A 71,619-nucleotide genomic window follows, 5' to 3' on the forward strand; every position below is an offset into this window, starting at 1 on the left:
GCCAGGCGTGCAAGGAGCGTCCCTGCAGGAGCCAGGAGCGGCGTGGGGACAGGATCTCCCCACAGCTGCAGAAGGAGCCGCCCCACTGGCAGGCTGATTCTGGACTTCTGGCTTCCAGAACTGGAAGAGGACAAATACGGGTCACTAAAGCCACCACATCATGGTCATTTGTGAGAGCAGCCACAGGACACTCACACAGGCCCCGTCCCTGGGTCCAGGGGCAGAGCAGAGCCGTCCGTACTGAGCTGACTCTTGCTTGTGTCCCACAGTAGAGCGGCGTGACGCTGGCGCAGATGGCTTTGTGGGGGAGCAAAGGTCAAGCGTGTGCGGGGCTGCGGGTCACCTGAGGCTGAGGGGAGTCTGCACAGTGCTGGAAGGTCGCTCACCCTGAGCACACGAGCAGGGGGCCTGGGCTGGGACGGGAGCAGCCAGAGGCCAGAGGGGAGCAGCGGGCCCTGGGCAGGGAGAGGGAGGGCTCAGGGGCCACATGCGCCACGCCGGGGCTCACGCACTGACTGGGGGGCAGAAAGGCCTGGCTGTGCACGTGTGCATGCAGTATGTGTGCATGTGGTGTATGTGCATGTGGTGTGTGTGCATGTGATACGTGTGGACGTGCCCTGGCAGGCGAGTGTGAGTCACGCACACCTACATTCTTGCTGAAGTGTCTGTGCATTCATCCGTGAGTGTCTGTTTGGTCCAGGCCCTCGCCTGGTGCCGGGGCTCAGAGATGAGCCCCAAGGGCTCAGGGTGCCCAGGGTAAGGTGTGGGGAGACCCTTGGGAGCACGATCAGAGAATGAACAGGTGCTGTGGGCACTGGAGGAAGAGGGTGTCGGCATGTGTCTACACCTCCTGTGCTCATGCCTGTCCTTGTGTGAGCACGCGTGCATGCGTGAGCCCGGCCGCTGGCTTTGGCTGGATGTGTGCAGGTGCGGTGCGAGCTCCGTGGGGGGTCCGGGGGAGACTCATTCTCAAGCGGCCCTGGTTTGGGTGTGAAGTCCCCGCACCCCCGCCCCCGGCCAGTGCCCCTCCCTGTCGGTGAGGAGCCACTTTCGTCCATCTTGAGAACTGTGACCAGCTGGAGTTCCACTGCACAGATGGGGAAACTGAGGCTCAGAGGGGCGACATGGCTTTGGCTCGTCTCTCAGGGCCGAGTTGGAGGAGCTGGAGCAGGTCTGTCTGTGGCCCGCCCAGGCCCCAGGGTCATCCCACAGGGTTCCCCGGACCCGGAAACGTTCCCAGGAATCCTCGCAGAGGACGAGCCGCACAAATGAACGCTCCATTTTTTTCAGTCAGATTTTCCAATAACCAACCACGTAAACAGCCTGATGCATTAAACAAAAATCGATGTATTTCTGCCCCGCAAAGGATGTTTAATACCCTGCCATAACTCGTGCTATCTGTTTGGACCAGGAGAGAGATGGCTTTATTTCCCCCATAACTCTCAGTGGCACAATCCCATTGTTTACTTTGTGACAGGACGTGCTGTCGTTAATCACCTGGGGAGAGAGCTGGGAGTCGCTGGCTGGCTTGGAAACGGGCTGGGAGCTCACTCGGGGCCGGGCCAGGGCGACTGATGTTCCGGAAGCTGCGTCTGGCTTTGTAGAGAGTTCGAGGCCTTGGAGAACTTCCTGTGCCTGTTGGCTCTTTACCCGAGGCGTGGCCGTGTCCCAGGTCCCTCCAGCCCTGGGCAGTGTTCCGCAACGTTCCGACGCTCAGCTCCACGGTCCCCGTGGGCAACCCCAACCCCTCACCATGGTTGTCCCAGGAAAACAGGTACCGTTAGTTTGCAGTCGTCTCCAGTGTGGTGGAAACATTACTGCTAATTGGCAATAAGAAATGCTAAATGGAGCAAGGTTTCATATTAACGAGCTGTTTATCAATACCGAACGCACTGCCTGCCTCCGTCGATGGCTTGATTGGCGTCGGCTTGGTCATGTGGCGGAGGTTTCCCGGCATCGAGCTGGGCCTCCGCTCTCGGCCACCCTCCCCTCTCCCGGCTTGTCTGTCAAGTCTCGGGACAGCAGAAGTCACAAACCGAGCGTCCAGGCACCACGGGAGCCCTTGCAACTCCCAGCAGAGTTTAGGCCTCGCACAGCCCTGTGTTCCCGAGCAGAGAGGTCAAGAAGCTCCCCCAGCGCCCCTCAGCTGTGGCTGCGCCACCCGCGTCTCTGCCCCTGTCGTGCGTCACGGGGCTCCTGCTCTGAGTCTGCGCCGTCTCCTCTTCCGTCCCCTATGAGGACCCTTGCCCTGGGATGTGAGGCCACCGGATAACACAGGGTGACCCCGAGCTCCTTCGTGTCATTACGTCTGCAAAGACCCTTTTCCAAACAGTGTCACATCCACAGGTTCTGGGACGAGGACGTAGCCTCTGGGGACCCCGTCCAATCCACCGCAGGTGGGGAAGGCAGGAGAAGCCCCATGTCCTCGCCCGCTGGAGAACTGAGTCCAGGCCTCAAAGGCAGGGGTGGCCCGTGGGTGGGGCTTTCTGGGAGGCCCGGGAACCATTGAGTGTCCATTAAATTGCGGATCTATTCAAACAACAAGTATTTATGGCAAATGTCAAGGACGTGCATGGCCACAGCTGGCACGGTGACCGTTTCCGACGCCAGAGGGAGGGAGAGACAGTGAAGGAAGTAGTTCCAGTCATTGCAGACTGGTTAGCGGTTTGGCAACATGCTGGAGCCCGGAGAAGCAAGCGCAGGTCTTAGAGAAGCCACCAGTGGGGGTTTTAGGAGCGGACAAGTATGCACACCCTGCCAGGGCCCTCAGGACTGTGTCTTAAACTGTCACGACTTTGTGAGTCACGGTCCCCACTCCCTCCCACCAGGGTCAGGTTATGAGGCCTGAGTTAGAGACCAGAGCGGACGCGGGCCGTGTGCCCAGCTGGGAGCCTGGCGTGCACTCAGCAGGTCTCAGAAGCTGCTGTCCTCTCCCTGGATGGAGGAAGCGTGTGGGGCCATTTCCGTTGTCGCAGGGACGCTCTGACCGTGGCGGGGGGTAAGGGGGGAATTGGCAGCACAAAGTCCGGGTGGACGGGACGGCCATGTATTCCTGGGCTCATTTCCCGCCCGGGCATGGGGACTGCCGGCTGGTGGGGACCGCAGTGAGACACTGCGCCTGTCCCGGCCCCGTCTGTGATGGGGCTGCTGGTTTGGCCCTGGGCTGTGGAGCCCTGTGAGCTGGAGCCAGCCTGGGGCCGCCACGCTGTGAAGAAGGCCAGGCTGGCGCACGGAGGGGCGGGTGGGCAAGAACGGAGGCGCCGACTGATAGCTGTGCCCAGCCCAGACACGCAGCAACAGCCCTGCCCGGCCCCCCGGCACCAGCCGTGCCCGCCCTGATGCCCGACCGCGGTGGGGCGGAGATGCTCGGTGCTGCTGCCGCTGCTCCCGTCCCCAAGCCACAGAGTGACGAGCAAATACAACTGCTCTGCTTTGGCTGCTGGCTCGGGGCGGTCGGCACCCAGAGCCAAGAGGGACGGGGCCAGCGCCACGCGTCCCGCCTGCTTTCTGCCCGTCGCCGTGGGCCTGGCTCAGCGCCAGTCATTGGGGCTTGTGCTCGTGTGAGCTGCCACCTGGCTGACACGCAACAGCCACGGCTGTGACATCAGCAGCGACAGCGCCAAGTACCAGCCGATGTGCACTGAGGGTGTCCTGTTGGAGACACCAGACAACCAGGAGCCCCTGTCCCGACGGCCCAGGCACAGGGACACGCCGCCCCTCCCTCCTACAGAGAGCGACTGGGGGCTGGAGGGCCCGCCGAGGTCTCGGGCTCTGCACGCTCACCTGACACCCAGTGGGCACAGTTTCCCACCAAGGGTCTGCCCTGGAGGTCAGCGTCTTGCCCCTCCCTGAAGTCCTCTACCCTGAGCTCCTTCCTCTCTGGAGGTGCTGCCTTGGTGGGATCAGATACATGAATGGCTCGTGTGGTCTGTGTGGCGAGTGCAGTGTGCGTGTTTAGTGGCTGTGTGTGCATTATGTGCGCGGTGTGTTTGGGGAAGGCCTGTCTGTGCTTTGCGCAGGGAGGAGAGAGGAAGGGGGTTCTGGGGTATCGAAGGCAGGTGTCCTGATCAGCTGGGGATTAGGACAGGCCAGGCGGAGCGCCCCTCCCGGAGGAGGTGAGCCTCCCCAGGAGGAAGGGGGTTCTGGGGTATCGAAGGCAGGTGTCCTGATCAGCTGGGGATTAGGACAGGCCAGGCGGAGCGCCTCCCCAGGAGGAAGGAGGGCACCTGCCCTGTGGCCGCCGGAGGAGCCTGTGGCCGGGGAGTCTCCACCGGCCAAGCTGCCCATGGTTGCTGGGGGGCCCCCGCCCTGGCTGGGCAGAGCTCACATCTCCCCTGTCCCCTGACCCCGGCTGTCCACACAGTCAGCCCTGCGACCAGGCACCTTTGGCTTCGTGAGAAGGGGGGGCTGGAGAATGAAGCCTTCAGGGGTCTGGGTTGCTGGGGCACGGTCAGATGGGCACAGGGCTGCGGGGTCCTACAGCACAGCCCAAGGCTGCCACCCTGCGTCATGACACAGAAACCCGGTGTCCACAGCACCCCCGGCAGTGGCACCATTTCAGGGTGGGAGCACCTGGCGTTTCACGGATGGCCCGAGGCCGTGGCCAGAGCTGAGAGGCCAGCGAGAGGCCTAGGCCAGAAAGCCACTCGGCAGACCGAGGCCGGCGGCCGACCATGGAGCCCGGAGCCTCCAGGAAGCCAAGGTCTCACCTTGAGTCAGGAGCTGCCTTCTCCGATATTCTCAGAAGCCTTGTACTATTTGAATATTTTATGCAAACGCATGGAAATTTGACTCAGAGCCTCACAGATCTGACGCCCTGACTTGGTTCTGAGGTTTGCTCGTTTCTCCTTGAACAGTTGGAATTACTTTAAGTGGAGAGAGGGCAAGATCAAAGCTTCTTCATTCCCGGAGTGTGGCAGGGGTGCCGGGGAAGGGCACTCCTGGGCGCTTCGATGGGTGGTGCAACGATGCGTTTGAAAGCAGGGTCTGGTGGCTTCTGGCACCCACAGTGACACCTGTCACCACTATGGGCTGATGGCAAGTGGTCAGCGTGCTCAGGCCCGGTCATGACTGGGTGCGCAGATCACTGGCCCAGAACAAACTCTAATCCTGCTGTGAACAGAGCAGCCGCTGGGCAGAAGGACAGAGGAACACATAGTCGCTGCCTGCCCGGGGCTGTCCAGAGACCTTCCTGGAGGAGGCAGCTGCGGGGGCTGGATTGCAGAGGGAGACAAGAGGTGGCCTGAGGGGCATTCAGACAGAGGGGACAGGAAGGCAGAGGGAGGGTTGGGGCAAGGACGGGGCTTGGGGCGGCCGAACAGCAGGAGGCTGGCTGGGGCATCCTGGTGGTTGGTGGGCGCGTGGGTCCCCCAGGGGAAGGGGCTGCACTCTGCCAGTCTTGCCTGGACAGGGAGGTCAGCGGGAACCAGGCGTGTGTGATTGGCGGCCGCATGTGTCCGCAGTCTCTTCCGGATGTTTCCGTCTCCGGATGTTGTCTATTGTTTGGGATGCCTTATCTGGAGCTTCCAAATTCTCTGTCTTAATCGGGTGCATTTTATGTCTTCGAGCTGTAATTAACAGTGTTTCCCACCATCGCCAGGCACCTTAAAGAAATATTTCCCCCAGGCTGGCAAAGGCGGAGCTCGATTTGTGAAGCGTTGCTCTTAGGAAACACCTGGTGAGGTTTCTGTGTTGTTCAGCACAGATAGGATGAAGAGCGGAGCCACTGTATTTCCTTTTCTGATGCAAAAGGACAGTAATCGTAGCGTGTGTCCGTCACGCAGGGCTGTCGGGTGGGGACGCAGGAAGGGCAGCGCTGGCTGGAGAGGGCTAAGCAGCGGCAGGTGTCAGTAAGGAGGACGGGCTGAAAGCAGAGGGAGAAAGGATCCCGGGGCGGTGGCCCAGGAGGCTGGGGGAGAGGAGAGGCGTTCACCGAGGCTGCCTGGGGAGGGGACCTGCCTGGGGAGGGGACGGAGACCATGCAGGCCAGGCGCCTCCATCTCCCGCACCCTCCTCACACGCCGTCACGTAATCCCCGCAAGCGCGGAGGCCAGCCTGCCTATCTGCAGTTCGCAGCTGGCGCCGGTGCAGCCAGGAGCCCGGCCCAGGTGCCCGGACGCTGAGCTCTGCAGCGCTGCGATCAACGCCCACTGGTTCCCAACGGGCCCTCGTGCTGGGGTGGCCGCGTCAGCAGGCAGCACCCGGTGCCACCAACCTGGCTTCGGGCCTCCTGCCCCCGGCTCCCACGGCCCGGAGTCACCTCTCTGCCTTCTTCAGGGCCTCCCTCTCTCAGGGACCTGAGGCCACCCTGGGTGGTGGGGGAGCAGCTGGAAGTGGCGTTTGGTAGGTGACAACCCCGCCCTGTCTGGAAACCCCTGTCTGTCCTCGGCTGTCTCTCCTGGCGGGACCCCTGCACCCGCCCTGGGCCTGAAAGCCCCCGCTCTGCTCCCCAGTGGGAGATGGAGGAACGAGACCCTGGTGTCCACGGCCCTGTCCCCAGAGCCTGTGAAGATGGTGCCTCACTTGGCAAGAGGGACGTCCCAGACGTGACGTTAAAGACCCTGAGACGGGGGGATTGTGCTGGCTTATCCGGAAGGCCCCATGTCACCACAGGGTCCCCCCGTGAGCAGAGATGAGGGTGGAAGCCGACAACAGAGTGATGTGACTTGTGGCCTTGGAGGCGGAATGAGCTGAGAGCTCTGTCCCCTCCCAGGGAGGCCTCACACATCCCTGCCGAGTGCCTGACCGGCCCCATCAAGAATTCCTGGGCATGAAATCGGAGCCCTGCCCTGGGGACCCCAGATCCCACAGCAGGGGCAGTTTCCGCGCTCCAGATGGACTCCGCTCCGTCCTCACTTGTCAGGCTTCCCAGGACCTCGGTGGCTGGGCAGGAGGCCACGAGAATGGGGGAGGGCCAACTTGGAACCAGCATGGAACGGGGCACTCGAGGTTAAGGGAAGCCCCGTGGCCGATGGAGCTGTGGTCGCTGTGTCATCGGTCCACGCTGGGGGGGTCGGTACCAGTTCTCCAGTCTACGTGACTGAGGCCCGGAGAGAGGCGGCTTCCTGGATTCTCATCCCGACCTTGTCCTCTTCTGTTCCAGGCCACGTGGCTGGGTGGCTGCCCAGGCCACAGGAGGGTCTTAGGCACTGACATGAGAATCCCACGGGGCCACACCCAGGTTTCTAGCTCTGTGGTCCAGAGCGTGACCTGCCTCCTCCCGTGTCCTCCGGCTTCGTTCAGACTCAGCCGCCACCTGGTCGTGGCCAGCCACGCCCACCTGCCGGAACAGGTGGCGGGAGACGGGCCAGGGGGAGCCCTTGCGGGGGAAACCGGCACTGAGGAATCGGGGAGGAGGTGGGTTTAAGACGAGACAGATGCCCAGGAAATGATGCAAAACCAAAGCAGTCACGGCACGGCTCCTGGCATTTTTAATAAAAGCTGCTGCGAGAATGACGGAGAGACCATGTGCAGACCCACCCCCGCCGGCCGCGCGATCTGCGGCGTCCCCAGGGTGTCCGTCACGCCGTTTGGAGGCAGGAGAGCGCCGCTGCCGCCGTCCGAGTTATTTACGCCTTAGTTTTTGCTGGGCCTCAGATTCACGCCAGTGGTGGAGGCACAGCCCTGGGCCTCCTCCTGAGGGGCACAGCTCAGGTGACCCGGCTCAGTCGCCCTCCCAGGGGGTCCGGGGGCCTACCTGCCCCATTTCCCAAGGAATCTAGAACCGGGACTCCCGGCAGTCTCGCCATCCCCCTCTGCGCTGCTGTGCACCTCCTCCCCCCCACCCTGTGGCCTCCCGACGCAGGTCTGGCCCTGCCGCTGGGCAGGTGTGAACCTCGGAGAGCAAGGCCTGCCCCTGCGGAGCTGTGTGCGACCCCCTGGTCAGCCCCGCCCCCCGGCTCCCAGATTGCACCGGGACCTTCCCTTCACAGGGGGCAGCCCTGGGGCGCCCCTTCCACAGGCCTTGGCTCGGGGGTCTCAGGAAGGCAGAGAAGGAAGCACACGTGCCCCTGGTCCACCAAGCTCCAAGGGGTGGAGGCTGCTGGCATCTGCTCGGTGGCCCTGGCGGTTTGAGGTTTCTCTGGGTGAGCCAGTGACCAGGTGACTCTCCCTCTGACCCCCAGATCCATTCCTGCCTGCTCTGCACCCTAGAAGGCTGGGCACCGTGGGCAGCATCCCCCAGTCGATGCAGCCTGTGGAAAGTTCTGGCAGGAGGTGGGGCAGGAGCAGAACAAGGCCAGGCGTGGTCCTGCCACCCTGCCCCCCGGGTGCAGGTCCTGCGTGTCCTGTAGTGGCTCCTGGCCACAGCCACCGGCTCCCACTTGCCCGCCCCCACCCCGCCCCGGGCGGCTGCGGCTGCCTGTGGTTGCTGGGCTCGGTGGGCCTGTCTCCAGGGTCTTCTCCGTCCTGCCCTCCTTTCTGTAAATAGTCTTCATTAATTCTCCAGTTCAACCTCTGAGTGGAATTCTGGTTCCTTCTGGGAACCCGATTTTTCCAAAGTGGCATCATGATTAATTTGATGTGTTTAATTACTAAAAGGACATCATCTCTCTTCCACTTTGCTCACCAGCCCTTCCCTCCAGGCCTGGCTCCGGCTCTGTGGCTCAGAGTCGTCCCTCCCACGGCCACCCCCCCCATGCTCCTCTGGCCTGCCTGTCCCCAGCGTCACCCTGGGCACACTGCGTCTGCCCTAGATGGGTTTGTGGAGAGAGAATCATGTTCTAACTTGATGTTAGTCACTGTGTCCACCAGTGTTTTATCAGCTTAAAGCCACAGCGTCCCCATGGCCAATGACCCTCCCCGGGCACCTTCCGCACACCACAGCAGGTCTGGGTGGGCTTCGGAGGTGGGTTCACGGTGGGCTCTGTGGCTCAATGCCACACCGACGGCCTACTGGCTTCCGGAATGCCTCTCCACCTGGGTTTCCAAAACTGTTTCTCTTCCTCCCTAGAACAGCTGTCTTTAGGGTGGGTGAGCCCAGCCCGGCCCCGGGTGCCCGCCTGGTATCCACACGCAGCACTTCTGTGCACAGGGGCTTGTCCACGCTGACCAGCTGCCTAAGCAGTTCTTTGCATGGAGACAAATCAAACTCTCTGTCAGTGCCGTCAGGCCCCTTCCTGGGACCAGCCAGAGAGTGACACATCTGCCTGCCAAAGTCTAACAGACCTTTCGTTGTGGGTGGGCAGTGCCTGGGCCCTCGGTCCTGTGTTCCACCAACCACAGGCCATGGGGACACTCTGGCCGACGTGGAGCTATCGGTGGGGCTGGCTCTGTCCGTGGGGCCGACATGCCCACCTCCCCGGCTCTCTGCATTGCCGACACCCCCAGGCAGCCTGGGCTTGAGGGGTCAGTCATTCAACACTCATGACTGGACCCCTGGCCAGGCACGGTGCTGAGGACAGGGCGGTGGGGAATTGTCGCCTGCTTTTGGGGACAGCGGGAGAAGCTGAGGAGACACAGGAAGTCACCCTTGCAGTTTGGGGCCCACACCTGGGGCTGGCAGCGTGCTGGGCGCTTTGCTTCACCACCTGCTGCCCCAGCGTGGTGGCTGGAGCCCTCGCTGCTGCTTTGCAGATGAGCCGTGGGTGGGACTCTGAGGGTCTCCCTTCCGCCCTTCCTTTCCCTAACCGAGCCGTCGCCAAATGCACAGGCCACTATGCCCATCGTGGTTGAACAGGACGCCCAGAGCCCACCACGCCCTCCCTGTCCGTGGAGGGCGACGGGGCACCGACTCCTTCTGCCAACACGGGTCATTGTTCCCAGTGTGGTCCAGGCGCTCCAGGGCCCTCGGGGTCTGCCGTGAGTCTGCCCCAACCGTGCCCCCCACCCTCCCCGGCCCTTGGCTCAGTGTGAGAAGCGCACGTGAGTCAGCTGCCGAGGCCCCAGCTGGGCACAGCCCCCGCCTGGCGCTGTCCCCTTGGCGTCACTGGTCATGTGCCTTCCTCCTTCCGGGCAAGCCGAAGCACAGAGTCGTGCCGGATGGATAATCAATTTCAATAATAAGTTAAATGGGTTTGCTTTTGTTTCCAGAAAAACTCCCACGGAGAGAGGGATTTTTTAAAAGACTCCCGGGTTGCGTATTACTTCTGAACTTGGGCCTCCAGCTGCGGCTGAGCTAATTGAGTGCAGAGCATGAATAAACAGGGACAGGCCCACTTCTTCACCCGCCGGCGCGCAGGGCTGGTGCTCCGGATCCCGCCGGGGAGTCTCGGGACGGGCTCCAGCGCAGGCCTCGGGGGCCCGAGTCCTCAGGACACATCACGGCCTCAGTGTCTCTCTGCCTCACGTGTTTAAATGTCGTTTCAGAGCCAGGTCGCTTCTCCTAGAATAACTCACGGCTCCCAAGACACAGGGATGCTGTTGGCCAGACACACCGGACCATGGCACCAGAATGACGGCTGCAAAGCCACGCCAGGAGACGTGCGTGGTCGCGGAGCAAGGCCGGGGCTCTGCAGCCGTCCGTACGGTGCCATCTCTGCTGCCGTGAGCGCGCGTCTCGTTCGTCCCTGCATCTCTGAGACTCAGAACAGAGCACGGCGCGTGCTGTCCCGCAAGGCTTGCGGGACGGAGCAGGAGTGGCCCTGTCTCCAGACTGTCAGCTCTCCCGCGTGAGGGTGGATTTCTCTGGGAAACCGGCAAGATCACGCCGGACACCCATCTGCCACCACTCTGTCGGCACGCTCACTCCATGCCACGCACGCTCAATGGAGACCCATGGGCAGGACGTCCTTCGTGCGCCATCGCCAAGCTTCCTTGGTGGCTTTAGCCTCTCTGTGATGGCAGGAGTCTGGAATCAGCCGGTTTCCCTTTGATAAGTCCTCACAGCACCATAAGCATCTTTGCAGCGTGACGTCTCGGAGAGTTCAGAGCGTTGTGACTCGTGGCTATTTCTTTGAAAACCAGATAGAGGCCTTGTCTTGTGTTAGGGGCCGTGTGTACGAGGACCCCAGCCTCACACGCAGCTGCGCCTGCCGCGAGGGCGGCCGTGAGCGGGAAAAAGGCAGTTCTTGTCGGTGTGTCTTGCTCACTCGCTCAGCTACACTACTGACATTGTTTCATTTTCTTTCTTTTTGTGTTTTGTTTCTTTCTTTTTGAAAATAGAGTCGAAGTGATCTAAATGAAATTCACGTGTGACATGACTCTACCATGGCAGGGAGGCAGTTTCTTGTTGGCTTCAAGGAGCAACATTTTATCATTTAGGGAGAAAACCACCAAACCAACCCCCCCCTCACCAACCCCGTAACCCACCCACCAACTGACCCCCGACCAACGAGGCAGCCGCCCCCCTGGTCTGGAGGGACCCGCCACGCTCCTCCGTGTGGATATGGAGAAGGCGCAGGTGAACCTCGGCCTGTCGCGGGGTGCGAGGAGTGTGCGGTGGCCGCCGGCAGTCTCAAGCTCTGACACGGTGACACAGTTACCGGGAGAAATCCTCCTTTGGGGACCAAAATTCCAAAGTCAGAAGAGCTCAGAGCTGCACAGCCTGGAGACACGGTCTTTGCGACTGGACTGGAGGTGAGCGAGTGAGAAGTGCAGCTGCGTCCCCTCCGCGCGGGTCCCCGACAGGCACCTTCCCCCTGTGAGCAGCAGCCCCGCGCCAGGAGGGCTCGACAAATGGCCGGAACCTGGAGGCTTAAAGCAGCATGCATTTGTCACCGCAAGGCTGGCAGCAAGGCCAGCCCGCAGTCCTTCCCAGGCCTCGGGGTGCTCTTTCAAGCTCACGTGCTTGTTGGCGGAATTCAGTTCGTGTGCAGTGTTGGGACTGAAGTCTCTGTTTTCTTTTTTGCTGCTGGCCAGAGGCTGCTCTCAGCCCCTAGAGCCGGCCTCAGGCCCTGCCATGCCAGCTGCTCGCTCTGCGACTCTCCACAGGCCCCTCTTGCTTAGGAGCTGTCCCTGTAGGAAGGACCCAGTGTCCCTTAAAGGCTCACCTGATTGGGCCAGGCCCACCAAGGATAATCTTCCTTTTGTTTAATATAAAGTCTTCAGACGTGGTGGCTCATGCCTATAATCCTAGCATGCTGGGAGGCTGAGGTGAGAGGATTGCTTGAGGCCAGGAGTTTGGGACCAGCCTGAGCAAGGGTGAGACCCCATTTCCACAAAATATAGAGAAAGTAGCTGGGTCTGGTGGTGCATGTCTGTAGTCCCAGCTACTCGGGAGGCTGAGGCAGGAGGATCGCTTGAGCCCAGGAGTTTGAGGTTGCTCTGAGCTAGGCTGAAGCCACTGCACTCTAGCCCGGGCAAGAGAACGAGACCCTGTCTCAAAAACAAACAAACGACACATAAGTCAACTGATTAGGGACCTTAATACAACTGAAAAATCCTTTCTGCTAGCACATAACATAGTCACAGGAGTGACATACCAACACATGCACAAGTCCTGCCCGTGCTCAGGGGGCGGATGATGTGGGATGTGTACACCAGGGCACGGAGGCCTTGGGGGCCACCTTACAATTTGCTTATACGGGGCCGTATTGCAGCCTCTGGTTCAGAGCACACGTCTGCCACGGAGCAGCACATGGTCTCACAAAGTCCTGGGCAGACCATAGTGAGTCTGTACCAGGGCACTGCATGGTTGGTGGTGAGACCAGGGCCCCCCTCCTCTTCTGTCCCCCCAACCAGAACGGCTTCTTGGGCAGAAGCAACGTGGAAGGCGGCACTGTGGCAATGAATCCAGTGCTCGGAAAGCCCATGAGTGGGGCTGAACTGAGGCAGGAAGGCTCGGCCGGTTCCCACTCAGACTGAGCGCGTGCTCTGAGGGCAGACTCCTCCCGCACTGAGTTAGAGGGGTGCACCCTAATCAGCCTGCACCCGTGGGCCACGCCCCCACCTTGTGCCAGATGAAGGGTTTAGGGCTGGCTGTCAGCAGTGGTGGCCAGGCCAGCCCCTGAACAGTGCCATGCTGGCTTCCAAGGCCACTTTGTCCCCAAGCCCAGTGAGCACGCATGGGGTGGCTGGTGAGGGAGACTGGTGGAGTCTGCGGGCATGTGAGACCTCGCCCTCTGGGGACATGTGGAGGGCCCTGGGCACTTCTGCTTTCTGAGAGTTCTGGCTGCATCCTCCAGGACACTCTGTGCCCACCCTGCTCTTGTCCCTCGGTGTCCCTGAATGTCTAGTCAAACCATCCGCCAATCAGGAACGGTTGTGGACCTGCCCTCTGGCCGTCAACCCCTTGCAAGTGGCCCACGAGCTGTGCTGTGCGGAGCTCTGCCCACTGGGCTTTCCGCTTCCTCCGATGCCCGCCAGGAGGGCTGGCCGTGCCCCAGGGCCTCCCCTGGGCCGTGGGGTGTGTGGCGCGGAGCAGACTCGCACTTTCCCTCGGCTGGTTGCAAGCCGCTCCCCATGAGGCTGCACACGGCAGACCCACAGCGTGCTCGGCATCCTTCTTAACACATTCGCTTCCCGTGCGTGCACTCAGCAGACGTGTATTAGACACCTGCTGTGTATCCTCCTGGCTGCCGAGCACAGAGAGGGGGTGTCACGCCTGTGGTTCTAGCCCTGGGGGAGTCAGGGAAAGAGACAGTAACACACACAAAAATGAAGTCCAGCTTCTCATGTAGTCACGGTGTGGCAGCTAAGGAACTGGAGCGTGCCGTGTGCCTGCTGGCCGCGAGTGGCCCTGCATGCAGCCCAGGCACCAGGACGGGCTTCCTGCGCCTGCCCCGACCTTCCCTCCCTCTCCGACCACACCCGGGGGCCCAGCCTGCCGCCCGGGACCATCAGAGCTGCTGACGCGTTTCTCTGCTTCCAGCCTTGCCCTTTCAATAATTTCCCTCACCAGACAGCCTCAAACATTTTTGAAAGATGCAAATCTGGTCATCCTGCTGCTCCGAGAAGCACACTGTGCGTCCACGTGCCTCCGCGAGGCCCGGGCGCTCCCTGCCCTCCTCTCTGGCTGCTCACACGTCCTGTTCCAGAAATACCAGCCGCCTCCGGCCCCCACGCGGCTTCCTGTTTGTGCCTCACAGCGCTGTCCCCGGCCGGAACGCTCGCTCCTCCGCCGCACTGCCCAAAAAGCTCCTTTGCAGTTTTCAAACCCTGTTGAGTCCTCGTCCTCTGTCTGAATTCTCTCTTGAAACCCCTAACAGAGATAATCACCCCTCTTCATGCTTCTTCTATGCCTCGAACATCCTGATGTCACCAGACATATCACTTTGGACGGTAATTACCTGTTTACAGTGCAGTTGTATCTTGGATAGTGTTTGGTTCGAGAGTCACCTAAGAGGTGAAAATTGCTTGTAATCAAAATCACCCCTGAAATCCCCTTGGATTGCCCGTGCGGAGCAGGGCACAGGTCTGAGGACGGTTCGCCAGTTGCTCTGGGCTGGGCTGGTCGCTGGCTCGCTAAGACCCTCGAAAGGCTTGGTTTCCTCGTGGGGGCGGAGCAAGCCCTTGCCTGTCTCCGCCGTGGGGAGGCCTGTCTTCCTGCTTGCTCAGCAGTCAGGGAAACTGGGGCACCCGTGTCCCCTGCAGGGGCCTTGCAGGCTGGCCTGGGCCCCTGCCCCTGGGGGCCGTGGGTCCTCATGTGCTGGGTGGATGGAGCCTCCGTCCCCTGGCCCCGCGCCCTCTCCGCAGCGGGAGGAGCTGGGTTCACTGCGCCGTCCAGGGAGCCTGTGCTCTCTCCCCGTTAGACTGCAAGTTCCCCCGGAGTAGAAACGACAGCTACTCATCTCCAGCGACCCTCGCCGCTGGGAAAGCACTCTCTAGGGTCAAGGGTGGCTTCCACTGACGCCTGCCTCCGGGGCCCTGTGTGCCCCTCGGCCACGGAGCTGTGCAGAGCTGTCAGCGACGGTGGCCCGGACGGGGACTTGCTTCCCGCCCTTCCTGTCCGTCTGTCCTGCAGATGTGCTCTCTGCTCTGTGCGGTTGGTACCGGGATGACTTTGTCACGCCAGAGTCTAACTTTTAGAAGTCTGTGTGACGCTCAGGGATCAAACGAGAAATTTCACTGTAACACCCTCATTTAATTCCTTATAAACTAGCATTTCCTGATACAGGTTTATAAACATATGCTGTAAATATTCTTTTTCTACGTTTTCGATCCAGTTCCTTATGCCTCTGAGAGAAAGACCCTGAAACCCTGGGGAAAGCGACCTTGAAGCCCGGGGACGGCAGGAGGGAGAGGGGTCAGCTGAGTCATCAGGAACTGGGGTCTCTGCTCCAAAGGTGGAAGCCGAGACCCCCTTTCTACCGCCTGTGCCCAGCACCTGATCTCCACACAGAAATACGTGGTTTCCCGAATGGGCAGTAGTTTTCATTAAGTACTTTGAGATTGAAGAAAAACATGTTGCAAGTAGTCTGGGCACTAAGAATCTTGATCTGTACTCAACATAAAGGTTTATTGATGAGCATTTTCAATCTGAAGGTACAGCTGATGAGACAAGTTACTACATTAGGACAGGCGGTCCCAGCCCAGTCTGGTGGGCTCTGTGATGGAGGGAAGACAGGGAAGTTAGAGGACATGAGGGAGGTGGGTCCAGGAAGGCTTCCTGGAAGAGATGATGCTTTGGCCTGAGTTGTGACCTGAGTGGTAGACTCTGGGAGTTCCTCAGGTGGACGGGGCCTGGGGGAAGAGGGCAGCCCTGACCAGAAGCAGCCTGTGCCGAGGCCGGGCTGAGAGCGTGTGGGCTGGGATCCGGGGACGCCAGCCTGGGGTGTCTTCGTATTTTCAGGTGTCCATGTCTCCCGTTCTGTGTGTAGACACCACTTTTCTCGGATTCCTCTCACCCGACCTCCTTCAAAATGCAGATTCTCTTTTCAGAAGCAGGATGTTCACCAGGCACTAAACGTGTAGGAAAAGGGAATGACTTATCAGCCTGGGGCTGGGGACAGCCCAGGACCTCCTGTCTCGGGAGATGGGTGGGCTCCGGGTGCCCCTAGAATTTCCTGGGCTGGCTCTGACACAGGGGCGTCGGCAGCGGAGCCTCCCGGGATGGTGGTCTTTGGTCCTGGGGATGGAGGCTGGGGAGGCCTCACGTCAGGCGCCAGCTGCAAGAGGGGCTGGATGTGTTGGGGAGCGTGTACACCGACAGGTGACAATCGCCTCTTGTCCCCACTGAGAGCTCTCTGCAGCCGGGTCTCCTGGCCTCTCTGGGGACAGATGTGGGGCGTGTGCCAGTGACTGAGGTGTGAGGGATGACGTCTGTGAGTGCAAAGCCCGGCGTACGGCGCACGCAGGGCTCGGTGGGCGATGGCTGCCCCTGCGGGATGGGGTCTGTGCGGAGCGGGGCCGACCCACGCTGCCACGTGCAAGCTCCGGCTCCCCAGTCTAGTCTGTTCCCACGTTTGCTCTTGCTCGGACCCTCCTTCATTTCTTCGCCAGACCGGCTCCTCGTCCGCCTGGAAATGCCCTTCCTCTCTGCCCTGCGCACCTGCCCCGGCACCGTCAGCGCCCTGAGCCCTCAGAGCAGCCGCGCCCAACACTGCACGCGGGCGCGCCTGACCGCGGCACAGGCACCTGCTCACAGGTGTGATTTCTGCCGCCAGCGTCTGTCTCTCTCTAGGCGGTAAAACCACTTGGGAAGTGACAGAGTGACTCTCAAACGCTTTGTTCTTCGTGATCCCACCGGCAGTGGGCCCAGCGCCAGGCACCCGTGGTCCCTCACATGGGCGGATCCGTGCGTGATCTAGTGCCTGTTACAGCCGTGGGGGGGATTGCTCCGTGCCTGTCCCTGTCATTGCCATTGTTGTGTGTTTCGTCCCTGCCGTTGTTGTGTCTCAGAGTGTGTGTTCTCATAGCCACTATTGTGCACTGTCACCCTGTGTGTGTGTTCCCATTGCCGTGGCTGTGTTGTCACTGCCACTATTGTGTGTCACCTTGTGTGTGTCACCATGGCTGTGTTGTCACTCCCACTGTTGTGTGTCACCTTGTGTGTGTCACCATGGCTGTGTGTTGTCACTCCCACTGTTGTGTGTCACCATGGCTGTGTGTTGTCACTCCCACTGTTGTGTGTCACCTTGTGTGTGTTACCATGGCTGTGTGTTGTCACTCCCACTGTTGTGTGTCACCTTGTGTGTGTCACCATGGCTGTGTGTTGTCACTCCCACTGTTGTGTGTCACCTTGTGTGTGTCACCATGGCTGTGTGTTGTCACTCCCACTGTTGTGTGTCACCATGGCTGTGTGTTGTCACTCCCACTGTTGTGTATTATAACTTCCCTTGCGTGTGCTGTCATGCCCACGGTGCGTGTATCATCTCCACCCTGATGGCTGCTGTATTCTCACAGTGATCATCTGAGCTCCGGTCACCTCAGACCTGGCATTTTTCCATTATGACTAGTTTATATTCTCACCCCGAGGTTTGGCAAAAATATTGAATCAATTGTTTTTAATTATGTCCGTCTTGTACACTTTACATTACAGGGACAGCTCAATAACGCTTTACAATCCAAACAGCCGTAGGAGCATTGCTCGATACCCCAGGATGGAAAGCTAGAGTTTTCTTTTTGTCCAACTCGTAAACTATTCTTAAAAGTGCCATATTTCCCTGATTCAATTGTTGTTCTCCCCCTTTATGGCTCGTTCATTGTCCTGTGTCTGCGGAGTGGAGCCGTATTAAATGCTAATCGTGCCGCTTGGTTTGTTGCCTGCAGACCGCCTGCGTGAAGGTGCCCGGCCGGGCGGTGGGGGGAGAGCCCTGGGAGGTAGGCAGGTGGCAGGGTGTGCTCCTGCCTGGCACCAGGGGAGCCTCTCTGTGCTCAGGCCGCCGTCCTTGAAGGGAGGGAGGCAGTGAACAAACACCCGACTAGCAGGCTGGGCCCGAGAGGCGAGACACGGTCCAGGGTGGTGTTTACCGGGACGCACCCCAGGGACGAACCCAGCCTGGGCTCCTCCCTGCCAGGCAGGCGTGGGCAGTCCGGCCAACGTCTCTAAGTTCGGGTTTCGCCATTTATAAAATGGGCAAAGCGGACTGGGTCCCGAGGGTGGCTGACAGGTGAGATGACACCGGGTCCAGGTTCTTGCTGGCGCGGCTGCCGGGAGGCCATGGCTGCAGCTGCGGATGCAGCGAACAGAGCCAAGAGCCCGCGGAGGCACCTGGATCTTTCAGGTGTGAGGGGCTCCTGTTGGTTAGTGCGGTCGTGGTTTCCCAAAGAATCAGGAACCTGCTTTGACCTCGACGGGGCCCTCTGCAGAGATGAGGTTGCGGCTGGTGGGACACGGGGCCGAAGCCCAGAATCCCCCAGCCCTTGAGAGGTGACGGTGGGGCCAGGGGCCGCCTTCCCCTGGGCCTCTCCTCTGTCCCCTCCAGCACTGAGAACTCTCGCTGTCCTGCCCTCCAGCAGCCCTGTCCCCCAGCCTGCAGACCCAGCGGGGCACACTCCGCCTGGGCGTCGGGTGCCGCCACGCCGACCACGCAGCCTTGGCTGAGGAAGGGGACGTTCCGAGGGTGGCAGACCTGGCCCCGAAGCACTCTTTGCCAACAGCCTTGGCAGCTGCTGGGAGCTTGCCGGCCAGGCCCTCATTTCGTGGAAGAAAAATGCCTCCGCGGCTCATAAAAAGGCCCCGCAGACCCTCGCTGGGCGAGCCGGGCCGCTCAGAGGGAAGAAAGATGCTTCCCGGGGGCACCAGGCGTGCCAGCGGGTTGCAAACCCACCGCTGCAGATATATGCTTCTCAATAAGCAGAGATTGGGCGCAGGGCAAAGAAAATAATCCATTTCAGCCCGCAGAGCGGCCAGCAGGGGAGGAAGGAGCCTGCGATGAAATGGTAAATTCAGGGCCGGCAGCTCCTCTCCCGCCGTGGAAGCCGATGACGCAGGGTTTTTGGGAGCAGTGCACGAGACGGTGCCACTCCCAGCGCCTCCCGTGCTGGGGCAGGGGGGGCTCTGCAGGGGGGGCACCCTGTGCCGGTTCACAGAGCTGAGCGCAGGGCAGGAAGCTGCGGCCCCGATCGATCTGCTGCTTGTAGGTAAAGGGGCGAGGACGGCAGTGCAGGCTGTCTGTGCCCGAGCCGCACAGGGTCCTCCTGGTGGCGTCGAGAGGTCCCCAGGGCCCCACAGACAGGGCCAGTCACGGACCAGCTGAGGAAATGGGGGTGGCGGGGACAGACTCGGGCTGGAGCAGTGAGTGAGAAGAGCCCGGCTTGGCTTCAGGACACTTGCATGTGGGCCCCGGCTCCATGGTGCGGGCTGGGGCCTCTGGGTACACACCCCGTCCTTTCTGGGCTTCTCCCCTCTGCTTGGAGACAGAGTGGTGACATCTGTGGCCACCCTCCCGGGACGAGGGTCAGCCAGAGGAGGCCATGGGAGGTGCCGTGGTGCCCACAGCAGGGACTGCCTCCACGTGGCCGGCGCCTGCCTGAGCCCTGCGTGGGTTCCGTCCTTCCAAACATGGCTGCTGTGGGGCGGTGACATCACCTCTGCCAAGGGAAGGGGAGTCCAGGTGTCCACGGGTGAGGCTCTGCAGGGTCGCTGGGCACGTGTGCCAGCCCACGCAGGTGACCTCTGCTCAGGACCACTCTGTACCAGCCAAGGTGGCACGGTGTCCACGATTCCCATTCTCTGTGGCACCCTGCACCTCCCAACACACATCCCCACCCCTGCTCCCCATCTGTTCTTGCTTTTGGGGTTTTCCCAGTCCCACTTATCCCTCTGTGTCTGGCTACTAGCCTCCTTCTTGGTGTACCTTTCCCCAACCCCTTCCTCCTACACCTTCACACTCTAGTCAGAATTAGCCCATTCTGCTCTGTGTTCCCAGCATTCTTTGCACCTATCCTGCAGCCCTTATCTACTGCCCCTCTAGAGCAGCGACCACTGCTTGCCCCAGCTTTCACTCCCCAGGAGCCCTTCATTAAAATAAAATGTTCAGCGAGTGTTTAACAAACCTTCATGGATCCTTCTGGGGGCGTGCTGTGTTTGCTGCGGTTACTATGCTAAAGGTCCCCCCATCCAGGTCTTCTCCCAGGGCCAGTCTCCAACTGCCCACCTGACACTTTCCACCCAACTGGGGCGTCTTAACCCCAACAAGGCCAAAGCAGAATCCCCCACCTGTCCCCAGACCAGCTGCCCTCCAGGTAAAGGCCCCACTGTCCTCCTAGCAGCTCCACCTGCAAACCCGCCAGTTGTCTTCACTCCTCCCACTGTCCCCCTCAGCCTCCTCCCTCCACAATGTGGGGGACCATGACACTCTCAGCAGCTCCCCGGCCCATCTTGGCTCCTCCTAAGCCTGGCCTCCAAGGGCCTCTCCTGGGCTGACATCCGTCTTCCTCTCCGTCCCCTCCCGCAGCTGTGGGCAGCGAGGAAGCATCGGAGCTTGCGTTCCTTTACCCGTCACCCTGCCACCAACCCAGGGCTCAGTGCCTTAAAACTACGGAAGCCGCCTCATGGCTGCTGACCACCTGGACCAGGAGCAGCTCAGCCAGGGGCTCTTGCTCCGGCTCCTCCTGAGCTCCCCACGGGCCGGAGGTTCCACCCAGGAGGCTCCTCCATGGCTGTGGGCTGGAGGCCTTGGCCCCTCACTGGCTGCCACTTGGGCCTCTCCTGGGGCTGCCTGAAGGTCCCCAAGACTTGACAGCTGGCTTCTGAGAGAGAGAGAGAGAGAGAGAGAGAGAGGCGGAGGGGAGGCAGGGAGAGAGGGAGGGAGGGAGAGAGGGAGGGAGGGAGGGAGGGAGGGGAGAAATCACTGCAGTTCTTTATGAGCCCAGCCCTGGCACTTCCTGGGAGGAAAGGTCCTGAGACCCCGAGTCCCTGTCTGGGGCCCCTCTTGCAGGTGGCAGGAGCCTGCCACAGTTAGGAGGCTGAGAGTGGCTTGGTCAGATGGCATCTCAGCAAGTCTGGGCAGATTGTTCCACTGCGGATGGGAGCGGGGAGGTGGGCAGCAGGGAGGCAGCAGGGAGGCTGGGGGCAGCACAGCCGTCAGCCCACTCAGTGGTGTCTGTGGGGCCCTGTTCTGGGTTGGCCCCTGCACCAGGCACAGGGCTGGGTGGGGAGCAGGGCAGACCCACGAGGGAGAAGGACGGAGGGCAGAGGTGCTGTGTGGGGCAGCAGGTGGCTGTCATAGCCTGAGGGCTGGGTGGCTCCACCTGCACATTGCAGGAGCTCAGGCTCCATGTGGCTTCTGGGCAAGGGTCAGCGAAGTCCTCCTGAGGGGGACATGGGGCTGCCCTGGGGACACAAGACACCCATCAACCCTCCTGGCACACAGCAGGGGCTCCACAAAGTGAGTTCCCTCCCCTGGCTGTGGCGCAGGTGGGAAAGACGTGGGTAGAAGTCGCTCTCCAGGCAAGGAGACGGGGACTAGGACGTGAGCAAAGCTCGGGGCACGTCCCCTCTCGCACCATGCTGGCCTTGCTCCTGCAAAGAGATTTGGAACGATAATTTGAATTTATAAGCCCCATTCCAGCGCCGTTATTGATGTGCAAGGAAAGAATACATAAATGTGAGGCAAGGTGCGCACTCGATTAGCTCCCTGATTATTTATTTATCCCTAAGAAGTGCTTCCTGGAGGGTGACGAGCATTTGTTTCATAGATGGAGCCCAGAGGACTGGCCCTGCCGAGAGAAATCGGATTATCGGTGCTCTGACAATTGAGTTTACACAAACTTTTACTTCCAGTTATTAGGAAATGCAGAGAATTTATATTCACGTAGCACCGCGGTGCCCAAGGAACAACCTGCTGGCTCCCTGCTGCCCCTCTGGCCACTGCTGCAGGGCAGGGCAGAGGGAGCCCGGGCTCTTCCAGGACCAGCTCCCCTCTGGGATGTCACCTGGGGCGGCCTGGCTGCTCCCCCCACTGTCCTGGTGCATCCCCTGCTGTGAGCACACTCTGCCCAGGGCCTGCTACTTCTGAGCAGAAGGCCAAGAATGGGATAAAATCCCATCCTCCCCAGCAGGAGCACTCCAGAGCCTACCTTAGGGGAGAAATAGGAAGTCTTCCGCACAGGAAGGAAATAGGAAGTGTCCTGCACAGGGGAGAAACAGGAAGTGAGCCTGTCTAGAGAGAGAAACAGGAAGTGAGCCTGCCTTAGGGGAGAAACAGGAAGTGTCCTACACAGGAAGGAAACAGGAAGTGTCCTGCATAGGGGAGAAACAGGAAGTGAGCCTGTCTCAGGAGAGAAACAGGAAGTGTCCCGCACAAGGGAGAAACAGGAAGTGAGCCTGTCTCAAGGGAGAAACAGGAAGTGAGCCTACCTTAGGGGAGAAACAGGAAGTGTCCCGCACAGGAAGGAAATAGGAAGTGTCCTGAACAGGGGAGAAACAGGAAGTGAGCCTGCCTTAGGAGAGAAACAGGAAGTGTCCTACACAGGAAGGAAACAGGAAGTGTCCTGCACAGGGGAGAAACAGGAAGTGAGTTTGTCTCAAGAGAGAAACAGGAAGTGTCCTGCATAGGGGACACTGTGCAGCCCCCATAGAGACGGAAGCTGAGTTGCGTGGGTCAGCCAACCCAGCACATCTCCACACCCCCCTACCCTGCCACCAAGAATGGCCCCCACCTGCTCTGTCTGAGTTCTTTTCCACCTCTCAGTTCCTGTCTGTGCCGCCCCTGCCTGAGGGCTTCAGGCTTCTCCCTGTGCCTCAGCCTCATCTCAGAGCCGCCTCAAGAAGCCTCCAGGCCCTCAGCCACCCTGGTCACCCTTGGACCCGCCACCACGTTGCTTGATGTGCTGTTTTCTTAACCCTGCTGCTTCATCCGTCCCCCAGGGAGTGCCGGACCCATCTCACCCATGTCCCATGTCGTCTGCATTTCTGGGCACACAGGGGCTGCCTATGTAGACTGCATGGCCTGGGGCTGGCTCTGTCCATGGGGCCAGGAATATGTGCAGCTGAGCCCTGGAGCAGCTCCCAGCCACTGGCAGCTGGGCTCAGAGGATGCCACAGAAACTCTTAAGCCTGGTTCTTTCGCAACGTGCAGGACTTAGTAAACTGCCACCCCAAGCTGACCATCGTGTCACACTCCCATGTGGGCCCCGTGACCCCAGTCCTGCCTCCCCGGGCCCTAGGTCTATGCTTTCCAATATGGTATCTGCGACCACATGTGGACGCTGAGCCCTAAGTGTGGCCATTGGCCTCGGGAAGTGCTCAAAGTGCGAAATACACTCTGGATTTCAAAGACTTGTTTTCAAAAAAAGAATGTCAAATGATTCAATCAATTTTTCATATTGAATTCTTATTGCAATGATGGTATTTTGGATCTATTGTATTTAATGAACTATATTATTAAAAATTAATTTCACTCAAAGGGTACAAAGTTTTAGTTAAGCAGAAGTAAGTTCTGGAGACCTATTGTACAGTGTGGTGACCGTAGTTAACAATAATGAACATTTGATGTTTGCCCAGGGAGTAGATTTTAAATGTTATCACTACAGAAAAAAAAAAAAACATATGAGGGGATGGATATGTTAATTAGCTTGATTTATCCATTCAAAAGTGTGTAAATATATCAAAGCATCATGTTGCACACCATAAATATTAATATTATGATTTTTAGTTGTCAATTAAAAAATTAATTAAAAATTGATTTCACTTTTTTTTACTTTTTAAAAATGTGGCTACTATAAAATCTAAAATTGCATATGGGGCTCATATTTTTGCCTTGCTATGTGTGTACCAGGCAGCAGAGCTCCTGAGCCAGACGCTGGGTTTGTGGCCGTGCTCTGACATGCGTCAGCTGTGAGGCCTTCAGAATATCCTTAACCTTCCCGTGCCTCGGTTTCCTCCTCTGCACAGTGGGGAGAAGGATGTTAAGCACAGGGCTGAAACATCATCAAAGTACTCAAGTAACATTAGCTATTAGTACTATTTGTTTCATTTGTGCATTTTAATTACCTTGGCTTTATTTTCTTTCATCACACTTGCCAGCCTATGAGATGATCTTGTTTAATCATTCCTGTGCTTATTCACGCGTGGTCTGGCCTCTAGTGTCAGCTCTGGGAAAGCAGGGACTTGTCTGTTTTGCTCATGGTGTGTCCTCAGCCTGGTCCTGGGCCCAGCACACAGTAGGAGCACAGGCAATGCATGCCGAATGAATGAACGGATGATGAAGCCCAGCTGTGGTCCCTTGTGCCTTTCCATCCTGTCTGGACACTTCCACCCTGTCTGCTGAAAAGAGGCCATTAGCATGTGGCATAAGCACACGTTTGTGACATGAATGGGTGCATAAGCAAAGTAGGTGGGGGGAGGGCAGGAAGAATGGATGCTGTTCTGCAACGCAGAGAGGAGAGGAGTGTTCCCCCACTCCCTTGCTTCCTGCGAGTGTGGGATCCCAGGGACAGGGGTGGGGCTGCTGGGGGCTTGGGGCATGAGAACATCAGGGCACGAATGACCTTTGTCTTCAAGCTGACCCACACCTCTTCCATTCCCGCTCCTCCCCTGCCACTCAGTGACTTGGGCAGTCTCTACCGGCTCCCTCTGACCTCTGCTGCTCAACTCCTTCCTGAGGGCCTGCTCAGCCCTTGTGATGGTTAATTTTACGCAGCATCTTGACTGGGCCACAGGGCGCCCAGATGTTTGGTTCAACATTACCTCTGGTTGTGTCTGTGAGAGTGTTTCCAGAAGAGATTAGCATTAGGACTGATGGACAGAGTGAAGCGGATGCCCTGAGAGGGGTGGACCACATCTGACTCGGGGGAGGCCTGGGCAGGACAGGAAGGTGGCGTAAGGAGGTCGTGCCCCTCTGGCCGAGGCTCAGGCTGGGGCACTGGTCTTCACCCTCGGAGGGGACTTACACCATTGTCTCCCTGGTTCTCGGGCCTTTGGACTCAGTCTGGAGCTTACACCACCGGCATCCCTGGGTCTCCAGCCTGCAGACAGCAGATTGTGGGACTTCTCAGCCCCCATAATCACGGGAGCCAATTCCTTATAATAACTCTCATTCTGGATATGTACATATATATCCTATTGGTTCTGTTTCTCTAGCAGCCCTGATGATACAGACCTCCAGTAGGGTGCACCCCACACAGAACCCCCAGGAGCATGGAATCCAATCTCACCCTTCATTTTACAGAGGACCGAGTGGAGACCCGGGAGAGAAAGGTGTCTTGGAAAGCGAGACAGCAGAACAGTCAGGAAGGCGAGAGCAAGCGTGCTGACCATGGCAACAGGGAATGAACCTGCCTTGGCTCTGCCCGGGGGAGGTCACTGTCCTGCAGAGACAGGGATGAGGAGCACGGTGGCTGCTGACCAAACCGTGGTCAGGCTCCTCTCAGCCTCTCCTGGACCGGGACTTGAGCTTTCCCTGCCTAGTGCACTTTCAGCAAAGATCGCTCGGCCAGTTTACTGAGAACGCGCCGCCCTGATATCTAATCAGCTACTCTCTCCCTTCCTTGGTGTCTGCTCACCCTGGCCTGTCTCTAGCAAGAGTCCTGTCACCGTTTAGCGCAAATCCCCTGCCCTTGATATCTGATCCAGTCCCTCCCAGGAACCTCCTGTCTACCCGCCCCTGCTGGCTCCCCAGCAGGAAAGCCCAGCTGTTGGCTCAGTCTCTCTCCTCTAGTGCAGAAGGCTTCACTAAAGTTTGTCTTGCCATTTTTAACAGATCTGATGAATAATTTTTCTGTTACAATGTGAAGGGGACAACGGACAATGGTGGGGACAGGCAGGGGCAGGAAGAAGCCTTTGTAAGGCAGAGCTAGTGGCACTTTTTTTAAAGACTATAGTGTGCCTGGCCCCGAGTTAAACACATAGAAGTTTCTGGAAGAAGAAAAATCTAGGGCTTTCTTCTGTGGACCTGAGGAACCACCTGCCTGGTTTGGGGAGAGCCCTGTTGGGTCCAAATGTTCCCCTAAACTCTCCCCATCTGTGTCTGCCTGGGCCTCAGTTTCCCCAGGTGTGAAGTGGACCGGCGAGGGGGGCAGCACTCAGGTGCCATGAAACATCACCGGTGCTCGACTGCGAGGCGTGGCAGGTGTAGCTCTGGGGGTGCCCTCCCCTGATGCGGCGAGCGTCCAGCAGCGGCTGCCATCATTTATAGACCAGGGCCGGGGCTCAGAGAGGCAGAGGGCCCTGCTCAAGGTCACAAAACCACTTAGTGGCGGGGGCCTGGCCGGGCTGCAGCCGCATCCCCCGGGAGCTGGCTTTCTTATCAGCCGCCCGGCAGATGTGCGCGGAGCCCCTGGCTCTGCTCTCGAGCCAGGCCGGCGTCTGACCCTCCAAACGCAGCCGCTTCTCTCAGCAACCGCATCAGAATCCTTTATCCCTTCTGAGCTCTGACCCAGAAAAACCCCATTTGTGGAGCACAAAGCTTGCCGCCTGCTTGGAATTCACGAGTACATAATCGCTCCCTTCGGACACCCAGCACTTCGGGTGGAGAAGGGGGAGGCCCAGCCGCAGGAAACAGCCCAAATGGGTTGGCGGGGCAGGAGCGCAGGGGCCATCCCTCTGCACCTGAATTCTGCCTGGCCCTGCACCAGGCAGGATTGGTTTTCCTGCTCTGAATAAACAAAACACCTAGCCTTAGAAGAGAAACAGCCTGGGCAGAGGAGGCAGCCCCATGCGGGGACATGGCTTGGAGCTAAGCCCTTCTGGGCATGGCCTGGTGGCTGGGCAGGGACTCAGGGCAGAGGGCTCCAGGGGAAGGGCCAGTATCAGAAATTCCGAGGGATCCATAGAGGCAGTTTGGGGCTCCAGCCCCAGCTGTTAGAGACCGTCTGGAAATCAGGTGCAAACCCTGTGCCTAGGACTGGGGCTCCCCCGCCACTGAGGACATGCAGAGTCTTCACGAACATCAAACAGGTGCTGTGGGGCGGTGGGCCAGCACTCTCTGGACAGGAGGACAAGTGCATGTCCTTATTGTCCCCGCACTTTGGGAATCCTTGCTCCTGCATGCTACTTACAGAGCACCAGGCCCATTGCTGGGCACCGAGTGAGAAGTCCAGCAGGACAGATCTGTGCCAGGAGCTGTCACACCGAAGACCAACCTGGGCCTTTTCATTAGGGCTTCCCAGTCCCAGGAAGGGGACAGACTGGAACCCAAAGTGGTCAGGGGTAAGGTGCACACTGGCCTGGGACTCAAGAGTGATTTCACCAAGTTTCCAAAGTGGAAAGAACATTTCAGACCAAAGGAGCAACATCTGCAAAGGCATAGGGGTGAGGGGCTAGTGTGGGAGTCTCCAAATACAAGTGCTTCTTTTGTACGGCACAATCCCATTCGTAAGAGCTCCACCCTCAGGAGCTGACCACCACCTAAAGGCAGTGATTAGCTTAATCCTGCTGCACTGGGAATTAAGTTTCAACATAAACTTTGGAGCGTCACTGTCATTCAAACCACAGCAGAATACACATCCCAGGCAGGATGCACGGAGCAGCTGTATGAGGCTGCTGGCAGCAGACGGGCGGAGTGGAAAGGAAGCTGAAGGAGCATCAAGCTGGTGGTGAGGTTGTTGCTTTATTTTCCTCTGGTATTGTCCAGACTGCACTGGATGGCAGCGTGACATATGGAGGAGGCACCGGTGACAGAAAAAGGACCTCAACAAGAGCCTTTGGTTTCTGTCCTGAGAAACAGAAACGTGTACTCCAAAGGTTGAGAGATGAGGGGGAAATCCATTGTTTTATTATTTTTTCTTGTTATCCATTTTCTCTTGCCCTAGGCCCCTAGGCAATCTCCCTAGGGTGCAACAGAAGTGTGGGCAATTCTTCCCTCTGACCAGAGGTGGTCCTAAGATCAAGAGAGTGAATTCCTGTTGCTCTTTGCCCTCTCTCTTCCTGTTGTTTGACCCAGACACAATGGAAAATAAATGGCAGAGCAGAAAAATGGCAGGTTTCTAGCTCAAGGACTGCAAAAGAGAGCTCCAGGGAACCTAACACTCTTGGGGAAATCAAGAAGAAGGAAATCCAGGAGCTATCCTATAAAATGGTTCAACCTCACGCTGTGCATGAATGGATCTGGCCTTAAATAGCACACCAGAGACTTTGAGAGTGATTGTCCAAGTCCCAGGTGGCACACACTGGACAGATCTTAATAGCACTGCAAAGGCTTTGAAAACTGCTCTGACCCTGAGACCACGAGCTGCAGAAGGAGGTTCAGTTCAGAACTTTGCTCTAAACATAACCAGACTGATTATTTATGAAACAAAAACATCAACATTATCCATAGAATTTAAACAAGACTTGGAGAGTCTTCTAATATAATATCTAAAATGTGTAAGATACAATCCAAAATTAATTGGTATACAAAGAATCACACTAGGGCAACTTGTAAGGTAAAAGTCAATCAACGGACACCAACACCAAGAGGACACATATTGGAATTATTAGAAAAACACTAAATTAGCTATTAAAACCATGCTCTAAGAAGTAAGGGCAAAATCTCTGGAAACAAACACAGAGATAGAACTGTGTAAAGAAGAACCAAATGGAAGTTTTAGAGCTGAAGAATATAATGATTGAGTTTTTAAAATTTTTCAAATGGACCTAATAGCAAATTGGAAATAAAAACAGAAAGAGTAAACTGGAAGATAAGTCAATAGAAATGATCCATTCTGAATACCAGGGAGAAAACATCTTGAAAAAATGAATGGAATCCCAGGGACCTGTGAGAAAATAACAAAAGGACTAACATTTATGTCATCAGAGTCCCAGAAAGAGAAGAAAGAACATGACACAGAAAAAACATTTGAAAAAATACTGCCTTGAAACTTTCCAAATTTGGGGAAAGACATAAACTTATAGATTCAAGGACCCCAAACAAGGTAAACTCAAAGAAGTCTTTCCTAGAAAAATAATAATGAAACTGCTGAAAACTAAAGAAAAAATAAAAGGCATCCAGAGGAAGACTCTGAATAGCACATAAGGAGGTAATAATTCAAATTACTGCAGATTTCTCACAAGAAATCAGGAAGGCCAGAAGGAACGGATAGCACATTTATAAAGTACTGGGGAAAGAAGAGCTATTGAGCTGGAATTCTATATTTGGCAAAAAATTTCTTTCAGGAGTAAAGGTGAAAAAGATAGATGAAGAAAACTTAAGAACATTTGTTGCCAGCAGACCTGCTCTAATGGAAGTGCTGAAGGCAGCTTTTCAGAAGTGAGAGAAATTATGCCAGATGGAAATTTGGAACATTGGGATGAAGGAAGAGCAAAGGAAACATTGGATATCTAGATAAATATAATAGACTATTCTTCTCTTAAGTTCTTTAAAATAAGTATGACCATTGTAAGAAAAATTATAACATTGTTTGATGGAATTTTCAATGATTATAAAAGTGCTACATATGAATGCTACAACTTAAAAGGAATGACAGTGGAACTGTATGATGCTTAGGTTTCTACATTATACTTGAAGTGGTAAAATATTAATTCAACTATGAAAAGTTAAGTATGTACATTATAATTTCTAGGCCAATCACTAAAGCAAATCTACATAAAAGATATAGTAAAAGACTCAGTAGATAAAATGAAATGATATATTAAAAACATTAAAATCCAATCAGAAAATGGGAAACAGAAAAAATAGAATGTAAATAGTTTAAATATGCATAACAATTAATTGGCAGTAAGTCAAAATAGTATGATTCCATTTGTGTGGAATGTCTAGAATAGGTAAATTCATAGAGACAGAAAGTAAATGAGTGATTGCCTGGGGCTGGGTCAGGGAAAAGTTGAATGACAGATAATGAGTAGGGAGTTTCTTTTTGGGGTGTTGAAAATATTCTAAAATTAGATTGTGGTGACGGTTGCACAAGTCTGTGACTACACTGAAAACCAAGCAACTGTATACTTTAAATGAGTAAGTTTTATGGTATTTGAAACATACCTCAATAAAGCTGTAAAACTGATGAATTAGAAAATAAAAAAATAGTGTAATTAAATTATATTTTTAAAAGATAGATTATCAAAATTGATAAAAAAGATGCAATGATATGCTGTTTAAAAAAGGTATTATATGTAACCAAAATGTTTGTATCCCCATAACATTCTGAAATCAAAACAAAAATGAAGAAAAAATCCACTTTTAGTGTAATGACATGGGTAAGTTAACAGTAAAACAATAAAGACATGTCATGTACGCTAATCCAAGGAATACTGGAATGGTTGTATTAATACCAGGCTACATATACTTCAGAGCAAAGAAAATTATCAGGGACAAAAGGGGGCATTTCAGAATAATAAAATGGCCAATTTACCAAGAATATATAACAATCCTAAATTGGTTTGCATGTAAAAATACAACTTCAAAATAAATGAAGCAAAAACTGATAGAGTTAACTGAAAGAAGAAATAGACAAATTTGCAATTATATTTGGAGACTTCAATACTTCTTTGTCAGTAGTCAATGGAACAAATAGAAACCTGCAAGGATCTAGAAGACTGAGCAACACCATAATTTCCATCAGCTAAATGGATATAAATGACATTTATATAATACTTCAACCAATGACAGGAGAATGTGCATCTTTTCAGGTGTACATGCTCATGCCCAAACTACCTTGACAGTAAAACCAGGCAAAGAGAGTACAAGAAAAGGATGCTACTGAAGATCAATATCTTTCACAGATAGACACTCAAGAAAATTTAGCAAATTGAGTCCAAGAATATTAAAAAGTCCAAAAACAATAGATGCTGGCATGGATGAAGAGAGAAAGGAAAACTTATACACTGTTGGTGGGACTGCAAATTAAAACAACCCCTATGGAAAACAGTATGGAGATTTCTCAAAGAACTAAAAGGAGACCTACCATTCCATCCAGCAATCCCACTACTGGGTATCTCTACCCAAAGGAAAAGAAGTCATTTTATCAAAAAGACACCTGCACTCAAATGTTTATTGCAGCATGATTCATAATCTCAGAGATGTGGAATCAACCCAAGTGCCCATGAATTCATGAGTGGACTAGCAAAATTTGGTATTTGTATACCATGGAGTACTCCTCAGCCATAAAATGGATGAATTAATGCCTTTTACAGCAATCTGGGAGGAATTGGAGGCCATTATTCTAAGCAAAGTATCTCAAAAATGGAAAAACAAACACCACATGTACTCTCTAATAAATTATAACTAACTGATTGGCACACACATGCACAGAGGGAAGTAAAATTCACAGGAAATCCAGCAGGGGGAGGAGGGGAGGGAAAAACCCCACCTAACAGGTACAATGAACCCTATTTGGGTGATGGCTACATTACAGCCCTGGCTCAAGCCATGTAGCAGAAACATTTGTACCCCCTTAATATTTTGGAAAAAAAAAATCAATAAATTAAATCCACCCTATTAAAAGACTAAAAAAACCCCAAATGATAAAATTAATTTTTGCAGAAAAATGTTTGAAAGCATTCAACTCTATTCATGACAAACACTGTCAGGAAGCTAGGAGAAGTCACAAATTTTCTTCATGTGATAAAGGGCATCCTCCAAAACCCTACAGCTGACATCATGCTTAATGGTGAAATCTCAGTGCTTTGTTCCTGAGATCAGGAACAAGGCAGCTTGTACATTTTCACCACTCCTATTCAACATGGCCTAGAGGTCCTATGAAGTGCATTAAAATAAATAAAAGGCACACACATTGGAATGGAAGAAATAAAATCGTCACTATTCAAACCGATGTGATTGTATACATGAAGTCTCAAGAAATCTTAAAAAACGTTGGTAAATAAGTGAATTTAGCAAGGATGCTGGATACAAAGTGAACACACAAAAATTAGTTGTGTTTTTATGTACTAGCAATGAGCCATTGGAGACCAAAATTAATAGAAATAATACTATTTAAAATAGTTTCATACAAAATGAAACACTGGGCTGTAAATCTAATAAACACATACAGGATTAATACGTTGGAAACAACAAAATGTGTGTGTTAGAAATCAAGACAGACCTATGTAAATTGAGAGATATACTATATTCATGGATAGGAAAACTCAATATAGCTAATATACAAATTCTTCCCAAATGGACCTATAGATTTAATACAATTTCAACAAAAATTACAGCTGTTTTTTTGAGACATAAACTAATTAAAAATGTTTATGAAAAACCAAAGAAAGAAAGAAAGTGGAATAACCCAAATAACTTTTACAGCGAAGCATCAATTTGGAGGATTCTCATCACCTGATTTTATAAAGCTACAGTACACAAGACAAGATATGGTGAAGGGATAGATGTATGAATCAAAGAAGCAGAATGGAAAGTATGGAAATGGATTCACATAAATATATTGAAGGTGCACTGGAGAAAGGATCATCTTTTCAATGAATCATGCTGGAACAAATGGGCATTCATATGCATAAAAGAGTCTGGGTTTAAACTTTACACTCAGACAAAAATTAACTCACAAACAGTTGTAGATCTAAATGTAGAAGTTCAACTATAAAAATTTTAAGAGGAAAAAATAGAGGTAAATATTTGTGACCTGGTAGACAAAGAATTCCAAAAGCATGACTCATAAAAGAAAAAAAAAAAAGATAAGTAAGACTTCATCAAAACAAAAAATGTTTGGTTTGTGAAAGACCTTTGTTAAGAAGATGAAAAGACAAGCTACAGACCAGGAGAAAGCATTTGTAAATCACATATTTGATAAAAGAGTTCTGTTCAGAATATAGTAAAAAACTTTCAAACTCAACAGTTAGAAACAAACAACCCAGTGGAGAGAAAAAATGAGCAAGCTATGAACAGATGCTCCACCAAACCAGATGTACGGATGCAAATAAGCACATGAAAGGATGCGCAACACTGTCAGCCGTTAGGGAAATGCAAATTAAAACCGCTATTCAGGCCGGTGCGGTGGCTCACGCCTGTAATCCTAGCACTCTGGGAGGCAGAGATGGGCAGATCGTTTGAGCTCAGGAGTTCGAGACCAGCCTGAGCAAGAGCGAGACCCCACCTCTACTAAAAATAGAAAGAAATTATATGGACAGCTAAATATATATATAGAAAAAATTAGCCGGGCATGGTAGTGCATGCCTGTAGTCCCAGCTACTCGGGAGGCTGAGACAGGAGGATCCCTTGAGCTCAGGAGTTTGAGGTTGCTGTGAGTTAGGCTGACGCCACGGCACTCACTCTAGCCTGGGCAACAGAGTGAGACTCTGTCTCAAACAAACAAACAAAAAAAACCCTGCTATTCAAGGTCTGTACACACCTACTATAAATGCTAAAATTAAAAATCTGACAATGTTGAGTGCTGGTGAGGATGTTGAGCAACTGGAACGCACATACGTTGTGGATGGGATTGTGCAATGGTGCATACAGCTACTCTGGAAAACAGTTTGGCGGTTTCTCACAAAGTCAAACATACACTTACCGGGTGACCCAGCAATCCATCCCTAGGTGTTTACTGTAGAGAAATGAGAGCTCCACACAACATGTATGTTTACAGCAGCTTTATTTATAATCCCGAAAAAAACAGAAAGAGCCCAGGGGTCCTTTAGCTGGTGAATGGGCGGACTGCGGTACCTTTGTGCAAGGAAACACTATCCGGCAATGGGAAATGGATCAGTATTGTCGCATGCAACAACATGGACGAGTCACAAGGCGTCCTGCTGCGGGAAGGAAGCCAGTCTCCTGTGACTCCACTTACGTCATCTCCAGAAAGGCGACACTAGAATGACAAAGGGTAGCTCAGTGGTTGCGGGGCTGGGGGGTGCGGAGGGAGTGGGGGGGGTGACGGGACCATTCTCCACCTTGATTAGGATGCTGGTTACGTGAATCCACACCTGTGTTAAATCTCATAGACTCGTAAACCAAAAAGGTCCATTTATTGCATGTTAATTTTTAAAATAAAAATTTAAAAATGATATAATGTTATAAAAATGCCTGACTCATAGGTACACATCATACTTGGTTTCGTCTATCTTTTCATTGATTTAAAAAAAGTGTTCAGAAGTTCCCACTGTATTGTTGTGGCACGAATCATGTTTGTGACCAGCATGCAAAGTGGAGGCCACCCTCATCTGTAGGCAGCAGCCCCCTCCCCCACTGTCACGCAGCAGTCAGAGGGGCTTCCACAGCTCACCGTACCCCACTGTGTCCCGGACTCTGAGGGCCCTGCTCCAGCCAGCTCATTTCACCAGGCTCTAGTGGCTGATGACGGTCATCACTCACTCAGGTTGACTCTGGAGAGACAGGGTCAAGAGTGACCTGACCACCCCCCACTGCCAGCTCTCTGTCTCACTACCTTTAACCTTTCTGGCTTTCTCTGTCCCCTGACTTATCTGCCCAACCTCCCCCACACCCCAGCTGGGAGCCCTGAGGGGAGGGCAGTGTCTGTGCCCGAGTCACCTCTGTGTCCTGGGGCCTGGCATAGACAGGACTGGGGATGATGCAGAATGGTGCTCAGCAGAAGACGAGCCCTGCAGGTGCCAGCACTGTCCTCAGACCCCAACGGAGAGATGCTTGGGGTCGGGACTATGTCTTCTCTGGCTTTATAAGCCCCAGTGGGCTCTGTCCGGACTTGGAGATGGTGTGTGTGAGGCGCTGTCTGGGTTTGCTCTGCTGTGGCCGAGGATGGGGCTGTCTCCCCCTGCCACCAGCGTGGGGAAGGGCTCCTGGGTGGTGTTCAAGAAAAAATTATTCCATGACACTTGGTAGAGCATGGTGAGGTGGACTTTATTCAGAACCATGGCGACAGGTATAGGCACCATGGCAATGGGATTTTGCAGCGCGGGGGAGACCAGGCTCACCCCCGAATACAGAGTGGGAAATATGGGGATTGTGGCCCGGGAGCAGGGTGGGGGTCAGGAAATGGAAAATGACTACAAGGAAACATCAGGCTGAGGGGATTCTGGCTAAACTGACCTACAGGATCTGGCTGCGGACAGGCGGGGGTGACCACCCTCACCTGGGGGAGCTGGAGGACCGGGAACCTGTCAGGCGGTGAGGGCGATCGGGTACGGAGGGAGGGGGTTAATAATGAACTGACTCAGCAGGGCTCTTGCTACACCCGGATTCTACAAGGAAGTGCACAGATGGTTCTGGGAGAAGGTTCGGGAGCCTGGCTAAAGTCTGGTCAGGCGGAGACTCTCTGTTGGGGCAACATGTCCATGCTGGACCCAAGCCTGCTCTTCCTCTCGCCCTGCTAATGAAGTGCCCTTGTGCAGCCTGGTGACTCTTCATGAAGCAGGAGTTAGAGAACAAATCAACATGAAATAATATTTTTACTAAATTTCTGCTCTCCAGCCTGTGCAGTTGTATCAACTTGTTAGAGGGCCTTTGGGAGCGCCACGGTGCATACTGATGTCGGTTCATGCCAATTATGAGGCTGAGTGATGAAATAGCCTGGTATCATTTCGCCAGTGCATGGGAACAGCAGGTGAATGCTATAGTTTATGATTTTCAATTATAAATCAAATAGACTGAGCTCTCGCTTCTCTTAATAAAGGCTGTAAAAGCGCTGAAGTGTGGACAGGCTTCTGCCTGGGAAAGAAAAACAGGTTGAGTCTGTAAGCGATCACTTGTATTGTGTTTTTGTTTTTGCCACCATTAGGTATGTTCAGTGCTTGGAAGGACATTTTGGAATATGTGCTCCCGCAGGAGCCGGCGGCAGAGGGTCTTGTTAGTTACCTTGGATGTGCCTGGGCAACACATCCAGCAGACAGGGTGGTCCCATGTCTTGTCCCCCTAGCTCATCCTGGCGTGACTGCAGCCCCACCCATGGGAGGTCCCTCAGCAGGGAGGTCAGGACATTTCCAGCAGACCTCTGGGGACAGCGTTCCCACTGGACCAGGAGATGATGTGGTGTCTTGTGTTTGTCATTGGCTCGGGAGGGGATGGGAGACCCGTGGGAATGGGGGACAGTGACAATTCTGTCCATATTGAGAGAATTTGATATTTCCTTTGAGCATCCTCACTCTGCCTGGACAAGCCGATTAATCTTGGGCAATGCCATGGTTTCAACTCCCTCCAAGACTGCTGTTGAAATGTAATTGGCACTGTAACAGGGTTGAGCAGTGGGACCTTTATGAGGTGGTTAGGTCACAGGGGCTCTGCCCTCACTAATGGATTGATGGGCGAGTTACCGCAGGAGCAGGCTCCGGATACAGGGGTGAGGTTAGCTCCTGTTTTCTCTCTGCCTCTCCTGATAGCTTTTTATGTGATGCCTTCTGCCTTGGAACCACCCTGGCCAGAGGCTGGCGCCGTGATCTTGGACTCCCAACCTCTGGAACCATGAGCCAAATAAACCTCTGTTGTTTATAAGCTATCCGGCTTGTGGTATTTTGCTATAGCATCAGAAATGACTAAGATAGGCACCTAAATTCTCTCTTCCCAACTTGCTGCGTGTACAGATAATGACAATAATGCACACCTTGATATAAACCACGCATGTAGCAAACTGCCCCTGGGCAGCTGCTTGTCCCTGTTAGTGTGGGAAGGGGAAGAACAGGACGGTGCCCGTGACGAGAGCACAGGGGACGTGGTGCACGGACGATGGGGAACCAGCGCGTGGGCAGTTAGTGTCTGGCTGAAAAACCTGAAGACACAAAATTGATGCAAAGAGTGGAAGACAGGGAAGATGAGTTTCCTCCCTTAAAGAAACAGCTCACCTATCAGGTAGAAAAGGTTTACTGTATTCAATTCAAAATGAGACATATCCAGTGAAAAATTTAAATTATAAGGATAAAAAATTTTTCATAAGTATCTGGGTAGCAGTGAGAAGTTATGCCAAAATGAACAAAGATCCTGTTGGCCTCACGTTTCTTCTCAGCCACGTTTAACGCCCAAAGACAAAGGGGCCATCACTGCCAGACACTTACCGAGCGTGTTAGTGGGTTTTTATTGTAATGAGCCGAGGGCCTACGAATTTCCAGGTCCTACAGCCAGTCCTGCCCTGCACAGGGTCCCATTAGGGTGGTGTGTGCGAGAAACAGTCGCTGCAAGAGGACAAGTGGCAGTCCCCAGGGCAAGTGTCTCTGAGAGCTGGGTCAGGGCAGCCCCCACTTCCTGTCTCCCTCATCCCCTGGTCTGCTGAGAAGGAGCTGGAACAACGTAGAAGGCGGAGACCTGGACAGCGCCGTGCTGAGGAGTCGGCTCAGCTCAGGGGGTCACTGCAGAAATACTAGTGACGATGAGGTCACGCTGGGGTAGAGTGGGCCCCTAATCCAGTATGACTGGTGTCCTTATAGAAGGGGGAGAGTTGGACACAAACATGCACACGGGGAAGATCCCATGAGAAGACAGAGGCAGAGACTGACACCCACAGCCCAGGGCTGCTCAAGACCAGCAGCCCCCAGCGGCTGGGAGAGGCTTTGAGCAGATGCTCCTCAGAGCCTCGGAGGGAGCCCTGGACCTCAGACTCGCCTCTAGAACTGCGAGGAACTGCGCATTTCTGTGGAGTAAGCCACTCAGAGTGGGGTGCTTTGTTGTGGCTGCCCCAGGAAATGACATAGTGACCGTTACAGATGTGGTTCAGCGAATGTCCTGGACTCTGGCCGATCCCAGCGAGAGCCTCACCCACAAAGGGATATAAGGTGCTATGGACTGAATTCTGCGTCCCCCCAAATTCATATGTTGAAATCCTAACCCTGAAGATTATAGTAGTAGGAGGAACAGAAAAAATCTTGGTTTCAGACTCACCAAGACAGTCAGTCTCTTCCAGTTGTCTGAACTCCAGGACTCGTGAACTCAATCCAGTTGGGAAACAGCTTCCACCAGGAAGTGGATTAAGCTGCCATGTGATTTTCTTGGGAATCTAGGGTTTATATATATATTTATAATTATATATATAATTTACATACATTAATATTATATATATTATACACACATACATAGAAAAAGAGAGGGGGGGATATTAAAGGAATGAGGACGTGGGCTGTGAGGAGTGGGAAGAGGTGAGGACCCCAATTCTTGTCCGGGGTTGTGGCTGCTCTGTGGCATCCTGACACTAACTGCGTGGGTCGATTGGGGTTGGGTGTGGACGCTGCCACGCGTGCCTGGTGTTGGGTTCAGCACATAAAGGGTCGCTTTTGTCCTATGACATAAGTTCAGATGTCGGCCCCCTGGGGATGGTTGTGGCTGCTGGAGACTAGATCTGCTTCTCTGTCTCTGCTCCGTGATCACTGGGTGGTCACTCATGACTCGTGGAGGGCTCAGCGTCTGAGACGACTGTGGGAACTGCCGGGCAGCAGGGGGAAGAAACAGGACACGATGACCCCTGGCAGTGTGTCCCCTTCCTCAAGTCCCACCCAACAACTTCCCCTTCCATTTCCCTGGCCAGCACTTAGTCATCTGACTCTCCCTGCTCCAGGGGAAAAGGGACTCTTTAGCTGGGCACAATGACGCCTTAGATAAGGGTGGTTTGTTGTTTTCATCAAGGATAAAAAAGGATATCAGTGGCCGCCTGCCCAGCTCTGCCCTGGAGGGGTACTAACAGATCAGGCAAAGGATTCTCAGAAATTCCAATATTAATAACAGACAAAGAACAATTCACGGCAAAACACATCACAAAACAAGGCTTATGACTTTATAGAGAGAAAAGCTAAACCCACAGATATCGAAAACCTTAAGACTAACAGATCATTATATAGCAATAGTTAAAGAAAAGAGAATTAGGCTATACCTGGAGACATCGACGATAGCCCAATGGTGGCAAAATCACTAACACGCCCATCCCACTTCTCAGCGTGCTAGTAAGATGAATCATCCTAGCAAATTATAAATAATGACTCGTGATAAGGCAATGGAGGATCTAAGTGGTGTTATTAATTGGAATAATTTGTTCATTCACTCAGCAACTAAATGCTAATGGCGTCCCTACTATGTGCCAGGCAATGCTTGTGCTGGGGCACGGCCGTCTCCTGTCCCTGCGGAGCGAGCGTTCCGGCGAAGGTTGATTGAAGAGACATTGAAATACGAATCCTGCAGAGAATCTCTCTCCTTTTCCGGAGCCGTTCGAGCATTTATAAAAATCTGATGAACTCTTAAGCCGTGAAGAAAACAGCAATCTATTATAAAAAGCATAAATTTTTCAGGTTACTTTTGCAAATGACGATGTCATAAAGCTGGAAAATAATAAGATGATTTTAGAAAGATGGAATGTAAACATTCTCTTAACTCACTGTTAGAACCACAAAAAAAAAAAAAAGTAAGAAAAGAAAAGAGGCAAGAAAGGCAAGAAAACAATATTTCAATTGTAGACCATGTTGAACACTATGTACCCAAACTCAGGGCATTCAGCCAGAACAAGCCTCAAAGAAAAAATCATAACCAGAAATTACTTTATTATCTAAAAACAGAAAATGATATCATAAATATAACAATTAGATTTGTTAGCTTTGGGTGCATAACAAACCACCCCTAAAACTCAGTAGATTAAAACTCCCACCGTGTGGAGCTCTGCGGTGCGGCTGGGTTGTTGCTCTGATCCGGGCTGGCATGGCTGGTTTCTGCCAGGCTCTTCCATGTGTCCGCGGTCAGCTGGCGGGGAGGGCGGCTGACCTGGAATTGCCTCATTGAAAGGTCTGGTGGTTGGCAGGCTGTGGGCTGGGGCACACTAGTTCTCCAGCATGTGGCCTTTCTTTAGCAGGCCAGCCTGGGCCTATTCTTACAATGGTCTCAGGGTTCCCAGGGCAGCAAGAGAAAGCAAACCTCATTACAGAAGCGCTTTTAAGACTGTGTCACATTTGCTATTAACCTGTGAGCCAAAGCAAGTCACATGGCAGAGCCCAGAGCGAGCGTGGGAAGGGACCGCCCAGGGCAGAGATACAGACAGGGCAGCTGCTGAAGCCCTGCTTCTTGCTAACGATCTGTTGCAACTTTTAATTAAAACACATAGAAAAACCACAGAAAAACAATGTTACAAAAGCAGGAAAATTATTAAATGACAAAGATACAAGCAGAAACAAGTGATGTAGAAAGTAGAAAAGCGGCAGAGTTGGTAAATACATTTAACAACTTATTCTTTGTAACAAAAACAAGGGAATCGATAAACATCAGCAAATATAAACAACAAAACAGAATGAAACACAGAACAGAAAAGGCAGAACTACAGTGACGGACAGCAGACCGGTGGCCGCCAGAGGTTGGCGCTGAGCGGGCGGGGCCGGTGCAGAGGCACATGGGGACACGCTGGGGCCGTGGAACCAGCCCGTACTTTGAGAGCAGTGGTGGTTCCCTGACTGTAGATTTATCACGTTAAATTGTATCTTTAATATTGGAAAAACTTTCATTTCCGTTTATGGAGGACTAATTTGTTTCAGACCATCCCTTCCACCGATAACAAAGGTAAAAGCCGAGGAAAATAGAAAGTTAATCTATTTGAAAATATTGGAGAACTAGCGAGGCTGCCAGGATCGGGGTGGCTAAAATTCCAGAGACAATTTCTAGACAGAAACAGAGAGAGCTGAGGCTAACGTTGGCGACGCTTGTTCCCTTCCAGTATTTGCTGATTCGCTGGGTGTGGCTGAAGCCTGAAAGGCTGACCAGGGATGTCACAGACCCATGGAGCTTTGGGGACAAAAATGGAAGTTCATGGCTTGTTAAAAATGAGGCACTTGGTAAAAATCCAGGATTTTAGTAGAGAACCCCAATATTCTATGCTCTGGAGCAGGGGTAAACTAGGAAAAAAGGCCCTCACAAAGACTGAAGGACGACTTTCACTGGTCTTGATCTTGGAGATCTGCTCCTACCTGAGTTGCCTGCAAAACTAACAAGTAATAATTACACCCACCAGCGGCTCAGACAACCTCTACAGTATTCCATGTGCGAGGCCCAGCATTAATAAAGATAAACAGACATTGATGGAATACTAAGTAAAACAAACAAACAAACAAACAAACAGCAGCAATGGAAACAGATTCACAAGAAATTCAGTTATTGGATGTGTCAGAGCAAGTATTAAAATAACTGTTTTGGATGTGTTTCACAAATTAAAGTACAAAGATAATATCAGTAGGAAACATGAAATTATGAAAAAGGCTAAAAATAAAAATTCAAGAACTGCAAAAAAAAAAAAAGGAAAATGAAGAGTTCAAAAGACATTATCAGCAATTTAGAAGCAGCTTAAGAGAAAATTAATAATGTGGAAGATAGGTTAGAATAAACATCCCCTACATTGAGAAAACTATGAAAAATGTTAAGTAGATGGTAAGACATTTATGGGACACCACAGAAAGGTCTGCCATGCATGTGATTATAGTCCCCAAACCAGAGGCAACTGAGAATGGGACGGGTGCGACTTTTGAAGCTGAAAAATTTTCAGAATTGGCCAAAGACATTAAGCCACAGGAGGAATGAATAAAAAGAAAAGCACACAAGGCCCGTCTTGGGAAAACTGCTGAAAGTAAAAAATGAGAGATACTTCCCGGTTTATCTCAGGGGGCCAGTACAACCTTAATATCCAAACCTGATTGTAAAAGCAAATAAAATTACGGGACAGTTTCTTTCATGAACATAAACACAAACATACTGAACAAAATATCAGCAAAATGAACCTAGCAGTATAGAGAGATAAGTCACGGCCATGTTGGTGCTCTTCCAAGAATTTTAGGAGGATTTAACATTTGAAAACCATTCCTTGTAATATACTTAAAAACCAGAATAAAAGAGAAAAACTACATGATGTAGTCAGTAAAGCAAAAATATTTGATAAAATTAAAAACAAAAATAATACAAAAAGTTTAGAAGACTAGAAACAGAAGCATACTAATTACTTAATATGTAAAAGGATGTATACCAACACAAACAAACAAACAAAAACCCTACAGAAAACATCATACTTATCAAAAACTTTCCCCTTGAGATCTGGAAGGAGACAAGAGTACCTATTACTAACACTTGTGGTCAATATTTTGCTTCAAGTTTTAACTAGGCAATAAAGAAACTGAATGTAGAATAGTTGGAAAGCAAGAAATAAAACTGTCATTATTTGAAGACAAAATGATTATATACACAAAGAATCCCAAAGAAAATACAAATAACTATCAGACTTAAGGAGTGAATTTGGCAAGGTTTTTGGAATCAATATGTAAAAGGATTTTGGAATCAATATATAAAAATGAATTATATTTCTTTCAGATGGTCTCAAAGTCTGGAAACATGGATAATATTATTTTCTCCTGTGTTGTAATGTGATATTAATAGATCACTTATTATATATGTGTCTATCTTTCCATACTTGGTGATCTCATATATATGCCACACAAATTAGAAAAGAAAATTTAAAATACCGCTTGAAATAATGTTTGCAGGGGCATCGAAAAACTCAGACAGACAGGCATCTCTCCACATAAAAAAGGACAAAACATTATTGAGAGAGATCAAAGAAGACCTCAATAAATGAAGGGCTGTATTCACTCATGGGTTCATAATTTCCCATAAAGCCAAAGAATTTATGATTAAGACCCTAGTGGCAATTGTAGCAGCAACAAAAATAAACAAATGGGGCTTGATTAAATTCAAAAGCTTCTTCACAGCCAAGGAAATGATCAATAGAGCAAATAGACAACCTACAGATGGGAGAAAATATTTGTAATCTATACTGCTGACACAGAGCAGAAAACTAGAATCTACAAAGAACTCAAACAAATCAGCAAGAAAAAACTAACAACCCCATTTTTAAAAAGTGGACAAAAGACATGAACAGAAGTTTTTCAAAAGAAGATAGACAAACAGCCAACAAACATATGAAAAAATGCTCAACATCAGTACTCATCAGGGGAATGTAAATTAAAGCCACAATGATATCACATTACTCCTGTTAGAATGGCTTTTATTAAAAAGTCCCAAAACAATAGATGCTGGCATGGATGCAGGTAAAGCCGGGTGGAAGGGAGAGGCAAAACCCCACCTGACGGGTACAGTGAACACTACTCGGGTGCTGGGCACACTTACAGCCCTGACTCAAGCCATGTATCAAAAACATCTGTACCCCCTTAATATTTTGAAATAATAATTTTAGAAAGCCAGTTGTCTGCATTTCTTCCCAAGTGCCTGTCCAGTAATGTCCACATTGGTAGCTTGACATTGGCCGCAGTGATAGTACTTACATCACAGTAATCAGCAAATGTGTCAAGACACATATTTTCCCATAGAGAAACTACTAACCAGCTTGTTGGCCATTAACCAGCACAGAAATGGCAATGTCATGTTCATGAATTGAAAAGCTAAGTATTGTAAAGACATCCACTTTATATACTTTCATCTATAGCTCAAATGCAATCACTGTAAAAGTTTCCACACATTTTCTGAGCACATTTATAAACAGTTTAAGCATTTTATATGAAAACCCAAAGGACCAAGAATAAGCAAGGCAATATTGAATAAGAACAGTGGTAGAAGACTTAAACAACTTATTAAAGGTTATTATTAAGCCGTAGTAATAAAAGTAAAGCAGCAGTAATTAAAACAATTGGGTATTAGTACAAAAATAGATGAATGGACAAGGGAACAGAATAAAGAGCCCAGAAACAGGTGCACACATTTGTTGGCATCTGATTTATGGCACTGTAGAACAGTGCCGGAAAGGACATTAAACAGCCACACGGAAAAAGATTAATCGTGCCCTGTGTGCAAGTCTATCGTGCATAAAAACCTATTGTAAGTCCAAATGTGAATGATAAAACAATAACGCTTAAAGACGAAAATGTAGAAGAATATCCTCACAGCCTTTGGACAGGCAAAGTCTTAAACTAAACCCAAAAAGTGCTCGTTACAAAAGAAAAAGACTGAGCTGCTGACCTACATTAAAATTAGGAAGCTCTGGCCATGAGAAGATAAAATTCAGAGAGTGAAAGACAAGCCTGCACCGACAGCACATGTGCCCGACAGATGCTCAGGTCCCTATCACACAAATATCTGTTTCAGATAAGTAAGAAAACAACCCAATGGAAAAATGGACAAAAGCCTTGAGAAAAAACTTTCACTGTCATTAATTATCAAGGAAATACACCTGAAAACTACAATAACACTCCAGACCCACCACCATGGTTAAAATGGTAAAAGGTGAAAATTATTAAGTATTGGCAAGGATTTGGAGGAACTGGAACTCTTGTACATTGTTCGCAGACGTGTACTTGGAACAAGGTATTTTAGAAAACTGTTTGGTATAACATATACTAGTCTATGCCCACAATTCCTGCTCTTAGATAGATAGTCTATAGAAATACACATATATGTGTACCAAAATATATGTAAACAATCCAAATGTTCATTGATTATAAAACGGAAGAAAAGTCGTGGTATAAACAAATAAGAGAAAATGATACAGCCGTGAAAATATGTATTGTCACATTCATCCAGAAAGGGGAATCTCGCATACATAACGACCAGTGAAAACACCCAGACCCAGGAGTATGTGCTGCCCCATCCCATTCCTGCAAAGTTCAAAGGTGGTCACACCTAATCTATGGGATTAGCAGTCGGCTAATCGTCACCTTCTGAGCGGAGGTTACGTACCTGTGATGGGGGCTGAGAGGCCTTAGCGGGAAGTCCTAGTGTTCTACATCTTTAGTGGAGTGATGGTGACTTTGTAATCATGCATTGAGCTGTAAACCATTTATTTGATACACTTTTCTATATAAATGCTATGATTAAATGAAAAATCCACATACACTGCCAAATAACGCATGGATAAAAGACAAGATAGTGGTAGAATTAAACGTATTTACAATTAAGTGATAACAAAGCATTACATGTTTCTTTCTGTGAACTATAAGCCTTTTCTTATACTGGAGAAGAAGAAAGCCTCTAAAATAGTGAACTGTGTACCCATTTTAAAGTAAGAAAAAGAACAGAATAAATGCAAAGAACTAGAAAGAGATAAGAGAGTAAATTAACAAAATACAAAATAAAGATACAGTAGAGAAAAATCCACATACATAGCTACTTCTTGAGAAAAAAATAACTTGTCAAATTCATGTATGACTTACTAGGGGAAGGAAGAAGATACAAATAAACCATACTATGATGAAAAGGGAGCAATAAACACAGATAAATAGAGATTACAAACACGAAAAGAGAGTTCTCTCAGTATCTACAATGCCCATAGCTTTCATAATTTCAAAGAAATGAACAAATTCTTAGAAAAATGTAACTTACCAGAACTGACTCAATAATAAAAGCATTAAATAGTACTATTTATAACTATTAAAGAAACTGAAGCACTTAAAAAATCTTTCTACAAAAATAAAATAAATAAATAGGCCCAAATGAATTTATAGTTGAGGGAAAAAAAAAGAGAGAATATTTCCTCAACTGTTCTATGACACCAACATAACTCTAGAACCAGACAAAGACCTTCCAAGAAAATACAATCAACAGGCTAGCCTCACTCATGAGTATGATTTTAAAAATCTCAAATAAAATATTAGAGTAGCAAATCCACTAATGTATAAAGGAAAAAAAAAAAAAAATCCACAACATACCCCGACCATGCTGGGTTTATGCCAGGAGTGCACAGACGGTTTAATAAGGGAATTTACTTATTAAATTAACAGATTCAATAAAACATGCCTTCTCAATAGATACAGAAAATGCATTTGATAAAATTCAACAATGATTTATTTTAAACACTTCTGGTAAATTAGAAATAGAAATTTTCATAAGCTACGAAAGAATGTAGCAAACCTAGGGTAAACATCATCCCACAGTGGCAAATGTTGGGACACTCTTCAGCTCAGGGCAGAGGGATACCCAGTCCCGCCACTACTCTGTAACATCGCAGGGAAGGGCTTCGCAACACATTAGCATGTGGAAGAGATACGGGGCAAAGGATTGGAAAGAGCAAATAGAGCTGTCAGCCTTTGCAGATGACATGATTACTTAGAGATTCCCAGAGAATCCATGCCCTGTGAGTGTTTAGCAAAGTGACCGAATATGAGATTAATATAAATAATCCCCAACATAAAGAGAAGATGTCACCTATAAGAGTATTCAACCATCAAGCATTCATGAATAAACATGACAGAATATGTTCAAGACCTTTACAGGGAAAGTTATAAAACTGCAGTAAGAGGTATTAACAAGGAGTAAATAAATAGAAGGAAAATGCGTGGATAGGCAGGAACACAATACAGTGAAGATGTAAACTCTTCCCAGTTTGATGGAAAGATTCAGTGCAGTTCCAATTACATTCCCCCTGGCTATTTTTAATGACTTTTTAAAAAATCTAATATATATATATATTTTCTTTTTTATTATCTGACTCCCCACTAGAATATAACCTCCTATTTAAAAAAAAAAAAAGAAAAGAAAGAAATAAGAAGGCAGTATTACTAAGGTGTGCCTAAAAAATTAAACTCTCAAGATGTGGAGACTTTATTGGATAAAAATAACTGGATTAAATGAATTTGAAAAAAGCAAGTTCATTCAACACCTATTTATTTAGGTCCTTCTGTGTGCCTAACACTGACCTAATCCCTAAGTAATAAACATTAAGGACATTTTAAAGATGATTCTAAACATCACATGAAAGAGTAAATTGCCAGGAATGACCAGGCCACTCTGAGCTGGGAGAACCTGCCCGGGCAGATGAATCAGGTGCTTCTGTAATAGCTTAGCCTTTGTAATGCGGGCAGAGAGAGACAGACGCCTTTGCCACAGAATGGACCAGAACGCCTGGAGGCAGACCTAAGGCTATGGAGCTTTGAGGATATGAGAGAGATGGCGAGTAGGATCAGTGAGCCAAGGAGGAATTGTTACGTTAATAGGCTTATGTAAACACGGAGGACACTCAGAAAAAGGCAGAGTTGCAGCCCTGTATTATATGTTATGCAAAAGTCAAATCCAGATGGATTAAGTACTTAAATGTCACAAATAAATCCTTAAAACTCTTAGTATAAGACACAAATAAATTTTTTTTTTTTTTAGAACTCTGGGTAAAGAACGATTTCTTACACAATTTGAAAACCTTTGATTATAATGGAAAAGATTGATAAATTTGGCCATATTAACATCAAGGACTTTGTCTGTCAAAAGACCCATTTAAAAAAGTGAAAGGGCAATTTACAAATTGAGAGATATTTCCAGTAAACAAAATTTATAAAAGAGTAGTGTGAAGTATATGCATATAAGACATATGCGTATAAAGAAAGTATACACCTAGAATGAATATTCGCATACCCACAGCCCAGGATTTGACTCCTGGGCATTTGCAAGAGAAGTTTCACTACAGTGTACTAGGAGGAATGCCTGAGACTACTCATATCGTCTCGATAGGAAAAGCTGGACACAACCCAGATTCGCATCCACTGGAAAGTGGATTAACAAACTGTGATCCACTCAGACGTGGGAATTGCAGCACACAGAAGGAGGGGTGAGTCTTAATCAACGCAAAAATGAAAAAAATTTAAAAATATTTTGTATAGCATATCACTCTTTTATAAATGTAAACGTAACTGAAAGGAAAACACACACCCGTTGTGGACAGCTACCACGCAACACAGCCACGGGGAACCGGCGTGGCGGATGGGGGACCCACGTCCACGGCTACCTGGGTGGGAGGACCCGGGTGGGTCACCGTGCGGCCACACAGACGCCAGGTACATCAAGATCCTATCCCAGAGTTTGTTCTGGAAGGTGACCATTACATCTTTACAAACAACCGATTTCAGATAACTAAGTAGCAGAAGGCCACAGTGGACGGTTGATGAGAATGTTCCAGGTGCCGGTTCAGTGCTGGTGGCTGCCTCACGACTTGCACCAGAGGTTGGCGGCACAAACAACAAATTACAAAGTGCAGGGATTCTGTGGGCCAGGAATTCAGACAGGATGCGGCGGGATGGTTGGTCTCTATTCCTCAGTGTTCGTAGCCTCGTCTGGGAGACAACTGGCACTGGCCCGGCTGGGACCCCTCCCACGACACCGGTGTGGCTCCCCGGGTGGCTCTCCAGGGAGGTGGTGCAGTCTGGGCTCCTGAGGAGCACGCAAGACGGCAAGAGCCAGCCTGCGAGGACACGACACCCCCCTGCCGATACCTGTCGGTGGAGGCAGCTGGGAGGTGCCGGGTGCCAGGGCCGTGAGCAAAGGCCCCCCTGTGTGTGGGCGCTCCGGGGGCGGGGCCCACACCGGCGTGGCCGTCTTTGGGAAACGGACCCTGCCGCAGTCGAGAACCGAGGCTAATGATGAATCCAATTCTGTGCACCCGGGGTCCAACGTGCAAAAATAAAAACAAAATAAATGGGTAAAAATAAATCCGTAAATTTAACTATCGACAGTAAAATTACTATACTTTTTGTGTGCTAAGGAAAGAAGAAAGTGAGGCACTCGCTATAGTAACGAGGAGAGGGTGCAGGGTGGCCGGGAGGGTATTCGGAGGTAAAGTGAGATCAACTCTGTGCGTGGGAGGAGGTCAGAGACACACAGAGTCCTTGGTCATTATTAGGAAAACATATTCAATGATGAAGATTAACATTATGGCATTTCTTTTAAATAATGTAATATATGGTGTTTAAAGCAACTGTTAAAGGAAAAATGATTCCGTAATGCCAGTTCAAGCGCGGTGAGGGAGACTTCGCTCAGGACCATGACGGCAGGTGCGGGGGCCGCTCGCTTCACGGGGTCTCGCAGGTGGGGACAGACAGGGCTCAACTCCGACTACAGCGTGGGACGGTGGGGTTTACGGCCAGGGAGCAGGTGGGGGCCGGCGGTGGGTGACTAAAGGGAGCGTCAGAGGTGAGGGGACTCTGGCTAAACCCACCTAACAGGACCTTGCTGGGGACAGGCCAGGCGACCAGCCCTCACCTGGGGTGGTGGTGGCTGAGGGACCTGGCCAGGTGGTGCCCAGATACGGGAGTGGCAGCTGCTCGCTAGACTGACGCAGTGGGGCTCGTTGCCGAGACTGGATCTCACAGGGACGTGCGCAGATGGACCCAGCAGAGGCTCGGGGGCCTGGCTGCAGTTTGGCCCTGAAGAGAATCCTTGTCAGTCGCCCCTTGTTCAGGGAAAGAGGAGACCTCCTTCTCTGAGACTTTCTTCTTTCCTTGAACATTATGAGCCCATTTTCTCACTCGGCTGCTTTTTGTTCCTTAAGGACCAGCCGCGTCACCTGTGGGCCTTGGCAGCAGAGGACGTCAGCTGAGTGGTGTGAGCCAGTGGCCTTTAGTGAAGGGAGTTTAGATTCTGTGGAAATGAAAGAAAAACAAAGAATGACAATTGGAAACTCCATTTCCAAGTGCAGAGCGGCCCGTCAAGATTCCTGGGTGCTGGAATCGAAGCATCTCCACCCGCAGTGAGGACAGGCGGCGGCCATCCGTCTAACAGACCTTCCCGGTTTGCAGCTCGAGTGTCCTGACGTTGCCCACACGTGCGCCGTTGTGGTGGTTTCTCCGTCGAGCCATCCGGCTCCAGCTTGCAGGGCTTCAGGAAAAGAGCAGTTTTGATTTCAGTGATTCCAAGCCAGAAGGGTAGGAGAAAATTGGAAATCTTAGCTTGGAGAGTTGTAGCCAGACATTGGAAGGAACCAGAAGAATTCAGGATCCAGTCCAAGTTGCCAGCAGACGCCGGAACCTCAAGGGAAACGAAACAGGGCTAGAATCTGGTATTGGGTGCACGGCAGTTTTCTAAGGAAACATGATTTTTCTCTCTAGAGTCACAGCCGTTTCTACAAAGATAATCAAAGTAATACTGATTTGTTTGCAAAAATAGGTTTATTCTCATTAAACTTGGCCTGATTATTTACACAAGTGCAGCAAGAACAGTGACAGTTCACGCAGGCTCTTTGCAGGTTGCTGGGCTGGAGCTTTGATGAGGAATCCCAGGCTGGGCCGGTAGAAGCCTCTGGAACCTTGGCATCCAAGCTGGAACTTGCCATCACGCTTCGTCCTGGCACCTGTAGAACTGGGTGAATTCCTCTTTTCCTGAGGTCCCCGAATACCCCGAGGTTCCTGGGCCCTGCAGGAAGTGACGCGTGCACGGCCGGAACCCCCAGGGCGGTTTCTCCAAGGGGAGCTTTCTTGGCTCCATGAAGTCAGCCTTAGCGCCTCACAGCTGTCTGGTCGTGTCTGAAAACACGACGCTGCGGTCGAAGCCTTGGTCATGACCAGTGTTTCCAGTTGTGCCCTGTCACAAGGAGCACCGATTCTTACCGAACTTACGCAAATAACTATATTGCCATCAAAGTAAGAATATCCACGAATAGTTTCCTAATTCTAGAGGGATCAAGTAGACAGAAAAAAGTAAATGTCTTAACGTTTGTTCACGAAGGTATCCTTTGCCAAATTGCTATGAGCTATAGATAGTTTAAAATAAAAAAAAACCTTTTCTTTAGTAATAGAAAACAAAACATTTACAAATTAGCAATATTTTAAACACACATTCATTAGAAATGTGCCCTCATCGGTTCACTTGGTCCCAGGTACTGGGCTCCGTCTCGGGCTGACGGGGGAGAGCTGTTTCCTGAACCCAGCAGTTTCCTTAAAGTTCTGGAAAGTCTTATTCTGTTCAATGGTACGATCACGACGTTTTCAGAAACCTGCACCTGTCAGAGTCTTTTTCACGAATCTCCTTGAAGAGGCAGCGATTGTGGATTGTAGCTGACTGCAGGCTCTGCTAGAGCAGAATTAAATAAAACAACAACAGTCTGTGATGAAAGACTTAACACGACTATGGTTAAAAATCTGATGAGAGTTCCCTGTAATAGTGACACCACTGACAGGAAAATTTGGTTATTTCTGCAACATAGGACATTTTAATATAACTAAAATTATGACTGATAACATCAGATTTACAGAAATTTAATATGATTTCTGGAATGCCTATTAATAATATATCCACATGAATTGAGCTCTAGAAAGGTTAAATATTTCTTATTTCAAAATGCTTCCCATATAATTTAACATAGCCAAATAAGCCTAACTAGCTTATTGCTTTTTGTGTGTTTTTTACAGACCCTTTCAGACCTTCCAGGGGCCCTCTGGAATGTCCCAAATTCAGTTCAAGGTTGAAAAGAACTTAATTTAGAATTTAATTTTGGGAAGTTTGTAAAAAATGTCAAGAAGTTTAAAACACTCAATTAAATATGACCTTAGCTATCTATTTAATCAAAGTGACACTAAAAGATTTTCAAGGCAAATACAGAAGATTTCATAATGTGAACAAAAACTAAGCTCTTTTAATACTGAGAAGACTCCATTTGCTTAAGTAATCAAAGACCTAATAAAAGACAACATAAAATATAAGAAATTATCTTGATAAAATACAAAATCTTTGCTTCCGAGGCCAATTACTTAAAAGATTAAAAAAAATCACTTTACATTCTCAGGTCAATACTCCAAGAAAACTTCGTTATTTTAACAGAAAATACCAAATTCTACTTTGTATAAATGTACTACTGAAACTAATTCTTAATAAAACTTTATAAATAAATGGATCCAATCTCAGTGAGCTTTGACTATGCAAGGTAAGATTTTTCACAACCCTTTTATAATCTCTCTCTTAAAAAAAAATTTTTTTTTTTTTGCTTCTGCAACTCACAGGCATCAGGCGATTCCTTTCTGCCGTGTGTTCTGCTGCGAGGTTGAATTCACACTTTTACTGTTTAAACATCTATCAGACACAGCACCCACGTGGCCTGCAAACCCAGGCAAACACGTATGTCTGCATTATAGTTAACGCTGAGAGCTCTGAAGACATCCTTAATTTTACCAACAATTTTAAAACTAGTTTTTATTTACCAAAGATTATGCCATAGCGCATGAACTTGAAAAAATAAAAACATTTGGGTCAGTTTCTATTTTTCCAAGAGTTTTATGAAAACTTAATTTATTTGAGCATCGATTTATCCCTAAGCCAATTTGAGTGTTTTGGTCTGGTGATACCATCAGGGGTGAAAAAATATCGCATATACATAACATGCAGGCAAACGTGTACACACACACACACACACACACACACACCACACACACGAACACACAGCTGCAACCAGATCTTACGGCTTTTCATTTCAAAAACTTCAGTCCTGAGGCAGTAAATCACAGCAACACAAACTCACTCCGCTTTACATTTCTATCTAAATCGTGTTTCTGATGAAAATGGGACTGAGAGCTCAAGCTCTTTACCCACATGGCGGATGAGGCTTTTCAAGTTTTCCTTCACCCGGTTTCCAAGAAGTTCCCTATTTCCTCTTTTCAGCCTCGAGCGGTTACTTGCAGGGCCCCGGAGTCTCCCGAGCCAGCGGAGGGTTCCCTGAGAGCCTGAGCTCAGTGACTGTGGGTGGGGTGGGGGGACAGGGTCTGGCAGGTGGGCAGAGGGCAGGAGGCGGTGGGCGTGCAGGGGCAGGTCAGAGGGTTCCAGGGCAGAGCCGGCGGGGCACGTGGCCAGCAGGTTTGAGGAGAGGGAAGAGAGCAGAGAGAAGGGGAATCGGGGGAAGTGGGGTCCAGCAGAGGGAACTCAGACAGCAGACAGGCCTCACGGAGACTTCAGCCCAGGAGTCGGGGAACAGTCCCACTCGGGACAGGGAGCCCCGAAGACCTTCCAGCTGGGGCTGCCCTGCGGCAAAAGCCTGGCACGCTCACCTGCTTCAGGGAGGGCGCCAGACATCAAGAACCCACATCTGTCCTTACCAGCTTCAGGGGACAGTTGTCCAGGCGATGTTTCAGGACCCCTGGTCACTTAGGAGTGAAGACGAAGGCTTTGAAGCCCTGCGCTTTGGGTTCTAGCGAGAAGCAGAGGGGCCTTGGGGGTTCAGTGATGAGTCTGATCCTGTGCAAGTTGCGGCACCAGAACTGTCAGAGAAGAAATTATTTGGTGACGCTTGTGAAAGCAGGACAGGAAGATTTTATTCAGGACATTATCGTAGGTGCAGGGACCGCTGCAAAGGGTCTCGCAGCGGGGAGAGAGATTGGGCTCAATCCCGAACACAGGGTGGGCAAGCGGCATGTTCCGCCAGGGAGCAGGTGGGGGCCGGGGTGGAAAATGACCAAGGGGAACATCCGGGGTGAGGCGGACGCTGGCTAAACCCACCCAAGCAGGATTCTAGCTGTGGACAGGCAGGAGTGACCGGCCCTCACCTGGGGGCGGTGGAGGATGAGGGAGCTGTCAGGTAGCGAGGGCGGTCGGATATGGGGCGATTCCTGCCACACTGACCCCACAGGGCTCTTTTGCTAAAACTGCATTTCACAAGGACGTGCCCAGCTGGGCCTAGGCGAGTGCCTGGCTACAGTCTAACCATGCAGCGGTCTTAGTCACAGCAGAGAAAAATGAGAGAGAGTAGGAAAAGAGATTAAAGAAGGAAATAAATGCGATGGACAAAACAAAACAAAAATAGGGTGGCAGAAATAACTCTAAGTCTTCGAGTAATCACAGTGCACGTGGTTGGCCTCGTCTCCCGTGGCTGGGATGTCAAGGCAGGTTTTTAAGAATGCGCCTGTTGGTGGCGGCGCCTGGAAGAAAGTGAATTAGACTCACTGTTTATTTCTCCTGTTGTTCTCCCTGAGCCTGGAGACCTGTGTGCGTCCGCAGCCTGCTTGAGTGAGCTGTGGGGGGTCCCGGGTGGCGCTGGGGCCTGAGGATTATCTCTCGGGGACGTTACTTTGGCCCATGTATATCCATGAACCGAGCGAGAGAGCTGGAAGGGCAGGACCCTGGGGACGTGGCCGGGCCCTGGGCCACTGACCTGTCTACACCTGGAGACTGTTCAGTGATGATCTTGGAGGGACTGGATTTTGGTTTTTCTTGCAGAAGGTGGAGTTCCGTTGGTCCTCGTTTGTGACAAGGAGACTGCACCAGCACTTACTGTGGGGACCGGGTGGGACGAAGGGGGTGGACGTGACCCGAGAAGAAGCCCTCAGGGGCTGCGCCGGCAGGAGGGTGTCTCATTCTGTCGGGCAGCACGGGCTGGGCCGTGCTCAGTTGGGGAGGCGGAGTTCTCCCTCCTCCTTCGCGTGAGCACATCTCCAGGGTCTCCGTCAGCTCTGCCCTGTTGACAAGCAAGCGCTCCCGCAGAGACACCTCCCCTGGGTGGGGACTGGTATTGCCACCCAGCCTATTTTTAGCAGGTGACAGTTGCACTGACTGGGAGGCTGCATTTGAATTCAACACTCAGCACTGGCAGGAGCAAGACACTCACTCACCTCTCCCTGGGTGAGCGTGTGCTGCGTTCCTGGGAGCCGGCGCTTTCTACGCTGTCCTTTCTTCATTGCTAAGAGTGGCGCATTCTAATGAGGTCCCCAGACAGCACCTCCCGGCACAAGCGGAGGCGTAGGTGGCCTCGTTATTCCTCATGCGTGACGTCTTGTGCGGTGCGGGAGGTGGGTGCTGGTGGGAGGGAAGGGAGGGAAACAATCTAAGTAGGACTGTGCCGCTTGGGTCCTCCTCTGCGTTGGCAGCGGCGGGTGGAATAAGAAAGTCGGCTGATGTCCAGGCTGAAGCCTGTGGGCCGGGAACACCCAGGAGTACCAAGGATCTTGAAACACAGACGAGCCCTGCGTGGCGCCCGGGGCTCTCGGCTTGCTGGACTTTGTACACCGCAGGCCGCAGCAGGGTTGCAGGTGTCTGCACGTGCATCGCCGCCTGGCACGGCTCTCCGTCCTGGGAGGAACCGGCTTCAGCGCTCCGTGGGCAAGAGCAGCCTGTTGGGGACGAGCCATGTTCACGTCTGGGGCCCAGAAGGCTGCTCCCTGGGGCCCCTGCCCTGAGTGTGAGGGTCCCTGCGGGAGCCCACGAGTGGGAGGGAGGCACGTGGTCTCCGAGGTCCGCTGGGGCTCGTCTCCTCGGATCCAGCCCGGGAAACTGGCCCTGCTTTCCTAGCACCGAGCGTCTCTGTGCTGACAAGACCCGGTTTTCTCTTCCCATCAATTCCCCGGCTGCACAACAAAGCACCACAAACCAAGTGGCTTAAACAGCAAAAATATGTCGTCTCACAGTCTGGAGGCCAGAAGTCTGAGATCAGGGTGTCGGCAGGGCGGGTCCCTTCTGGGGCTAAGACGTGCTCCAGGCCTCGCCCCCAGCTCCTCCTGGTTTGCGGGGGAACTTTGGGGTTCCTTGGCTTGTAGAGCATCACCCACTTCCTTCTCCATCTCCACGTGGCGTTCTCCCTGTGTGCCTGCGTGTGTGTCTGAACCCCACGTCGTGCAAGGACACTGGTCATATTGCATTAGGGGGACAGGCTACTCCACTGCGACCTCATCTAAACTTGAATGTACCTGCAGCACCCCCCTCCCATTTCCAAATCAGATCTCATTCTGAGGGACTGGGGGCTACGACGTCAGCATGTGAATTTCAGAGGGGGCACAGCCCAACCCGTAACACCGTCATTTCCGTCTCAGGCAGGAGACGCCCCGCAGGCCCTTACGCGGCGGGGCAGATGCTGTGCTCCAGGCCAGCCCCCCTCTGGGGACGTAGAGGTGCCCGACTGCTCTCTGCCCACGGCCACGTTGACAGTGGCCTCCTGGGCACCGGGAGCTGCCGGGAGGATGGCCCAGAGAGAACGTCCTCGGGGTTCTGGGGCCAGGCTTCCTGCAGGGCGCTGCGGGGGGGTCTTGGGGACCCAGGTGGGGCAGCTGTCTTTGTGCGTGGGGTTAGCCTGGCCCTGATAGCTACCTCTTCCTCCTCTATTGCTACTTTCTGCTTTTTCTTATACATATATGTGTGTGTGTGTATATATTTTTACATATATACATATATAAAAGTTGAGCCAGTACAGGAACTGATGAAGAAAATAAAAGCAAAACATACTCCCAGTTCTGTGGCTCCAAAGGCAAGATTAACATAGTAGCAACTCTTCCTCCTCATCATTTTCTGTGCAGAAACACATATTTTTAAAAAGTGGAATATTCTTTATATACTATTAAGTAACCTACTATTTTGGGTCTCTTTTTTTTGAAATAGCTTTTCCCCCCTAATTCTCAAAGTATTATATGTTATCCTAAAATACATAAAATATAGAAACATCTAACGTAGAAAGCAAGGATGAACCAAAACTCTTTGAACTCCAAGGACTGGGCTCTGGTTGTGATACATCCTATTAGAGTTTTTTGATGTATATGACTATTCAGATGAGTGAATAGATGGGTGGGTAGGATTTTTTAAACAACTTGTTAAGCTAGAATGGGGGCGCCCAGACCGTTTGGTGAGGAGGTTTGAAAGCCCTTTGTGATGTGTCACAGTCGTCCCTCACAGGACAGTTCGTGTGCACAGTGTCATCTTGCATGGCAGATCTAGAAAAAGTAGATTTAACAAACCTGCATGTAGATAATTTTAACTCGTTATTGCAGGGAGCGCTTTGGCAAACGTTCTCGTACGCAGACCTCTGCCCACGGCCGGCTCATTTCCTGAGGGTGAGCCCTGGAGGGGAGGCAGTGGTGGCCCAGAGGTGGTGCCCCCTGCAGTGACGTTGGCGCCCGTGGCTCCGTGGCTCGGAGGAGGTGTGGTTCACCTCCGTGCATGCCGGCACCTGGGCCCCGCACCCACACAGGTACCGGAGGTGATAATGCTTTAAAATCTTGGCCAATTCAGTGGACATACGTGTCTTTTTCTGTTTTAGCCTATAATTATTTACCTTCTAGTGAGGCTGAGCATATTTTTATATATTCTGTGGCCTGTTTTCTTTCTATAGGGGCTTCTTTTGATAGGTAAATGATCTGATTTCTAAATCATTTGTAAAATCTCTTTAAATACTGAGACAATCAGGCCGTTGTCTCCCAGTCTATGTGCCCGTTAGGTTTGTTCCTGGTCTTTTCCTTACGCGGTTTTTATCATCACTGCTGTGTCACTTTACGGATGTGTTAGTGGAGACCAGAGCAGAAGAGCCTTCCTCATCCAGTGGTTATGAAAACACGATTGCTTCCCAGATGAAAACAGTAAATAAGACCTCACAGATTAAGCATCTAAAAATATTTCAGATCTTCTGTTCCTCTGGGATTGATTTGGGTCTAAGTGGAAAAGACAGACCTGTCCCAGTGTCTCCCCAAACGGCTAATTGCGCTAATTACACTGGTTGGAAAGATTCCTGCTTTCTCCTCTGATGTGAGACGTCACCCCGTCCTCACCTCTGTCCTCCCCTGCTCTTTCTCTCTTGTCCTCTTTTTCTTTTATATGTTGATGTTAATGGCCATATTCTTTTAATCATTGTAGCTTTGCAATTGGCTTTAATATCCAGAGTGGATGGAATTTTGTTAAATCTATTGAAATCATAATTCCATGTCCACTTGGGCCCTGCCTTTCTCCCTAAAGTCTGTGCTTTGTAGAAATAAAAATCTACCTTTCGATTTAATTTGAGGTGCTCTTCCCTCTGTCCCTCTGTCCCTCTGTCTTCTGCTGCACAGCGGTGGGGGAGGCCTCCGCCCCTGGCCCCCTGCTCTGGGGGCCTCGCACCTGTGCTGGGTTCTCACTTCAGCCTCAGGAAGCCCCCCCCCATCCCCCAAGCCGATTGAGGCCCAGAGAACCTGCTTCTTTTCCTTCCTGTCACTTACCCAATTCATAATCCCATGTGTACTTGCATGACCATGACACGTCCTTAACACACAGTCCCTCCCCTCGCAGCTGGGCTCTAAGCCCCACGAGGCAGAAACCACGTTCACCGCAGTTTACCTGCATCTGCACAACGTGAGCGTCTAGGACATGTTTTGGAAGGAGTGAGTGAGGTCTGACATCCGAGTGACACCCAGAGCTGACACTGACTGTCCACCCCCTTCCTTTCCACGCCACTTCTCACGCTCTGCAGGACCTTGCCAAGCCAGCCTTCGCTCACGCTGCCCCGTCTGCTTGGAACTCCTCCCCGCGTCCTCCTCCTGTGGGCACTTAGGCATCTTTGCAAGTCAAGGCCAGTCGTAGCCTCCTTGTTGAGACCTTCCAGGGAGCTGTGGGTGGAGCTGAGCCGCTCCCCACTGCAAGGGTCTGATGTCTGTGTCCCCTAACATTCGTGTGCTCGGATCCTAACCCCAAGGTGGTGGTGTAAGGAGGGACCTTCGGGAAGGGATTAGTTCACGAGGGCGGGGTCCTCAGGAACGGAATCAGTGCCCTGGTAGGAGGTGCCAGGAGCCCCCACCTCTCAAGGGCACAGCAAGAAGGCCCCGTTCGTGAACAGCAGAGCCACCTCTCCAGACGTCAAACCTGTGTCACCTCGATCCTGCACTTCCAGCCTGCAGAACCGTGAGGAACAAATTTCTCTTGTTTTAGGCCGCCTGGTCTGTGGTGTTTCACTGCAGCCCAAGTGGCCAAGACAACCTCACGTTCCTGCGAGGTCTGACGCTCTCTGATCAGCTGTGGAGCCTCCAGACAGACCCCCCCACCCCCCACCCCCCACCCAGGAGTCCCTGCGTCTGTCGAGCTGCTCGAACATCAAAAGGCATAAAATGAACTTCTCTCCAACAAAATAAAGTGGGAAATCTATCCAATCGATTCAGATACCAAGGGGCCTTTCTAATTCAGAGTCTGCAATCACTGCTTCCTCTATTTGTGTCTTTTCCTTCTGGCTGAGGCTCCAAAGTATATTGTACCTTAAAAAAAAAAAAAAAAACCCAAACCCCTAGAATTTGCTCTTCTCTGGATCAATCTATGCTTTAGTCCTGTTGTTGCAAATGTGCACCCAAATCAAACTGCTTGATTGGTACTTAATTTTCCTCTCCCGATTTCTCTTCGGTGTGTTGTCACCAGGCCGCACCTGTTGGTGGATGAGTTCTCACACCTGTTGGTGGATGAGTTCTCACACCTGTTTGTGGATGGGTGTGCTCTTTAGAACAAAGATTGAAAGCCGCCCGCCACGGCTGCCCGCCCCGCGAAGTCCCGGCCACTGGGCCTCCTCCCTGCAGCTTCCTTTCCAACCCCCTCCAGTGCCGGCCTTGAGTCTTAGCTCCCGGGGTGGGAGAGGCTCTGTTTACGTTCAGAGGTAGCGCTGCCACGCAGAGGAGGGAGCGTGGGGTGCCCGTTCTGGCGGCCTGGTGGGTGCGGGCGTGAGTCGGAGCAGGACAGGCTCTGATCGGACAGCAGCGAGCTGGGCAGGGCAGAGAGAAGGGGCCACTGGGAGTGAGGACCACGCTCTGCCCTCCCGCCGGCCATCCAAGGGCCTGCTGTGTTTGGGGTGGGGACGGCGGGGAGGGGACCAGGATCTGGTGTGTGCTGGGGGAACTTGGAGTCTGGGCGTCCTCAGCTGTAGAATGGGGGCGATCGCGGCCCCCACCCTAGGGCTATGGGAAGACTTTGCTCCCGTGGGCAGAGCAGGCCGGGCTCTGTGCTGGCCCTGCGGGCTCCTCCCCGGGCTGCCGGCTCCTCTGACCCGGCTGTGCAGGGGGGGCTCCGGCCTGCGCCCAGCCTTGGGGGGTTCTAAGTGGGTGCAGAATGCTCTGTCCTCTGTGGGTCTCACTGTGCCAGGCCTCGGGGCACCCTGGGGCCCCGCCCCTCACATCCCGTTTCAGGCAATGGGAACAGGACTGGAAGAGGTTTTGCCAAAGGCCATGATGTGTTTGATGGTGGCAGAAAAACCTCGGCGGGGGGGGGTGGGCGAGGGAAGAAAGTGCTCATGGACCCCTGAGGGTGGGCTCCTGGCTGAGGGAGCCTCACGTCTCCAGAATCCTGGAGGTGTGAATGGAGCCCTGACAGCACAGCTTACACCCCGAAAAGGATCAAGGCCGTGGTCCCCGGAGCATCTGAAATCATGCCGGGCCTGGATCGGGTGCCAGGCAGCCCAAGCTCCCTGGGCAGCTGGCCTCACGGGCTTCCTCGCTGCTGGGCCGGGTCCCCCTGCCTGTCCTGGCTGCCCGGGTCTCCTGCCCCTCGCGGCAGGCTGGCACCTCTCCGTGACTTCTCCGCCCCCCCCCACCCCCCCCACCCCCGTCCCCCAGCTTCTCCGCCGAAGACCAAGCAGCAAACACAGGCTGGGCTGGTTTCCAGGCCTGGTGCCTGTCCCTCAAGTCGGGAGTGGGGAGGACGGGCTACGTGGGGGTCAAGGCCTAAAACCTGGGATTGAAACACGTTTCCCAGGAAGCCCCTACCCCAGGGACCAGGGGTCTCAACACGAGGCTCCAGCCGCTGCTCGTGACCTCTCGGGCCGGGCGAGGGCTGGCCTGGCTGCACATTGCTTTGCTGGATGCAGACTGACCCTGTTTCTCCATTTTCACTCTGTCTCCTGAACCTCTGGGCCTTTGCTGACACCAGCTCCTCTCCGGACACACCGCCACTGTTCCTGCACCGTGTCTGCGAGACAAGCCCCGGAACACTGAGCGGCGTGTGCCTCAGTCTCCCTCATCGCAGGGCCACCTGCTGCTTGTGACCACACCTGTGCCTTGGGCCAGGTCAGCCAGCAGCAGCAGCAGCAGCAGCAGCGGGAGGGCAGGGAGGGGCCGTCGTGCATGTCCCTGTTCCACCAGGGTCAGTGCTGTGCCTGGGACTCAGAGGGAACGTACTGCCCCACACGGAGGGCGATCTTGGCCACCTTCCTGCTGGACTGTGACCTCCTCCAGGGCACAGGCTGTGACGCCTTCATGCCGTACCTGGCAAGCACACGGTGCTCTGTGCTTTGATTCTGGTTAAGTCAATGCTGAAAGAATGATGTGGGTCGGCCCAGCCCCCTTTCTATCCGGCCATGACTGGCCCACCGGGCCCCATCCGTTCATTTGTTCACCCACACGTGTTTATGAAACGTGTGTCATACATATATGTCAGGTGCAGACTGGGAGCACACAGTGAGCGCGTCTGCCGATTGCTGGGTGGCTCCACTTGCGCAGGCCGCTGCCCTGGGAGAAGTTCCGCCGGCCCCCGCGTGGCTCTCGGTGGCTAATCAAGTGCACGTCACAACCCTGGAAGAGCCCGATGCCCCCACGCGCTCCCTTTTAATCGAGTCAGTCTTCCACTGCGGGCTTTAATACCGTTAGCAGCAAATCAAAATTAATGAGATTACCTCCTTTGAAATGTTATATATAATTAACCTCAAATTAAGGACAATATGCGTTTGAATTTGCCAATCAGTAACACCTTGTGACTGCCGAAGTACAAGCAGCAAATAGGAGACATTGACACTCACCTGCCGATTGAAGTTGCTCATGAACGTCTCGAGGAAGGTAGCTGCGGGGACCCACGGTGGAGTCCTCGGCCACGGCCAGGGAGAGTGAAGAGGAGGGGTCCAGGCAGGGACTTGCCCCCATGGCCAACGCCCCAGAGCCCCCTGGGGCTCCAGCTCTGACTGTGGCCCGGACAACCTCCCCCATCACCTCCCGCCTCCCGGGAGCTTCTCACTTCCCGGCCGCGCAGGACCGAGGCTGCGCTGGGCTCCTGCCAGCAGCACCGGCAGCACCTTCCCTGTGGCTCCTCCAGCTCCGCCAAGGTACCATTTAGCCTGCGCGGTTCCTGCAACCCCGCGGGTTAATGCTTCTCGTTGCAAGGGAGTAAAGCGACTTTCCCGAACCACATTAACTGGTTATAATTTAACACAGCTCCCTGCCTGGGAACGGCATGGCAAGATGGACAAATGGGCAACGGTGACACAGGTAAGAATAAAGACCAATCACGATGACGGAGCCTCCAGGTCTGCTCAGTGATGTGTGTTCCACAAGCCTTCCAACGCTGCACGGTTCAAGTCTCACAAGAGCCTCCAAGTCTTGTAAGATTGTTTCGTGTTTATTTTATAATTGGGGAAACTGAGGCCCAGAGGACGGAAATGCCTCCCCCCGGGCTGCACCACTGTGAAGGGGCAGTGCCCAGGTGCCCCCTGGAGGCAGGTGACCCGGGGCCTCCTGCTGGGCTGGAGACCTCTGTGGGCGGAGCCTCCCTGCCCACCCGCATCTGCACCCGCCCTGGGCCGCTCCTCACGGAGTCACTTTGCGTGTATGACCCACGTGTTCCTTCCACTTTGTGTGCCTGATCCACCTTCTCAGATCAGCACACGTAGATCTCCCTCATTGTTTTTTGCGTTTTGTATTCTGGAAGTTTCCAAGCATGTGTGAGAGTGCCAGGTGTGGTGCAATGAACCTCGTGTGTCCATCTCCCGCCTCTTCACCGCCCTGCCCTGTCTCGCCTGCTGCTCACCCGAGGGGACGTGACGAAGCCAAGGCCAGACCACATGGCACTCCGTCCATAAGCACGTCAGCGTCTGTCTGGAAAACAGTGCTATGGTAACAGCACTCACTGTTGCTGCTGTTATACCTGGACATGTAGCAATAACGCCTTAGCATGATAAAGTATCAGGGTTCGGATTTTTCTAACTGTATTTTATTTGTTTTAGTCTTTCTATGACCCCTGAAATGAACCAGGTTCACTGCATTTGCTGCGGTGTCTTCTAACTTCCTGGAATCTATGTGTTTTCCCTCCTCTTTTTCCCTTACCCTTTCCTCGGTTTCTTGTCCTGGAAACTTTCCCCTATTTTGAATCTTGCTGAATTCTTTCCTATGGTGTATTTACCATGTTCTTTGGACGTACGTAGTGGGCTTTTTCTGAAATACTTGAGGGTAATTTTAGATCGAGGCCCCTTCACTTGCAAATACGTCAGTGCATATTTCCTGACAACAGCGACCTTCTGTTTCGGGTCTGCAGGGATAAAAGTCAGAGAGTGAGCAGTGAAACGACGTTATTATCTTTTTGCAGACCTTACTCAGCTTCCACCAAATGTCCCAACAAGGTTCTTACAGCGATAGGACACCCCAGGCATGTGTCGTGTTCCATGGGCTACTCCAGTCGGGAAGGGTGTCTCAGGCCACCTGTGTCTTCCAAAGCCTTGCACTTTGGAATGGTGATTTTGTAGAATGTCCCCTTTTTTGTTTGTTTGATGTTTCCTCAAGATTCTATTCAGCTTGTGCACTTTTGACAGAAATAGGCAAAAGTGATGCTGTATTTCCTCAGTGCGCCCTGCCAGGTGGCATGTGGCCCTGGCGTGTTCGTTTGTGAGGTCGACACTGATCGCTCTCCGGAGGGGTGTCGGCCGGTGTTCTCCACCGGAGAGCTATGGTTTCCCTTTGTCATTAGCAAGTATCAGGCGAAAGGGTCGTTTGAGTGTATGAGAATGTTCTGTTATTCCCCAAACGTTTACCCTTTAGTTGTAGCATTTTCCATGACTCTTGCCCGAATCAATTATTAGAAAAATGGCTGCCACAGCGTGATTTTGTAATTCCATGTACGTTCCTTCCACATTCGTTAGTTGGCTTTCCACTGCCGGGAGCCTTCTCACATGTGTGTGTGCATGTGCGTGTGTGTGTGTGTGTGTGTGTGTGTGCATGTATGTTTCCATCCATCCATCCGCCCACTCACTCGCATGAGCACGGACTTAGGTCTCTGCTTTCTTCAGTGATTTACAATCCTTTAATCTTTTACTGTGACTAAGTTTATGCTGGATTCAGCCCAGATTTGGCCAGAGGAGCTCAGTTGTGATGTCGGGACTGTGTGTGGCGGGTGGGGACAGAGACGGGAAAGGGCTGTCCTTGGAGCTGAGGGCGCAGGTGGGTCCCAGTGGCCGGGACCTGCTGGTTAATAGGTCTCAGGGATCCCCCCAGCGGCCCCCACCCAGATTAGGGGAACTATGGATTATGCAGGGGGGGTTCCAAAGATCCAGGAGAAGTCTAAATTGTTACTTTTTAAAGTGAGAACCTTATGATTATCAGATACCAGCATTGTGAATCAACTGGTGTCTAGCACAGTAGCTTCGTGAAGAGGTCTGACTAGGGAAGGATCATCTGCGGGCAGCCTGTTACCTTTAAACGATTGCTTTTATGGATTGGATATCAATGGCACTAACTTGGGTTTTGTACCTGGATGAAGGAGAGTGCCTGCCATCCTGTTTAGATCCAGGCTTCATTCACCGTCAGCTTTGTCCAACACGCGCTGAGTGAGTTATGGGGCCACCTCTGAATTAACTTAAATACGAAATTAGTAGAGTCAAAAAATTGCAATTTACATCCTACAGCAATTTGACTTGTTAAAGGTACTACTCAGCTCATCTTCCAAGTGACCGTTGAGACCAGCACAGAGTAGCCTTGTCTATACCCTGGAGGTGAGACCCTGAGCTTGGGGGCCTGAGATGCTGCTGGGGAGTCGGGCCAGACACTGAGTACACAGCCAGGGGAACAGGCACACAAAGCTGGGCCCTACCAAAGGTGGGTAATGTTTTAAGCAATGGTTTATTATGATTTAGGAGGCAGAGAATTGCTTAGCATATGGTCAATAGAAGCTATTTGCTGCTTTCATAAGCCATTTTTCATATCATTAATTTTTTGTATGTTTCATTAATTTTCAGGGTAATCCATATTCCCCTTCCCTGTGAAATATATCGCTGCAGACTTAGATGTCTTCTCCAGGTAGCCAGGAAAGCCCGAGCCATGTATTATTTTTGGTCTGACTGGTTGTCCAGGAATTGCAGGCACACAACGCTGACCGAGCTGCCCATCAGCTCCGTCCACACTGCCCACCAGAACTCAGCTGCCCCCTCGGTCCACTTCCCCTCCGGCCCCCAAAGCACACGGTGCAGGGGTCACCCTGTGTTGTCGTGGTGAGAGGTGGATTCGCTTCTCCCCAGCAGGCTGACGAGCTGCTCGGGGTGGGCCTGGCCTCCTCCTCCAGTCCCCAGTGTCTGGCCCCAGAGTGGGCAGGTGGCCAGCAGGTGTCGGTGCCGTCGGGACTGATGCGGGAGGCGCATGGCAGGGCTGGTCCAGGCCCCTGACCTGGGTGGGCGTGGAGGGGTGCTGAGGGGTGTGTGTCCGTCTCTGCACAGGCAGGGCATACCCAAGGCCAGCATGTCACTGACCAGTGGGACAGGTGAGCAATCCGGGGCTGACGTCGTGGCAAGGGTGAGGAACTATCCAAGCTCACACAGCCCAGAGAGCCCCGCTGTGTGGGGGAGAAGGGACTCCAGGTGGTGGACGACCTATTTGGAAGACAAACATCTCAAAATTTTGCCAGAAGCCAGCCCCACTGTGTGTCTTCGCCACAGTCGTTGGTCTCAGCAGGAGGAAGGCGCAGTCCCCTGCCGTCTGCCGTGAATCCTGACGTCTGCGAGCGGGTGCGTTCCGCGATGGAGGAGAAACAGACTGTTTTCCATTGTTTACTTGACAAATATGACTAAGTCGTCAATAAGTTATCTTTCAAATTATCCTGTCAAAATAATCATGACACAGGGTAATGATGAAACAGCTCGTAGAAGGAGGGATGGATGTTTGCACGGAACAGCGGCAACTGGCCTCTGGGGTGTCGCTGATCGATGCGGCGATTCTGGGGGAGGGAGGAAAGTGCATTCTGTCGCGGGTGTGAACGCGGCTTGTGTGCAGACACGCGCCGGCCCCTGCAGCGAGCCCGTGCCCGGCACACACGGAGCAGGCTCGGCCGCCTGTGTGCACTTCAGACCGTGCACTTCAGACCAGGAGAGCGCGGAAACCGGCCACACGCAGACCCTGTCCAAGTCTGGTGTCTTGGGTAGCAACAAAAATTGCAGGATCCTCTGCCTACGGCGGGCGAGAGAGAGAGAGTGTGGGTATCCACGTTAATTAGCCTGATTGCAGGGGGGCGACCTCAACCCGGAGCCAGCCAATTAAGTTCCCATCTACCAGCATTTCAAAGCTGGGCCTGTTCACTTGACCCTGTGTTGGGTGCTGAGGGGTCGGAGGAGGCAGAAAATAGAAACTGTCATAATGAGCATGAACTGTGAAGTCAGAGAGCGGTTTCGTCCGCCCTCCCTTGGTGTCGTGCTGCACCGCCCTGAGGAACCGACTTTTGCCTCCTGATCTGTGACATGCAGAAGACATCCCCAGCCCAGTGTCCGGGGCTGGAGGCCAGCGGGGAGTGAGGGCACCTGCCAGGCCCTTCCCCGTGCCCAGCTGCAGGGAACGAGCGCTCTGCCCTGTGCCCGCCATGTTGTCCTCTGCAGGGAGCTGTGGGCCAGTTCCAAGCGCTCACCTGGGAAGACAAATCCGCTTATTAGATTTAATGTTCAAAAAGGACGTGACAAAACGAGAGTATCCAGGGTGTGAGCTGCAAAGGTGACGTTTCCTTATTAGCTGTTCTCCCCACTCCAAATGGCCGTCCTTGTCCTTGTCCACCCAGTGCCCTCTCGGAATGCGGCCAGAGGGGGAGGGAGGCCAGGTCTCTGCAGATTGTGGACTAAGCACACCCGGGAGAGACTTGTGAGACTTAACTGTGGAGCTTCTCAATGTGTGGGGCGTGGGGGGTCTTGTCACCGGCTGGGTCGTGGTCAGTGTGAGAGGAGGACAGCTTCCCTGCTGGCTGTCGGAGGAGCCAGACCACAGACGTGTTTCCCTTTGGGGAAGAGCCAGGGGAGCCGTGGAGGCTGAGTGGGCCAGGTGGGCAAGGAGAGAGGATGGTTGACTCTGGGTTGACACTGGCTGAGTTGACGTTGGCTTTCCAAGGGTGGCTGTCACAGGGTCCGGGATGGATAGGGGGTGGATGCATGAATTTAGTGCTGCCAGGCTCATCCGCATTGTGCTGGAGGCTTCCTGGGAGCCACGGCCGGGTGCGGGCTCTGGGAGTTCAGTGAGAAAGGACACGACCCGCCCCGACCCCGAGCTTGCCCTCAGAAGCCTCAGGCCACGGGGAAGGAAGGTGACTGGTGGTGGGTGGAGGTTCCCATCAGAGCTTCCTGAGCAAGGCGTCTGGGCTGTCCTAGCTGGTTGTGAGGTGTGTGCTTGCAACGAAGGAAACACGCACTCGCGTGCAAGCCCCACGTCCTGCTGGTTTCCTTCCGCTCAAATGGGATTCTGTGCACGAGACCATGTTGGTGAACAGCCCACCACTTGCTTTGTGCACTCACCTATGTGCTTTTGAGACGTCCACGTCAGTGGGTCCGTCTGCTGGTGCACTAGGGCTGGCCCCATGGGCTGGTGAGAGCCGACTGCTACATTTTTAGTTTTATGAGCTGATGGGCACCGTAGCTTGGGGTACGCTTGGGGTCTGTCGTGGCAGAAGTACTGCGTTAACACAACAGAAGTCACCAAACACTGCGAGTCGCCTCCCTGGCCTCCCCGGGAGAGCCGGTCATTACGGTTCCCCAGCAGGTCCCCGAGCTGAGCCCATTCTGTGTCACAGCCGTGGAGCACTGACCACACCACAGAACAGAGCCACGTATTCACTTCTCTCTCTTATTTATTATTTAATTTTTAGCACCAGGGTCTCACTCTGCCACCAGGGCTGGAGCGCAGGGGCCCAGTCACAGCTCACTGCAGCCTCGGACTCCTGGGCTCAAATGATCCTCCTGCCTCAGCCTCCCGAGTGGCTGGGACTCCGGGCCCGGCCACCACACCCTCCCTCCTCTCTTCACGGGCGTTTCAACTGCTCCCAGGGGCTTGGAGACTGAATGAACATCCCCGCGTGTGGGTCTGTGCGTGGTGGTGCACATGTGAGCTCGTTGCCACTAGCACAGATTCCCGGCGTGGCGGTGGCTGGCGTGCTAAACGGCAGCTGAGAGTGGGCGGGAAGCAGGCCATGCTCAGGCTGCGTAAACGCTCGGGTAACGCCGGACAGTGAACTTCCAGGGGCAGGAGCTGAGCCGGGGCATCCACGGAGGGGCCCGGCCACCAGGGAGGGAGAGTGACGAGGTCTTGTGACGAGTATTGTTACCAAACCTGACATTTGTTGGTTACTGCCTCTGCCGGTCACGGTTCCGAGTAGTTTTACGTGAATTAACTAACCTGCCCTCCAAATGTCCGTGAGGGAGACCCTGTTATTAGTCTTCATTTCCCAGATGAGGAAACTGAGGTTAGGGGACTTGCCCAGGTCCTGTGGCTTGGAAGGGGTAGGCCCAGGAAGTCTACACTCGCCTGTAGCCAGGGGCATTTTAGAAAGGTGTCTCTGACGTGAGTCTGGAGCGTGGCCAGCGTGGCCGTAGCTGAAGGTCAGTCCAGGCAGAGACAGTGAGTCGGGTCAGGGCCCTGGGTCTGCAGCTCCAGCCTCGTCCTCCTGGCAGGCAGGGCTGTCCCTGGCCCTCCGCCACGGCTCACGGGGGTCCCAGGTACGTGTCCTTCAGACCGACTCAGGCACCTGCCCTCTGCGAAGCTGTTCCCCAGCCGTGATCAGAGTGGTCTGTGTGTCCCGCTGTTTGTATGTGACTCCACTCCGGTCTGTCGTCGACACAGCCACTCCCTGCCACTCTGGACCCTGTCCCCAGGGCCAGGAGCTCCTGAAGGTCGGTGGGTGTTATTCACCCCCGGGGGCCTCAGGGGACACCGTGGAGCTGACCTTGCTCTGCTGCTCTGAACACACAGGGCCAGGCCGCGGCGGAGACCCGGCAAGCCTGGGCCGACACGAGCGGCATTTTCCAGATATTTGTGATGCAAATTCACGCAGGCCATCGATAACAGCTATGGGATGGCGCCTTCCATCAAAGCGCATCATAGCAATAAACAGTGTGATAGAAGACACATCCAGAAAGCTCGGCACAGGCCCGGCCCAGGGGTGGCCGTGCCAGCCGGGTGCCCGGTCCAGGCGCTTGTCTTTGTCGGTGACGGGAGGAACACAGGGGGGAGAGTGGCCCTGGGGGGTTGTCAGAATCAGAGTGAAGTCACTTACGTTGTTTTAAAAAAAAAGGCAAATAAAAATAAAGCCAGGGTGGCCTGAAGGGAGGGTTCTCATGTCTAAACGCCCGATAACAGAAACTGTCACAAATGACGGCAAAACCCACAGCCTTGCACAATGGCCATCGCAACCTCGTACACACAAACGCCGGCCCTGCCTGGGACTGACGTCACCTTGCTATGCTCTTTCTCAAAACAATTCTGTAATCCTCATTTTTTTCTTTGGAAACCTTTGTCTTCCTCTTCCTCCCTGGACATGCCTGAGGCACGTGCGTTCCCTCTTCCTGAACGAGCACTGTCCTTCCGGAGCCTCCTGTGCCGCCAGGTGGGCAGCCCGGCTGCCGTCCCCTCCCTCCGCCTCGGGCGTGCCGCGTTTTCCTGCGATGCCTTCTTCCGGCCCGACCTCCTCCCCGCTGTCTGCTGTAGCCGAGGAAGCCAGGCCAGGAAAAATATCTGAGTAGTCACCTCTCCCCGCTCAGGCTCAGCCCCCCGTGGAGCCCAGACCCCCAGGGTGAGCAGGGCTGCCCCCCCTGGCCTGGCCCTCGGTGGTTCCAGACGCCACCCTGGGGCATCAGCGAGGTCACTGTTGCACGCGTCCCTCCTGTGCGGAGGCTGGGGGCCGGGTCCTGGCCGGGCTCTCTCCCTGCTGGGGTCGGTGGTCCGCTGCGAGGACAGTCACCCACCGTCCTCTGTGTGGGGTGGGAGGGACTCTCTTCCATTGGCGATTCCCAGCTGACCACGACCCCACTAATGTTTTCCTCTTGCGTTACTTTGTTTTCACTCTAAGGCTCTTGCGTTGGTTGTCCCCCAGGGCCTAGTGTCACGGGAGGGAGGCAGTGAGCCTTCAGTGACTGGTCTGTAGGGGGACGACCAGGGACGGTGGCTGCATGGTCACTGCTGGCTCTGCCCACTCAGGCCACTGGGGTGGGGGCTGTGTGACCCAGGGGCGGCTGGGCTGGCCTTTCCTGATTCCAGCTTGGGGTCCCCTGGAGTGTCCTGTGCTGGTTCTGGGCACCTCTTGCCGTCGGCGCTGGTTCACCACAGGCGGGAGCCATCGCTGCCCCTGGCCCTGTCCTGTCGCTGGTGGGCCGCAGGCGGGAGCACCGGCCCCTGCTGCCCGAGCTGAGCAGCCTCGTGTCTCGTGGTGTCAGCACTTCACGTCCAAGTCGCTGTTGCTCACGCTCATGGCACGCGGGCAGGGCGGGATCTGACACTCTGAGGGCCGCCCTTGCTGTGCCCTTGTCTGGGGCACTGAGTGGCCCGAGGGCAGGTCACCGCCTCTCGTCTCTCCAAAGGTGCCTGCTCTGCAGTGGCTGGTGTGTCCCCACAGCACCCTCCACCCTTGGGGGCCACCGTGCGATGTGTGCGGCAGTTTGTTACTGTAATTACGGGTGTCCGGTTATCCGACATGCACCCGAGTCCCCTCCCGCCTTCCAACGAGCAGCAGGCCCAGGGGACACTCACGACCCGCCCGAGCTGGCGCAGTGGCAGGAGGAGCCAGGAAGCGCAGGCGCCTGCAGGCTCGGACCCTGGGCTTCCTTTGTGCCCTTGGTGGGGCTGGAGTCTTCCCTCTGCCGGCCCCGCCTCCTGTTTGCTCCCCGGGTCTGTCCACCTCGACCTTTCTGCTGTGTGTCACCTGTTCCCACCTGCAGGTGCCGGACTAGATGTGTCCGGGAACTCAGCGGTTCCTCTTCACGCAGCTCTCGGCACGTAGATGAGACAACGTTCCCCCGCCCGCGTCTGTGAGGGCGGCCAGGCTGCATTCTCGCTGCCTCTCACGGATCCTCGGTCCAGCTCCTGCTCTCTCTGAACCTCGACGGACATGCCTCAGTTTCCCCTCTGGGAGCTGAGGATGGCCTTTTGAAAGAGTTAGGTTTAGAATCAGAGGATTTGGTTCACACTGAGGTTCTGTAGCTCCGTGGCTTGAAGGCATTATCCAGCCACTCTGAACCTCAGTGTCTTCCTTGGAAAACTGACAGATCCTGAGTAGTGGATGCATCCTTACAGGGAGGTTTTAGCAGTAACTGCAAGTCCCTGGACCAGAGCAGGTTCTTGACACAGTTGTCAAATTTTGTCTGCACCTCTCCCCATCGCAGGTCAAAACCAGGCCCGTCTGCTCCTGCCGTCCTGGTCTCGTCTGCCTCCTCCACGTCTTTAATACTGAACCTGGGGCTTCCCTGGGGCCCAGGGGAGAGGGGTTGTCACAGCAGGGCCCTGCTCTCTGGGTGACTTGGTTGCTAGCCACCTGGCACCAGAGGCTCCCCCTCCCCCAGCGAGAGGGACAGACTGCCCGCAGTGCAGTCTCACAGGTCTCTGGTGCCGCCGGGCTGCAGGGCTCAGTGGCCACCGGGCTGCAGGGCTCGTCCGCACGGCCAGGCCCCACTGCCACTAGGACACGTCTGCCCGTGCCTGGCCTCAGCGGGGACAGCAAGAGACAGAGCAGGGAGCACACGCCGCTGCCCACTGGCCTCGGCCTCTGAATCCCTCAAGTGTCTGCTCCGCCTCCTCCTGCCGTCACCCCGGCCCGAGCCTGTCCCCTGCCACCGGCCCCCGTCCGCTCAGCACATGGGAAGAGCCCAGTTGTCAGCGTCGCAGGGAGCGCCGATCCCAGCTCGGCCCACCTCCGCGCCGCCACCAGCAGCACGTAATGAGATGTGATGAAAAGTCCATTTCACTACTGTGCTTCCAGTTCGTTTCCCTAATTGTTTGACGAGAAAATAATTGTTTACGTGGCCTGCAATATGCTCCTCTCCCTGCCCTTGGGAGGCCAGCACAGCCCACTCACAGGTCGCCACACCGGCCCGCGCCGTCCACTCTCCCGTGTGCTGGGGAGCCCCGATCGTGGAAACGGTTTGATTAAGTCTTTAATGAACTGAGAATTTAGTCCTCTCACTCCCGAGGCTCCGAGGGTCTCAAGTGCCCCAGGACTGTCACCGCACAGACCACCCCGTCCCCACACGGAGTCCCAGAAGCCGGCTGGTGGCTGCTGAGCACCTGCCCGGTGTGGGGCGTTTCCCCGGCCCTGGCGCTGGGTCAGGCCACGGGCTGGTGAGCAGTGTTGCGCACTCGTCGGGAGCGAACCCTGACCCGAGACCTGTGGCCACGCTTACCCCAGTGGCACCCAGCTCTGCTCTTCCCGGGGGGGTTCTGGGCCGGCGCTCTGCACGGGAAGAGGTCGCGCAGACCGCCCGGTGGGACATCCGTGTCATCTGGGGCCGCGGCTCTGACTCCCCGACAGCGCCGGACACTAATGGCGGGTAGCTGGGGGGGCAGGAGGGATTCGGGTTTCAGCGCCACAACATGAGATTTCTAAACAGACGTTTTATAAATTTGAGAATGGCTTGTCCATAATAGGTTATCTTTCCAAAACAGAACAGCAAAGAACGTCAGGTAACGCTTGT

Source organism: Eulemur rufifrons, chromosome 16 (assembly GCF_041146395.1).
Source record: "Eulemur rufifrons isolate Redbay chromosome 16, OSU_ERuf_1, whole genome shotgun sequence".
Classification (NCBI taxonomy): Eukaryota; Metazoa; Chordata; class Mammalia; order Primates; family Lemuridae; genus Eulemur; species Eulemur rufifrons.